At 40.8% G+C, this 72,089-nt stretch overlaps 1 protein-coding gene across 1 annotated transcript; it reads right to left on the bottom strand.

The window, feature by feature from the left end:
• Positions 1–22,403: 22,403 nt before the first annotated feature.
• Positions 22,404–55,961, bottom strand: PCSK1 (proprotein convertase subtilisin/kexin type 1). The gene is made up of 14 exons (XM_060235654.1): positions 55,743–55,961; positions 52,213–52,317; positions 49,953–50,063; positions 47,478–47,624; positions 46,881–46,957; positions 42,766–42,854; positions 39,825–39,997; positions 35,318–35,530; positions 33,112–33,212; positions 31,759–31,992; positions 30,141–30,298; positions 27,014–27,147; positions 23,814–23,975; positions 22,404–23,075 (listed from the first exon to the last, which is right to left on the bottom strand). Exons 1-14 carry the CDS (start codon positions 55,920–55,922, stop codon positions 22,713–22,715), a joined length of 2,247 nt encoding a protein of 748 aa, XP_060091637.1. The 5' UTR covers positions 55,923–55,961; the 3' UTR covers positions 22,404–22,712.
• Between the last annotated feature and the right edge of the window lie 16,128 nt (positions 55,962–72,089).

The raw sequence follows: 72,089 nt of genomic DNA, 5'->3' as shown, positions 1-72,089 counted from the left end.
CTCTGTGGTTCCCTCCAATTTCCCTCACAGCTTCTGGAGCACTAAAAAACAAGAGCAGGAAGCTGTGAGGGAAATTGGAGGGAGCTGCGGGTCAAAATGAACCCATGCAGCAACTAGTGGGAAACTGATTGCCTGAGCCGGGGAAAGCAGAAGCCCAGGGGTGGAGCAACTGCTAGTGAGGAATCAGTTTATGATTCTATGTCAGAATGCTAATGACATAGGGAGCTTATAGGCAAACCCAGGAAGACTCTACTCAGGGGCCATGACTGGAAAAAGCTCTGGTGTGGGCAAATGCTTGATGGTACTCTAAGTAGACCTTGATCTGATGACCAAAGCTATCACTCAGAAGCAGGGCTTTTTTTGTAGAAAAAGCCCAGCAGGAATTTATTTGCATATTAGGCCACATCCCTCTGACAACAAGCTAGCTGGAACTGTGTTCCTGTGTGCTCCTGCTCAAAAAAAGCCCTGCTCAGAAGTATTTTGGGAAAGGTGGCCCTGAAGATCTGTGGGTCTTTCTTTCTTTCTTTCTTTCTTTCTTTCTTTCTTTCTTTCTTTCTTTCTTTCTTTCTTTCTTTCTTTCTTTCTTTCTTTCTTTCTTTCTTTCTTTCTTTCTTTCTTTCTTTCTTTCTTTCTTTCTTTCTGTCAAGATGCAGCTGATTTAGGGTAGCCCTATAGAGTTTTCAAAGCAAGAAACATTCAGAGGTGGTTCACTACTGCCACCTTCTCCATAGCAACTCTGGTATTCCTTGGTGATGTCCCATCAAAATATTAACCAAGGCCAACACCAACCCTGCTTAGCAGCTGAGATCTGACAAGATTGGGCTAGCCTGGGTTATCCAGGTCAGGGATCAACGACCATGAAAAATATCATGGCTGGACCAGGAGTGGTAGGTGTCTCTGCTTTGGAGTATTGGTGAGCAACAACTTATTTTCTGTGCAAAAGAACTTTCAATTATCCATCTTTCAGAGTTTATTTGTTATAGATAGAGCTACTGTTGCTGGAGCAAACACAACACCCACCAATTTAAGCAACTAAAAATGCTGGGTAACCTTTTGTAACAGTTCTTTTTTTTTTTTTTTTGTGGTTTCCCTGACAAAAGCACTGGCTATTCAAAAAAGCAATTAAGAATAGTGGATTGACTCCCTGGGTGACCTAGAAAATAATAGGCAGCTCAGGTAGCAAAAGAAAATGGAACAGACAAGCTAACAGCCCTTTTTGTGTGCAATAAGCAATGCAGTAATTAACTACCTTTCTGAGACTGAACATCACACCCTCCCACACACTGCAGAGGAAGGTAAATCAGAAAGATCATTGTCTCTGCAGGCTACTTTTTGTTTTTGTTCCAGCAGAAATTGTGTGCACCCACATTTTACTCTTTGGTAAAAATAATTACAAGATTATTGCACCATATATTCCTGGCTATGGAACAGTAGATATTTTAGGCATAGAAGTAATAGTTCAGGCATAGGTTATTGAAACACTAAAGATATTGGTCACAAAACTGCCTATAATTCCTTTGTGAGAAAATGTTAGTGACACAGCATTTGAAAAGGCACACGGACAAAATGCATATATAAATATTTACAATGAACATCTTAGCGTACTTTGTCTAGAACAGGTGTCCATTACATGAAGTTTGCCAACACTTTTCCAGCTGCCTATGAAGCGTTTTTAGAAAATAGGCAGAGCCAGGAAGGACTTTTGCCTAGCAGAGCTTCTGATTGGCCATTGGAGGTTTTGTAGATTTTTATAATAATAATAATAATAACTTTTTATTTATATCCCGCCCTCCCCGCATAGCAGGCTCAGGGCAGCTTACAACACATAAATACAGTATACAATAAAACCATAATAATACATTTAGATAAAACAGCTTATATTAAATTAAATTAACATTAAGGTGCTATAACATAGATCTTATGAAATTCAGTGGCTAATAACATCTTCAGCGTATCTATCTTATCTCAGCATTAGCTGAAGGCCAATTTAAATAGAATGGTCTCGCAGGCCCTGCGGAACTGTTCCAAGTATCGCAGGGGCCGCACTTCCTCCGGGAGTTGGTACCACAGTAGTGGAGCTGCAACAGAGAAGGCCCGTTCCCGGGTAGTCTTCAATCTGGCCTCCTTTGGCCCAGGGATATTCAACTGGTTCTTTCCAGATGACCTCAGCACTCTCTGGGGTTCATATGGGGAGAGACGGTCCCTCAGGTAGGCAGGTCCTCGGCCATATAGGGCTTTAAAGGTAATGACCAGCACTTTGTAACGAACCCGGTATACCACTGGCAGCCAGTGCAGTTCGTGCAGCCCTGGCCGTATATGCTCCCATCTCGGGAGTCCCAACAACAGCCTAGCTGCCACGTTCTGCACCAGCTGCAGCCACTGGGTTCTGCACAAGGGCAGCCAAATGTAGAGGGCGTTACAGTAGTCCAGTCTCGAGGTTATCGTTGCATGGATCACCATTGCTAGGTTCTGGCGCTCAAGAAAGGGGGCCAGCTGCTTTGCCCGGTGAAGATGAAAAAACGTGGACTTGGCAGTGGCCACTATCTGTGCCTCCATTGACAGTGTAGGCTCCAGAAGAACCCCCAAGTTCTTGACCCTGTGGGCCGCTTTCAGTGGCACACCATCAAAAAACGGAAGAGGGATTTCCCTTCCCAGGGCACCGCGGTCCAAGCAAAGGACCTCTGTCTTCGTTGGATTCAACTTCAACCTGCTCAGCCTGAGCCATCCTGCCACAGCCTGCAATGCTAAGTCCAGATTTTTCGGGACACAGTCAGGCCGACCGTCCATTAGTAGATAGAGCTGGGTGTCATCTGCATATTGATGGCACCCAAGCCCAAACCTCCGGGCAATCTGGGCAAGGAGGCGCATGTAGATGTTAAATAACATCGGAGAGAGAACTGCTCCCTGCGGGACCCCGCAAACTAGTGAGTGCCTCTGGGACAGCTCTCTCCCAATTGCCACCCTTTGTCCCCATCCATTAAGGAAGGAGGAAAGCCACTGCAAGGCCAACCCCCTAATCCCTGCGTCGGTAAGCCGGCGGGTCAGTAACTGATGGTCGACCGTGTTGAACGCAGCCGACAGATCTAACAGCATCAGCACCGCCACGCCGCCGCGATCCAGATGCCGCTGGAGGTCATCTACTAAGGTGTACTGTTTGGCAACAGTTGCTACCATGGCACCACGTGACTTAAAGTAAGCTGCAACAAAATAGTTTTAAACAATATGTTAATTTATAAAAATGTTCTGTCAAGCTGACCTTCTGCCTGAAATGTTGAAAAGTTACTGTTAGAGTTATGCATAACTTCACTCTCTGACATTTTGTTATTGGCCCCACCGCCTATAGCAGGGTTTTGTTACACCTGTGTGAGAATTGAAAAGGTGTTTGCAGGCTTAAAAACTTGGGGACTCTGATCTAGGACCATAAACATACAAGACCTGGTGCAGAAGTAATATTCTTGATCTTCAACCATGATTAAGATTACATGTTACTGTTAGGGTTGCCAAGTCCAATTCAAGAAATATCTGGGGACTTTGGGGGTAGAGCCAGGAGACTTTGAGGGTGGGGCCAGGAGACATTGGGGGTGGAGTCATGAGCAAGGTTGGAATAAGTATAATTGAACTCCAAAGGGAGTTCTGGCCATCACATTGAAAGGGACTGCACACCTTTTCAATGCCTTTCCTCCATTAGAAATAATGAAGGATAAGGGCACCTTTTGGGGGGCTCATAGAATTGGCCCCCCTGGTCCAATCCTTTTGAAACTTGGAGGGTGTTTTGAGGAAAGGCATCAGATGCTATGCTGCATATTTGGTGCCTCTACCTCAAAGAACATCCCCCTCAGAGCCCCAGATACCCGTGGATCAATTCCCCATTATTCCCTATGTGAATCATTCTCCATAGGGAATAATAGAGTGCTCAGTAGACATTTCCCTCCCCCCCATTTTCTAAAGCTTTCTAAAGCGGGGGGAGGGCCTCCAAACCATGGAATCCCCTGCCCCCCTCCCCCCCGCTCTCTCACTCTCTCTCACACACACACTTACTGGGTCTGGTTCCTCCACAACTTTACTTGCTCTGAAAATGAAAGCAAAACAAGCAGAGGGTCTGTGCTCTGATGAAACTGCTGCTGACCCTTCCCCATGAAGTGCTTCCTGTTTCCTGCTTCCTGCTCAACTTTAAAGGCACACATTTTAAAAATGGACCTGTTTGCAGGTTTCTAAACCTGCCAAAGTTCTAGAGGTACATGATGACTGTGGGGGAAGGGCTTCCCCCCACCGGCCAGCTGGCTGGGGGCAGGGTGGAAAGCCTGTAAAACTGGGAGATCCCTCGCTGGGGCCTGGGGATTGGGAAACCTAGTTACTGCCTCTCCCTGCTTTTCCTTCTCACACCCAAATTCCCACTGCATTTCTCCAAGTAGCCTAAACCAAACTTAAAGGTTATGCTTGTGCTAATTTTTACCATGGGTATTGTGAGGTAAAGCACCCTAATTTCCCTCAAGGGTTAAGATGTGTATTAGAGGGCTTAGTTCACCTTGCAGATGTCCATGATGTGGGCTTTCCTGCAGATACCACCTTTATCTCTTCCAAGGCCGGATTCATGAATGCAGTAATTAGTTAAAAATGAGAACTGGTGCTCCGTTGTGTAACTAGATGGAAGGGGGAATTAGGAGAAGACATTAACATCTTCTGGGAGGTTCCATCAAGAGAGGTTCCTGATTGGGTCCAAAAGACCACCTGATGCCAAAGGGCAAAAGGCTATAATAAGGGTATAGGCCAGAAGGAGGCCATGCTAACTTTATGCTCAAGCCATGCTAGTACACTTTAATATGTTATGCTTCATATGATGGACTACAATGTACAGAAGGCTTTTACGCTACTGCTTGGATTTTATATTGTAAGAATAAAGGTAAAGGTAAAGGTAGTTCCCTGCACAAGCACCAATCGTTTTTGACTCCGGGGTGACATTGCTTTCACAACGTTTTCATGGCAGACTTTTTACGGAGTGATTTGCCATTATCTTCCCCAGTCATCTACAATTTCCCCCCAGCAAGCTGGGTACTCATTTGACCTTGGAAGGATGGAAGGTTGAGTCAACTTGGAGCTGGCTACCTGAACCAGCTTCCGCTGGGATCCAACTCAGGTCATGAGCAGAGGGCTCCGACTGCAGTACTGCAGCTTTATCAATCTGTGCCACAGGGCTCTGTTGCAAGAATACATGCCATCTAATACCAGATATTCAATGTATTATATAGAAGTTTATTTTCTCTGTTGCTAAGCTATAGACTATACTGATAGTAAAAAAATTTTTAATCCATATATGTATATATTAGATAGAAGGTAGCTTCTTTATTTTCTCTGTTACTATATATATATATATATATATATATATATAGAGAGAGAGAGAGAGAGAGAGAGAGAGAGAGAGAGAGAGAGAGAGAGAGAGAATAAAGATTCTAACTTCTATCTAATATATAAATGTTTATTAAAGGATTAAAAAAAGATTTCACTATCAGTATAAAGGTAAAAATAGTCCCCTGTGCAAGCATTACTGACCCATGGGATAATGTCACATCATGACGTTTTCTTGGCAGACTTTTAACAGAGTGGTTTACCATTGCCTTCCCCAGTCATCTACACTTTAACCCCAGCAAGCCGGGTGCTCATTTTACCAACCTTGAAAGGATGGAAGGCTGAGTCAACCCTGAGCGGCTACCTAAACCCAACTTCCACCAAGATCGAACTCAGGTCATGAGCAGAGCTTGGACTGCAGTACTGCAGCTTACCACTCTGCTGCTGTCATATATATGTGTGTGTGTGTGTGTGTGCGTAGGTCTGCTTTATTTGTGTACATTTACCTCAAAGTCCCACAGGCTGGGGTATTGCTGAAGGGGTAAGGAGCAGTGACCCAGGGGACCTAGGCTTGGGTTTTTGGTTTTTTTCTGCCACCTGGTTTACTTGTGTGGTATCGAGGCTTTTGCACACAAGTAAACCAGTTGGCAGTATACTCTCTAGGCTGAAGTTGTTATTTTGGTTTGCTAGAATGGAGAAGTCAGGAAAGATGGCAGTAGTAGAGCTAGCAGGGTCTTCACCCATTATTATTGAGCTGGAGGTTACCCTTGGCCAAGATTCAGAGATGCATACTGATGCCAGGAAGGGCAATGGTGAGTGTGGGAATCCATGAGAAAGTAAGAGAGTATAGTTCCTCCATCTGTTTTACATTTGTATCAGAAGTCATTTGCATAGTAAAACAGATAGTAAAGAGTAAACTGGAACCTGATTATGGGATGGAAGAAAACTCTACCCTCTAGACTGCTTTGTTCCTTACTTTCGTTTTCCTGTGTTAGTCTGAAGAAGTTGGCTGGAATACAGCAGACTGTTACATTCAATAACTCCCCTGAGTAAACTGCCTCAGTGAGATCACAAAAGTGTAGGCTTTTTACTGCTTTGTGAGTGTGTATGTGTGTGTGTCCCTTAATAAAGCCATGGCAAGGGACTTGTGAGGGTATGACAAGCATAGCTTCTTAGGAAGCCTTTGAAGGGAAAAAAGAGGATGAGGAAATGAAGACTATTCAGGGGAACTGCCCTGCTATATTTGTATTTGTTTATTTATTTATTTTAGGGAATGAGAAAGACTTCTGGCTCCACCCCCAAAGTCTTCAGGCCCCACCCCAAAGTATCCCGGTGTTTCCTGAGTTGGACCTGGCAACCCTATGTGCAGCACAAGCTGATTTATTGATAGCCTAAGTGGACCAGATGCTGATGAGCAAGACGAGTGCTCTGAGGATTTACTTGGTTTTGGAGGTGGCAGAGAATCTTCAGCCTTTTAACACTCCAGGGGCCAGCAAGAGATAGCAAGGAGTGGGGAACGGGAGTTGGTTTGGGTCAGCCTGAGGTTCCATCGCTGAGCAGTGTCCAGGTGAAAGAGGAGAAGCCAACATGGAAACTATAGGAGGTGATGATCCCTGTGCAGCAGATCAAAGTTGGAGACAATGGTGCCACAGGAAGAAATCAGTTTAGGGACTTGCAAGGCATTTTATGGCCTACATGAACCTACAGACATGGCAGATGGATTTATTGTTTCTTTTATTTTATATAAGAATTTTAATTTTATTGAAAAAAGAAAGGGTTGCAAACATTACATACACAATAGAAAAAGAAAAAGAAAAGTAAACACATACAAAATACATACATCACCCTCCCATTACCACACAATCCCCACCCGTACACAACCAAAACACACTGGGAGGCGGAGAGGTTTCCATAAAGTGAAAGACATTACGTTGTGAATTCACAATTATTTCAATCATGTAATAGTATAAAAACACAATGTCAATGTTAGTATCAAAGTCTTTACTTCTTAAACTAGAAGTAGTTATTCTCGTTAGTCAATAGTTATATCATGTTTCAATATAGTTACTCCAAATCAAATCCTTTACTCTTAACCCATTTATAAACAGGGTTCCATTCCTCCTGACACTTTTGCACATTTCCATTTCTTAGTCTTGTAGACATTAAATCGGCCTCTGCTGTTTCTAATAATCTGTTTATGAATTCATCTCTATTCGGGGTTTTATCGCTTTTCCAATACTTAGCGTATAGTATTCTGGCTATTGTGATAATATACATCAGCAGTTTCAGTTTTGTTATGGGGATTTTCTGCCTACAAATGTTTAAAAGGTATAATTCTGGCACATGAGAGACTTGTAATTCCAAAATTTTTTGAATCCAGATATTAATTTGTGTCCAATACTTTCTAGCGACCTTACATTGCCACCATATGTGATATAAGGATCCTTTAACTTCTCGGCATTTCCAACATTTATTGGAGTACATAGGGTAAATTTTAGCCAATCTGTCCGGTGTAAGGTACCACCTATAAACCATTTTGTATAGGTTTTCTTTAAGCTCTGCTGGTCTTATCAACTTTAAATTCTGTTTCCATAATTTATCCCATTCCTCCAAATCCATATTATGGCCAAAATCTTTAAGCCAACGAATCCATGCTTCCTTCACCGTTTCATCGGACATCTTAATTTGGAGCAGCCAGTCATACACTTTTGAAATTATCTTCTGCTTGGATTCTAAGATAAGGTCTAGCTCAATTTGTGTATTCACGAAGCCTTTTTCTTTATCAGCTCGAAATCTTGATCTCAATTGGCATTGAATCCACCAGTTTAGCTTAACAACCTCTTCTTCAATCAGTTCGTTTTTGTCGTTCAACAAATACGCATAATCCTGTGGTCTGTCCCAATTGTATAGATTGGGATGGCTCAAGGCTTCTATCGGAGATATCCACTTAGGAGTATAAGAGTACTGTAGCTTAATTTCACTCCAAATCTTGTATAAAGATCTTCTTATTTCATGTCTGAGAAAGTGGCCTGTTTTTATAGGAGCATGGTACCACATATAATTGTGCCAACCTTCTCCCAAACCTGCACCTTCAATGATCAAGAGTCTCTTGTTATCCAATTTACACCAATCTCTCAACCATGCCATACCACTAGCTTTGTAGTATAGGTTCCAGTCTGGGAGGGCTAGGCCACCTCTTAGTTTACTATCCTGTAAAACTTTCATTTTGATTCTGGCCTTCTTGCCCTGCCAGACAAAAGTCTTGGTCATGGTATTGAGTTGTTGAAAAAAAGTTTTGGGTATCGAAATTGGTATTGTCTGAAACAGAAACAAGATTCTCGGAAGGATGTTCATCTTAATTGTGGCAATCCTGCCCAAAAGTGAAATCTGGAGATCTTTCCAATTAATTAAGTCATGACGAATTTGTTTCAATATTTTTTCGTAATTATCTCTATACAAAGTCTTCAAGTCATTTGTGAGGGAAATTCCCAGGTACTTGATCTTCTTTTCATGTTTAAATCCCGACAGTTCTTCTAATAGTTGAATCTGCTCTTCCGACATGTTTTTTAATAAAATCTTAGTCTTAGCAACATTCAATTTAAAACCTGAGACTTCACCAAATTCTCTTATTTTTTGCCTCAGAAGAACTATCGAGGAGACAGGTTGTTCCAAGATAAATACCAAGTCATCCGCAAACGCCAAGGTTTTCAGCTCTATATCATTTATTCTTATGCCTTGAATTTGAGGATCTTCTCTAATCTTCTTAATCAACGGTTCCAACGTCAAAATAAAAAGTAAAGGAGAAAGGGGACATCCCTGTCTAGTACCTTGTTCAATTTCTATTAAATCTGTCATTATCCCATTGAAACTTACTTTGGCTGTTTGCCTTGAATACACCGCACCGACCATTCTGATATACTTTTCACCGCAGCCAATTGCAGCCAAGATAGCTTTAATAAAATTCCAATTAACATTGTCGAAAGCTTTTTCTGCATCTACCAGAATGGCGGCAAATTCTTTGTCCGGATGCTCCTTATAATATTCAATTGCATTCAATAAGAGTCTCACATTCTGATTCATTAATCTTCCTGGCACAAAACCAGTTTGGTCTTCATGAATCAAGCTGGGGATTACTTTCTTCAACCTGTTCGCGAGTATCGCTGCAAAGATCTTATAGTCACTGTTCAGGAGGGAAATTGGTCTGTAATTTTTAACTTCTGTTGGATCAGTACTTTCTTTATGAATAAGTGTAATTAAAGCTTCCTTCCAAGAGTCCGGAATCACACCTGTATTATAAGCTTCTTCAATCACCCTCTTAAAGGGTAACAAAAGTAAGTCCTCAAATGCTCTAAAAAATTCAATTGGTAATCCGTCCGGACCTGGTGTCTTATTACTCTTTTGGGTTTTAATTACGTCAACAATTTCTTGTATTGAGATGGGACTCTCCAAACTTATTTGTTGTTCCCGAGTTAGTTGCTTAACTTCCACCCCCTTTATATAATCTTCTTGATTTAATTGTTCGATTTTCTGTTTCTTATAGAGATTCCTGTAAAAATCTTGTATAACAATTTTCATTTGAGAATTTTGAAATAGCTCCTCCTTATTTTCGCTTTTCAGCATTTTGATAATCTTTTTTTCTTTTTCTTTCCTCAGTCTATATGCCAGCCATCTGCTCACTTTGTTTGCGTTTTCAAAATAATTTTGTCTTGTCCATTTTAGCTTTTTCTCAATTTCTTCCGCTAATAAAAGGTTGATCTTGTGTTGAATAAAACTAATTTTTGCCTTCACTTCCTTTGGGTTTGTCGCTTTCTGTTGTTGCTCCAAGTACTTCAGTTTGGATATGAGATCATTGTAGTTTTTTTTCCGTTCTCTCTTCTTCCTCGCTGTGTATCTCATGGCAACGCCTCTAAAAAAGGCTTTAAAGGCATCCCAAATGACTGGAATTTTAGTATCTTTTTCCACATTGATCTTAAAGAATTCTTGAATTTCTTTTTTTGCAGTTTCCAGAAATTGTGGTTCTCTTAAGATTTGCAGGTTTAAGGACCAACGAGGATTTCTTGACTGCTCCTCCAGTGTCACCACGATTGGACTGTGGTCTGCATAAGACTGTGGGAGGATATCTGTTTGGTTCACTGAGAGAATCATATCCAAAGATATCCAGCACATATCAATTCTTGACCAGGATTTGTGAGCATGAGAGTAGAAAGTAAAATCAGTGGTGGTCGGATTTTTGGTTCTCCAAGCATCCACCAAACTTAATTCTTCGGCCATTTGCAGAAAAGAGTTTGGTAATATGTTACGGTTTTTCTTCCTCTTTTGGGGGTCAACATATTTTTTGTCCATTTTGATATCAAATATTGCATTGAAGTCCCCAACAATGCAGTACCTATCTGAGTTGAATTCACTAAGTTTTAGATGGAGTGCTTGGTAAAATTTTTCTTGATTTTCGTTAGGAGCATAGATATTTGCTAATACTGTTTTGAATCCATTCAATACCACTTCCACAATAATAATTCTTCCCTTATCGTCCGAGTATAAACAACTCGATTTAATATGTTGGGCAACGTAGATTGCAACTCCCCTCTTCTTTTTCAATGAATCACATGACGTATATAAGATTCCTAATTTCTTATTTTCCAAATACTTCCGGTTATCTTGTCTAATGTGGGTTTCTTGCAAACAAGTAATTTGAGCCTCTGATTTTTTCAATTGTTGAAAAGTCTTCTTCCTTTTGCCAGGTTCATTTAAGCCGTTGATGTTCAAAGAAAGTATTTTAATACCTGTCTTGGAATTCATTTTGGTGGGTCTATATTATCAGGTATATTCGCAAGGTCTTTTCTACTCTGAAGTCTTGTCTTGATCTTTTCGTGTTTTTTCTTGGGAGTCGCGCCCTCCGGAGATTTCTTGGCACCTTCTAATTCCTGCTCTTCTGCTGAGTCCGATCCATTGCGCGTCACGTACTCATCCCAAAACTCTTCCATTTTGGCCTCAGTGGTAATGTTAAATCTTTTAGCTTGAAATGTAAAAAAGAGGCCCTGGGGAATCAGCCATCTGAATTGAATTTCGTGCTTGATTAGCCAAGTAGACAGTTTCTTAAATTTGAGTCTCCGCTGTCTCACGCTCCATGGTATTTCCTTCAAAATTTTAATCTTGGTACCCTTCCAGTTGATTTCACATTCTCTGGCCTTCCGAAGAATCCTCTCCGTAGTTTCTGGACGCACAAACTTTACTTGCACCTCCCTGGGAAGATTGTGTTTTCTTGTGTAATTTGAGGAGACTCTTTTAGCCCAGAGAATGTCTTTCGAGCCATCCTCCAATAATTCTTCATCATCAATAATTAAAGTGTCCATAATTTTATGAATTAAATCTTCCTCCTTCTCTTCAGGTAGATTTTGGAAACGTAAAATCGTTGTAGCCTTCTCCATTTCTAATCTCATCACCCGATCTTCCAGTTCTAAAATTTCTGTCTGATTTTCTCTAACTAATTTGCTTGTCTGCCTATCCCGATCCTCCATTCTGTCAACCTTGGCCGTTAATCCATGAACCTGTTGAGTATTGGCCAATAACTGCTTTTGAAATTCTGCCAGTTGATCATTAGTTTTCTTAACTTGGTACATCAGGTCTGTTCTCAAAGCATCCAACGCTTCTTGGTTCTGTTTGAAACCAGCTGTGACAATACTTTGTAATTTTTCTACAGAGTCTTGATTGGCTGGTGCTTGACCTGCTTTTGCCCCCCCTGCCGGGGGGGTGCCTTGTAGGTATTTTTTAATCTTTGTTTCTGTCATGGCAAAAGTGTGTCCTAATCCAAATATAGAATCTACCCCACAATACACAAGATTATCAATAGATCTCTACCAGGATTCTACTAATAATGGACAATAAAGACAGAATTGAATAGCAATCAACACTCAGATGATTCTTGAAAGCGACCAACAGTCAAAGTTTTAGGAATCCCCCACAAACAGCAAGAAAGAAATCCCAACATAAAAAGTAAAAAACTAAATCAGTCAAGCAATTTACCAAACCATTAAGTTCAATCAAGTTCCAGGTAATTATCTAATATTAGTCAATATCCGTGCTCAAAAAGCCCCAAAATTGCCTCCCCCAAAAACACAGTCTTATCTTATCTGCTTGTTACTTCCTTCTTCCTTCTTGCCTCTTCTCTCTTCTCCTTCTTCTTCTCTCTTCTCCTTTTTTCTGTTAAGTCTCTCATACAACCAGTTCAGTTCAGTTCAGTTCAGTTCTAATGGGTTAGTAGCCAAATGTCCTGCCAGCTGTTCAGCAATAATATGGTTATAGAGCCAATAAAGTCTGTAACAAAGTAGTTCAGTGAAGACAGGTACACTATCCAAAAGGGATCTTCCAAGTAACTTAAGATGAAACTATATTCCAACTGTCTCTTTAAAAATGAAAAATCAGACACCCATATTCTTCAGTAGAGCGCAGCCGCAGTGATAGCTGCTAAAAACTGCGTCTCTACCCTTTGATCTCACAATAGCAATCTCTAAAGCACATAGTCCCAAAACACCCGCCGTTTCTTCCTTCAAGTAAAAGGTGTAGCTTTAAAAAAGAGAGAGTTTCCTTCAACAGCATTCACAACGAGGGGGGGAAGGGAGAACAGAAAGTACCAGACGAAGTCTAGAGCGGGGGGGGGGGGGAATTACACCACTCCAACAAAGGGAAAAAACTTTCCAGACCCCGGCCGGCTCCAGCACTTCAGCAACTTCCGCTTCTCATCCTAGTTTAAGTCGCGGCGGCCATTACACCTCGTCTTCCCCGACCGAGATCTCTCCTCTCCCCCCCCTCACAGAATCGAGCTTCTGGAAATCCCTTCACTTCTGCAAGTCCCACTAGCCTTCAACTCTTCCCCTCCGCTTGCTTCTTCCCCCCTCGAGTATGAAGTTAGTTGCGTTCGCTCACCGTAGCACACAGCTGATCTCCGAATCTTCTTAAAGAGGCGCTTATCAGCTGTCTCCCTCACCGCTGTTCCCCGCCGCTCGCTTTCACAGCCACTCAAGCCGAGACCGGATCACTCGTCGGCGGATTTCCTTCTCTCTCGTCTTTTGAGGGTTTGCAGTAGATTGGGAGCACATAAAGAATGGGAAACCCCGATGCCAAACGATCTTCTGGGTAAGCTGAAGGGAGTTATTTCGATCCCCTCCGGTCTCCCTTTTCCGGCGGCACAGTTCGGCACAGCTGTGTTGGACGGGGAAACGGCCACAGAGGAAACTGGCGCTAGGAGAGGAACCTCCGTTCCTCCCTAGCCTCCAGCAGCCCCCCCAGGCTTCGGAGCGTCTCCGACAGCTCCGTAAGGGGTGTCCCCAAATAGGAGACCCCCTCAATCTCCCCCCAAACAGAACTCCCCCCCGAAGCACAGAGAAGGAGTCCGCTTCACTCCGCCATCTTGCCGGAAGTCCCGGATTTATTGTTTCATAACCATGAAGAAAAATGGGAGAACTGGAAATTCCCTGTGTTCTAAAGTGGACAGGATCTAATGTTGTATTTTAATTTCTTTGAAGCTTCTTGTGAGGACTTTGGAGTTCTAGAACAAAATATATGAGGATTCTCTGTGCCCATGGTTGTGGTGATTTGAGTGACCTTTTGGAAGAGTTACCAGCAGGGGCTAGGGATTACTGGTTTTTTTAGAGACTAGTCAGAGGTTTAGACTGTCAGAAGATCAATTGTGGTTGCAATTTAGAAAGGTGAGCCTTAAGGCTAAAAAGTCATATGTGACTTTTTTGAGCCATTCAATAAGCTTTTGGAATTATGGGTTGAAGCTGCACAGGCCTTCACTCTTTCTCAGCTGAGGAACATTCTGATTAAAGAAGTTTTTCAAAGCCTTGCCTACAGATGTTGCGGCCTCAGTGCAAACCCTCAATCCAATCTCTCTGACTGACCTCCCACTTTTTGTAGACCAGCTTACTGCCCAGCCATTCATGAGAACAAGGGCTCTAAATTCTTTAGACTGATAGCTGAGATAAGGGAGGGGCAATGGTCAAAAGGGCCAAAACAGAATGGCTGCTCAAATTTCCCAAATTGTTTCACCCAGCTGAGCCCTGTTCTTAAGGAGCAAGACAAGCTGATGGTGACCTCTACTCCCAGGATATTTTTAAAGGTCTGCTTTGTTTGTGTGCATTTAACCTTTAGGATGTACAGTGCTGGGAATTGCTCAAAAGACAAGGAGCAATAACCCAGAGGGACCCAGGCTTGGGTGTCTGACAGGTATGTGAACTAGTTTTCCTCTTTACCTGTGCTTGCAAGCTAGTTCCAATTTCTGGGTATAGCAGGAGATCTGGTTAGTGTTAACCTTAGTGTTGGCTACTGGTAAAACCACCATTCCCATCTGTCCAGTTTCAGTGGGCATTTTTCTGCCTTTGCTGTGTCTTTTCTGCTTTTTTCCTCCAAGTAGCCAGAGGGAAATGAGAGGGACAGTATCAGGTGAATTGTGATGCCACATCTTGTGAAAATCAGGAAATGAAGTGACTACACAGTGATGTTCTAGGAATGCCCCAGATCTCTATCCCAAACAGATTTGATGAATTTCTAGGGTATCAGCTTATGGCCATACTGTCACTTCTAGGTTTTCACAGAAAGTGACATCACAATGCATGCAACACTGTGTTTCAAGGGTTCTGCTCTCCAAATATTTCTGCTATTTGTGGGACCCAGACTGGCAATCCTAGGTCTAATCATTAACTCAGTTAAGTCTATTGGACGATATGCTGAGGTATGTGCATGTGAGAAGGAGATGAGAGGAAGGAAGGGCAATCTTAACCTAGGTTGGAGACTGGGACCTTTATGTCCACTCTGAGCCCAACACAAAAGTTTTACAGTAAAATGAAAAATGTGGTGAACTGCTGGAGTATTGGTTTCTGATCTGGGCAATCTTGGACACAATCCCCACACCTTGGGCCAACCACAGATTCTCAGCATAACCTACCTCAGAGTTGTGGAAAGGATAAAATAGTGGTCTCGGGTCCTTGTAGGAAGGATGAAATAAAAATGTACTATTTATTTTCTGTTTTTCTTCTCAACAGGGATTCAAAGTAGCTTACAGTGCAAAAATATTATAATATATACAAAGAGAAGAAAAGACAAGGAAAAAAAGTTTCTGAATATAGAAAAAGGCTCCCTCCCCCCTCCTTCCCTTCTGTAAGCAGATCTGCACCCCAAGTCCAAGCTATGATCTTCTGGCTAAGATCCAAAGGCCAAAACATTTTGGCTTGTACTTCTCAGCCTTTAAAAAAAAGGTTACGTGCAAGAAAGGGGTGAGGCACAGTCTCATCTAGTCTTATAGTAGCTGTCTACTGTTCAGAATCCCTTCCCAATAAGAGCTAGAAACCTCCAATATTCCCACCTGTTACCTTGCATCTCTTTTATGCACCTTTGACACTGGGCTGCACATTATTTGACTTGCCTTTTAAAATTAGCTATAGAACATTCTCTTCTTTCTTAGGGAGAATATTTGTCACAGGATACAGCCTACATGGCACAGAGTGGTAAAGCTGCAGTACTGCAGTCGGAGCCCTCTGCTCACGACCTGAGTTCGATCCCAGCGAAAGCTGGTTCAGGTAGCCAGCTCCAAATTGACTCAACCTTCCATCCTTCCAAGGTCAAATAAGTACCCAGCTTGCTGAGGGGAAATTGTAGATGACTGGGGAAGGCAATGGCAAACCACCCCGTAAAAAGTCTGCCGTGAAAACGTTGTGAAAGCAATGTCACCCCAGAGTCAAAAATGACTGGTGCTTGCGCAGGGGACTATCTTTACCTTTACCTTACAGCCTGCTTGGCTTTCTAGAGAAAGTAGTGTTCACTGGGTCAGTGGCTTTAATGGGACCAACATATGTCATTTGTGACTGACTTTATTTCATGCTGGAACTTTAAGCTGCAAATCTATAGTTCTAGGTGTACTTCCTTATCAGGCAATACAGCCTGCATTATTGCATGTTTAGCCTTCAGAGCATTTTGCTGATAAAAAACATTGTTGAGCAAAATATTTGAAGATAAAATAACAGCAAATCCATTTATTCTTGGCTACCAGTATCACAGCAGGAAAGGGATTCCTTCTCTGCTGTGCATTCACAGATTTCTCAAAAGCTAAAATAGGGTTATCATTAAGAGCTACTAGTTTGATAATGTTTGACGACAGGGTTTCTATTCCTGTTTAACAGGAGTTAAAATTGATGAATATATTATTTTGGAACCTGAAGGAAAGCCTAGGGGACTTCCTTTTTTTTCTTTAATACTCTGCACCATCAATCTTAATATGGTTGATGAACCAAACCCAAGAACCCACATGTGCATAATTTCTGAGCTTGACTAGACAAGACATTGGAGAGCCACTACTGGATTTCCCATCTCTTTTATTTTCATCAGCAGGAGCCATCGATATTTGTAGTTCAGATTGAAACTATGGTGCTGGGAAGTGGGTTTAAAAAAAAAATCACTCTTTCTCTGTGCCATTTTCCAGATGAGACAGTTTGTTCCACTAACCGAACCCAAATTTCCTCCCCCTAGACCTAATAGAAGGAATGCATGAAGATCTAAAGTCTCCAGATTAGGAGCCAACTCTGGAGGCAGACTGTCCTGTCAAGACTCCCATGCAGAAGAAACCACAAAGTATAGGCAACTTCATGTACTGTCTCTGAGGAAGTAACCCTGCATTGTGCAGGGGGTTGGACTAGATGACCCTGGAGGTCCCTTCCAACTCTATGATTCTATGATTCATTCTGACTCTACTGACCCCTCAGAAGTCAGAACCATCCACACTTTTCTACTTCCATACCAACAGGGCTGGTGCCAGGGTTTGGGGGGATTTCAGGGGAAAGTGATGTGTCCCCTGCAAGTCCTTGCAGATTCCCCACTGCACAACTGGGTCAGGTTCAGCCAGAACTGCACAACTTTGCCAATGTTTTTCTGGGGCAAGCCTTATAGAAAAAGGAAGGAGGGGAAGCATGTCCTGAAAAGTTGAAAAAGATGCCCCAAAGTCTTCTGTGTACGATAGATACTCCATCTAGCAGAATGACTTGTGGATGGTTTATCCCACATCTTAGACTGGCTAGGATTCCTCCCCCCATGTACACACATTAAACAGGTGGGGGATGGAAATTAAACCCAGTGGGAGGGCTGTTGGAGCCTGTATGTGCAAAGCAGGGAATCTGCATTAGGATGAAAGTGCCTTCATTCCAAGTAAGTGGTAACAGGGAATGTCATATGAATCTCAGGGTCCCTTACACAAGCCATGTAAAGAAGATTCATTGAAGCTGGTTTAAGACAATATTTTTGCATAACCCAGTACCCAGTAAGGATGTTGTTAGGGCGCTACACAGCTACTGTTTTACTAGTATGACATCGGTCTTCTTGCCTGATGTTAACATGCCAAGCTGACTCAGTGTCATAAGAGACGGTTGGCATTATTGCATTGGGATCAGCCCCCATTTTACATAATGTACAGTCAACACCAGTGTTCCCTCTAAGCTGAGTTAGTGTGAGCTAGCTCACAATTTTTTAGCTTCTGCTCACACATTTTTGTCTTAGATCATGAAAAATGGCCCCAGAGCAAACTAATTTATGCAGTAGCCTCACAACTTAATGCCAGTAGCTCACGAAGTAGAATTTTTGCTCACAAGGCTCCACAGCTTAGACAGAGTCTTGGTCAACACACATGAATGGCCTTTCCCTTTTCAGTGTTTAGATCACTATGCCCAATGTTTGCCACCTTATTTATTCCATTTTGTGTCTCAGTGCTGTGTTTCTTTACAAACATTGAGTCCACACATTCTGGGCTCTGCTAACACATTATGCTGTATTATGGATAATGCTATGATTAAACAAAGGCAAATTTTATCACATCACATACATTTGGCTGTTGTCATTACAACATGCCATCAAAAATATTTTATTGGATGAAAGTGCCTTGCTCAACCAATAACATAGTTTGTTATCATTTATTATTTTTAAAATTTGTTATATTTTTTCTAAAACTGTGTTTGTTAAAATCTTTAATATGTTATAAATACCTGTAAAGAAAATATAATGTTAATTTTCTTTGAGATAAAATGTTTTTATATTTCATTGTACATTTTCACAAAACACAGACTGGCACCAAAAAAGACTAACAAAAATAATTTAACAGCTGTACAATGCACTCTGGGTTGGAAACATTCAAGCAGCATTTTTTTGTATCTAATTAATTTCAACATAGCTGTCATGAAACTTTAGTTACAACATAGGTACTTGTCTTAAAAAGAAAAACAAAACCACATATTTAAGGGGTTACCCTGAATACAACAATCATGTATTGGCCATTGCTACTGCTGTAATTGAAGGTTTGGCATGATAACTTTCACATAAACAACAAAGAATTGCTCTTAGTGATATTTCCTGAAGAAGGCAGCCAATAAGTTTCATGATCTAAGCTAGATATTCATAAAGGCTAGAAGCGTTGTGTTATGTACAATGTGGCTCCCAGATTCTGAGAACTTAGTAGGTGGAGGAAGTTATCATTTGTTTTCCGCTTCGCATTGATAATCACTCAATCATTTATTCAACTGGCACTTTGTACTGACCATCACTGGTCATTCTGTTTCTCTTAACTCCATAGCAACTAGAAGTACAAGCCCCAGGTTCAGGCAAATGGATGAAGAAAGGAGGATGGAGAAGTGATGGAATTTTATGAGAAAAAGATCAGACTAATATTTTGATTACAGAGAGTAATCATAGTTTTCTTATTGTTACACTGGAGTAAATCAGGAATAACCCTTCCAAACATTGAAATGAAATCAGTAGAAAGCTGATGTGCAGCTGAAGAACTCTCAATTATGCTTCATAAAGCCATATTTCCAGTGACAAGCAGCATCAAGACAGGAAGTGCTTAACAGAAAAGAGCTGCTAGCATTGAAGTTGGGAATAACTTTTGCTGAATTTGTGTCAGTAGCAGTTGTTGTAGTTTTATGCCTACCATGCTGGTCTCTCTTAGATGAGCAATAGTTTGCATGGATAGTTCCATGGAGTTTATGACCCAGACACAGACAAACCTATCCACCAGGAATCATGCTAAAATGTAATGAGACTATAAGAATTTTCCATGGCTCTCACTTAGTTGGAAAGGTAATTTTAAAAAAGAGATCTAACATAAAAGGTGAAGAAAGAGTTATTTTAAGTATGCCTCCATGGAACTTCAAGTATCACAGAAGTTGATGGATTTAAGGATAATAATCCCTAGAACCAGAACTATGTCTTCAGCTGTAGTTTCCACCTGAGTAAGCTGAAGGCAGTTTAACTTCTCAATTTTCCTCTTACTCTGGGATCCTATGCCAGTAGAGGGGAAATAAATATTTCCCTCCTTCAAAAGGCAAATCCTTCATCCCTTAAGATAACAGGCAGTGTCGTTGTTTAGGACTCAAGGTGAACAATTCTTAATACTGGCTGCATTCCAGGCAAAATTTATGAATGCTTCAAAATCACATGTACCAACTATTGGTTGGCTTGCAGATTTGTTTAAAACTAAGCTTATAGTCAGGGCTGGTCCTAGGTAGGCCTGCCACCCCCCTGCTGCCCTCCTCCACAGTGCTGCCCCCCTCCGCGGTCCTGCCTTATGGTGCTGCACTCCACCACTCGCACAGCGAGGGAGGAGAGACTGAGGCGGGGAAGGCAGCACAAGAGCGAGAAAGCCAGTGTGAGAGCAGGGAAGGCGGCAGGAGAGTGAGAAAGCTGGCACAAGAGTGGGAAAGCTGGTGCAAGAGCAGGGAAGGTGGAACAAGAGCAAAAAAGCCGGCGCAACAGTGGGAAAGGTGGTGTGAGAGCAAGAAAGCTGGTGTGAGAGCGGAGAAGGCATTGTGAGAGCGAGAAAGCTGGCACAAGAGTGGGGAAGCTGGCATGAAAGTGAGGAAGCTGGCACAAGAGTGGGGAAGGCCTCTGCGAGTCACATGGGGGGCACCCAGTTTGGCACCACCCAGGGCTGGCGCCTAATTTGCCTAGTTGAAGGGCAGGTCCTGCTTATTTTGATTAGATAGCTTTATGTTTAGATTTACATTAGCTTAATCTTTATGCATTTCTCTGCTTAACATCGCCCCATATATGTAACTGTTGATTCAACAGTTCAGTCTTATTTGGTATCTGTAGTCAATAGACTAGATTTTCTAACAGTGCAATTCTAAGCAGAGTTGATTTCAGTGTACTTAGAAGACTGCCACTCTCCTTAGGGCTGTGCTGGTAATTGCTGCAGAAAATTTGCACATGGAAAAAATATGCAGCTTTAGTCAATGTACAGTGATTTCTACATTACCTGGTAATCTGCTTCCTGGTCACCATATTCTAGGGCTAATGTTTTTCTGCAACGTAAGCTGTTATGGAAAGGTCTCCTGTGCAAGCGCCAGTCATTTCCAACTCTGGTGCTGGTGGTGGGGGGTTAACTGTCTATATTTGTGTTCTTATAGTGCTTGCAGTTCTTTCACTATTTGCCTTCTTTATCTTTTAAAAAAAATCTCTTTCAGACTTTGGTGGGATACAAGGGCCATTCTCCACAGGCATTCCTATTCTGGCAAGCCACACAAGGGGCCTTTTTTGAAATGATCATTCCACATTTAATGTTGATTTTAAAAAAAAAAGTTCTCACATCATTCGTCTCTATCTTTCAACAATCGTCATCAACCTTTCAGCTCTTAGGGAGCAGGCTGGAGTTTGACAAATGTCATTCACTGAGACAGACATGAAACCAAATCTGGTTATATTTAGTGTTTTTCTGAGAGGTATTGAAATGTGTGAACTTAGATTTCATTCACAGCTCAGCAGGACTGGTTCTAACACCAGTGAAAGAGGATAACTGGTACCCTCCTGTAGAGTTCTGACCTCCCCCTCCCTGGCACTGACGCAGTATCACCCACACCAGCACTATTGTGCCAGCATTGGCTTCCTGCTTTGTCTATTGGAAGTGGGGCTAATGATTGTCCCATATGCAGCATCCTAAGGGCTGTCTGAGTTTCCGAGGATCTGTACTATCAACACAGATCTACTCTTATTTTTGGTGTAGTAGTTAGTTCTTCTGACAAGAGGAGCAGAGTTAACTGGTTCTACAAATATAGCAGATGCATTGAAACTGTTTAGCTGCAGATAAATGTTTTTAAATAGGCAATTTTCTAAGTGGATACAGAAGGAAGTAATAAAGCTTAGCTATTAGTAATCACCAGTATTTTGGGAGAAAGAATTTTGCTACTATCTTGTTTCTTCTTCCAGTTTGTTTCTGGAAACAATTAAAAATGCTGATATTCACCATTAAAGTCCATAACAGTTTGGGGCTGCCTTCCCCCAGTACTAAGCTGCTCGGTAGAAGAGATTGTCATTGGAGGCCCTTCTCCAAGCAGAAATGGTTGGGGTAGTATGAAGCAGTAATGCCCTCAGGTCCCTACACTAATACTTTCTTGCTCTTCAGTCTTCAGATGAGAGCTGAAGTACAATCATCTCATCTTTTCACTCTTTTTAATGCAGGCACAAGCCACATACCTCAAGTTAGTTTCCTCAAACTCTTGAGAGATTTCCTTATGTCAAAAGAGCACAGATACCAAACTGGTTGCCTCAACTTCCTCAGTGGATGGTCAGGCATTCAACTTGCATTTTGACAGAATAGAAAGAAGAGAGTGAGTGGTGGGAAAAGGACTTGAGGGAGCACTGTTTGCATTGACAAAATACCTTGAAGTGGCTCAGTCTTCAGGTTTTCTTGTCTTCTGATGTGAGGTGGGTATCTATGGGATACAGTGCCTTTTCTGCAGTCCCAACTCTTTGTGAAAGTACCTTTCAAGAGATGTTCACCAACTGACTGCTTTGTCATCTTTTAGGCACCTGGCAAAGTTTGAAGATTGTCAGAGCTTTGGTAGTTGAGTTTTTCTTCCTGCCCTGTTTTTCTTCTTCTCTGAATTCAACAGAAACATCTGAAATTGGAACTGGGCCATCAAATTTCCTTTGTGTTTTTTGTCTAAAGCATTGGTGTATGCTGTCATCTGGGGAAATGTTCAGAAAGGCTACATGAAAGCCCTTGAAAAGCATTAACTTGAAAGCATTTGGGGATGGGGCAGAAATCTGGGCTCATATATTTGTGTGCAGTTTGTAGAGAGAGGGTAAGGGGGGGAAATCCCTGGAGTGAATTGCTATTGTTTACAGTTACTGAAAGCTTTGAATGAAGAGGTGATTGCCTCATGCCTAACAAGTTTCATTTCAGTTCTCCCCACATTTTAGGTAGCTGGTAAATAGAAAGCAACAAAAATGTGATAATCCAAATTGTCAGAATAAGCAGGAATTATTTTGAAATGAGAAGTGTTATGGAGATGGGAAAGGAATATGAATATTTCCAACCTAGTGCTATATCACCTATGCCTTTAGTTTTCATCATTCAGAATATCAACTAAGGCTTGAACTAATCTGTCATCTCTATGCTTGTATGGTTTAGAATTGTAAAAAAGATCAACATAGTCACTATATAGAGACTCTTCTGAGTCCTTCAGCTGCGGGGGTTGATTTAGTTTCTCGAAAGCCTTATATAAATGTTCATATGGAATATTTAGCTTTTCATTCAGAGTCTTCTTTGGTACTTTATTCCCGCCCATCTGACCACTAAACGCACTTTGCAGTAGACGGAGCATTGCATCTGATGGGGCCAGCTCCTGCCCTTGCTCAATGCTGTGGCTGGTACTTTCTGTTGCCTTGGGTTTTTCACTCAGGTTCTCCATTGTGGTGTGGTCCTGAAATGTAAATGAGGACACAGAACATTATGAGTAGTAATTAATTATTAGCAAAAAAAAAGTTGACATGTTTTGTACAAATATTGAATAGCCTAGAGCTGCTGATGGCCAAATGGTGATAGAGTCACACAATTTGCTCGTTGTAGATTTCAGGCCAGCACACCCTGGCTTTCTCCATGACTAACACCCACCAAGGGGACAAGTAGATCCTTAGGTATAAATCATCTCAAAATATGATCTAACTAAAGTTATTTTATAGTTGCTATCTAGTTTGAGACAACCCTATAAATAATATGACTGGCACCCCACACCATGACCTCTATCAGCTGTCTGTAATTAAAAGTCAAGATGCCATAAAGCTCCCCAACAACTAGAGCTGCTCTTGATAAAGAACTGATCTGCTGGTTACAAGCCAGAAATCAGCACATGAAATATTTTCAGACACTTCCCCCCAAATACCTACTGGCTGTGTAAACTGGCCTAAATCCAGAAAGTTGCAGAAGAACTAACAGTAGGCCTCGAATTTAGTGGGAGCTCAGAGGAGCGCAGCTCCTGAACCTTTCTGAGAGTTCCACCTTCTCCTTCTGAGAGTTCCACTTCCTTGTCCATTAGATAGTATGTGCAGCTGCATAACAATCCCTGGATGAGCTCCACCATCTATTTTTCTACAAAATGACCCCTGGTTAACAGTATACTAAAAGGAAAATAATAGTTGAGCACAGATGATTATGGTGATACCTCCACAAAGTCTATCATCTTTTCGACCCCTCTTCTGTCGTTTTGAACTGTATTGTATGATGTATAGACACGAGGTTGCTTCATGTGGTCTGGCTGGGATGAAATGCCATGCAAGATCAATTTCCAGTTCACAATTCTTCCTTCATTTTGTGTTCTTCTCGACTGAAGGACATTAGTATAATAATTAGTCTTCTATATTGTACAGGCTTAAGGCAGAAGACAGAAATTGGATGGTTTTAATGAATCCAAAAGTAACACAAATACATAGCAATTTTAAATGTACCTTTAAAAGCTGATGGTCAATAAATCCATACATTGATCTGCTGCAGTTATTTATTTTAAAAAGTCACATGCATGAGATAGAAACGCACACATCTAAAGCAATGAAGCTAACAATTGCTTCCATTCCATAAGATTACATATTGGTCTTTTATTAAAAAGAGCCCCGTGGCACAGAGTGTTAAAGCTTCAGTACTGCAGTCCTAAGCTCTGAGTTCGATCCCTGGTGGAAGCTGGGTTTTCAGGTAGCCGGCTTGAGGTTGACTCAGCCTTCCATCCTTCTGAGGTCAGTAAAATGAGTACCCAGCTTTCTGAGGGGAAAGTGTAGATGACTGGGGAAGGCAATGGCAAACCACCCCGTAAAAAGTCTGCCATGAAAACATGAAAGCAACGTCACCCCAGAGTCGAAAACAACAGCTTGCACAGGGGACCTTTCTTTTCCTTTTATTAAAAGTATGCTTTTGTCCAATTGCAATTCTTCCAAGCAGAGTCCCAGCAGTTCCCAAACTGTGTGGTAGTCTTTTGTTTAATGAATCTACCTGCAAATGCCTATGTGCACTTTTAAGTACCGGTAGTTGTGGTTTGACATCTTGTATGGGGAGATAAATGTAGCATGTTCTTAAGCAAAATTTCAGTCATATTACTTAATTTTTGTACCTGCTCTTCAGAGGCACTAATTCAACACACAGCTGTTCTAAGTACCGAATGGCAAATAGTTCCCATTAGCAGTGAATCTCCGTGACAATCCCACCAGAGGCTGTCATTACAGTTAAGGCTTATTTGAAAAATAATAAAATGCCATGAATTGAGCAAAGACTGAATTCAAGAAATGCTAGTTTGTGTCAAAGGTTAGATCCCCTTAGGCATGAGTAGAAAATATTCAATCTGTTCTTGTGAGATTTTAGACACCAACACCAGTTAGGTGACTGTATTTGAGAATCTGACATTTTACAGGCAGTGTTATTAGTGCTACTAGCTGCTGCATTCAAAATAAAATGTATTTGTACTGCTGTGTCTGCATGCTAGGAATGGCTTTTCAAATATTCTGTTTCAAAAACTACAGCAGTCCATTTCCCTTTATGTCAGGTTTTTAATTAAAGATGATCACGCAGAAAGAAAGGGAAAGGGAAGGTTCCTTTTCTAGTACTCAAGATTCACACGTCTCTTAGCAACAGTTTTTTCACAATACCTCATCTAATGTCCTAAGGAGTAACAGATTTTGCTCTGTCAGACCCTCAGTGCTGTGATCTTTGTAATTTCAATGGGGGGGGGGCAGAGAGAGTACATAATGAGTTGAGATGAAGCAGACCTGTGAACACAGGTTGATGGTAGAATCTTGACAGATTCTGACAGCATTCCAAGGTGAAGCTTAACTATTTGCAACAGCTACTTATATATTTACTTCTATATGTGGTTGTAATCCTTATAGAGATTCATAGTTATATTATTAGAAGTAGTGAGTGATGCTAAGAGTATAAAGAAGCAAAATTGAACTAATACCTAAACTGTACACACCCAGTTCATTCCAAAAGAACCTTTGGGTACCATACGCTCTGCCTCTGTTCAGATGTCACAAAGTATCACAATTTGTTTGTGAAGTGAACAAGTCTAAACTCAGATTTTTACATTTTCTTCTTCTTCCCCTTCCATCTTTCCCATCTGTGTCACAATAAGAGTAGCTGAAGACAATATAATTAACCCCCCCCCCTTTTTTTTCTTTTTTCCTTCTTTTTTTTTTTCTTTTCCCTCCTTCTTTTGTTGGTATTGTTATGGTTTGTGTGTGTGTATGTGTGTGTGTGTTCTGGATTACTTTTCGATGTTTAAAATATTGCAACATTGTATTTCTTATATGGAAGTTTTGTTTTTGTTAATAAAAAATAAAAAAAATTGAGTTTAAAAAAATACATCATGCTTTGTCATTTGTTGTGATGTCTGAAATTAGATGCTTCAACAAATAAGAATGTATTCCTTGCTCACAAACTAGGATTTCAGATCAGGATTAAAATTATGTGAAATGATTAACCATTTTGCAAACATGCATGGGCATAGTATGATAATATTAAAACTGAAATCCTTGTTTACTGATTTAAAAAAATACCAGTACACTTCCCTACCCTGGTATAAGTTACAGCTCAAGAAATATTCCTAGATTTCATGCAGTGTTTTTCACCACAGATCTGTAGGTCAGGAACTACTCCATGATAGAGCTGAAGTTGGTCCCATCTTTACAGTGAAGTCAGTCCAGATGTTACTTCAGGCCTACTATTATTGGGATGCTGGCCATGATCCAGTTAGCAGCAGAGAAAGAACTACTACGTTTGCCACCCCCCCCCCCGCCCCCGAAGGGGAAAAAATTACTCTGTTCACATTGTACTTTTGTATGTGAACAGGGCTAACTCTTTGGGTTAAATGTTGAGCAGCAGAAATGATAGCTCCAGCCTTAAGCCAACATAAACATTTCACCCTGATGTGAATGATCACATTCTGCCACTAGTAAGTATCCATTCTCTTGACATACTTTGTAATTTCCTGTGTACTCCATTGTGTATTGTTTGGGATCAGTTTCAGGAGATCTTGTAACTGCTCTGCTGGTTTTGAAATACCAAGAATTGTGTAGCCATATGGTAACTATCCCGATATATATGGGGATCTCTGCTGCTTTCCCCTTTGGCTTTACCTTGTAGATTTTTGGCTGTCCAGACTCTTGAGACCACTTCTTAGAGCTTGGACTGGTGAGTAGAACTTGCTTAGATAGAAACCTAGAAGCCCCTGCTATGTCCCTTACAGAATGAGTGGTGACTGGGCTTCCAGAACATTGAGTCTCACCATATCTCTTTTCTAACTCTTGAGGAATATATTCCTTTATTCTTTCTACAGTTATATCCATGAATGTCTCTGCTTCATTAGCTTTCCTTACTTACCATATCAATAATTTTTAAAGTCCATGTGCCAGTTGGATTCTCCCCCCAAGTGTGAACTGACATGAAATCCCAGTCTTTAAATCCATTGGGTGATTTATCTCTTTGCCGCTCAGCCAGTAAAACAGTATTGGTCCCTATATTAGAGAGAAAGACAAAATATGCCATCACAAAATCACATAGAGAAAGTGGGTATGGTTGAGGCAAACAATAGTCTAATGTTAGCTATGGATTCATATGAACTGCACTTTTTGCACATTACAGCAAAAGTTTAAAATATGATTATATGTCATTGTGCAGATTTAAAAGTCTGCATGTAATGAATGAATTTGAATGAATGTTCACCATGAGCTGAGCTATTCACTTGAGAATATCATGTTGCATCGTTTGGGGGTCAGTATGAGGACAAAGCAATAAGGAAATAGCTTGTTGTCCTTCCAGAGCCATAATAATATTAGGATATGCCATCCAAGAAGATAAGGAGCACTTGCAGATCTTAAAACACTGCCAAAGTGATTCAGCACATTAAATATTACCACTCTATGCCTTACAACTGAGTAGCCTTGCATCCTAGCAATTTAGAAACCAAGAACTTTTTGATGGAAGACCCTTCAGCCAACCTGAACTCCCCAACAAACTTGTCACAAAGCTTTGTGGGTCAGGTGTGGTCTGTGTACAGTCATCTGTGGGGTTAGTAGATAAAAATGGGAAAACTCCAGTGGACACATGGCAAGCACCTATTGACCTTTATTGATCCAAATACAGTTTGAACATAACTGCACTCTTTTCTGACCTCCTTCTGATGTAAAAATGTAATTGTATAAAGTTGCATGTGGAACTGAATCTGTCCCTCATGAAGTGATAACCACAACAGGTAGAAGAAAAAAAGAGACAGGGTATATGGGTGCAGTAAATGTCCTGTAAACCAGGGCTTTGGAAGCAATTGTTTAGACTTTAAAAATGAGTGGATAATAATCATTAAGCTGCAGTGCTGAAAGCGGAAACACATTGTCTCCAGGAAAGAGCCTTTGTCTATATTTTTCCTCCCCCTGCCTGCATAACTGAAATACAAAGACCGTAATCTGTATATATTTACTTTAGAGTAGGAGTGTGCAAAAAACCCAAAAACCCACACACTATTTTTCTACTTTGGCATATTGGACTTGAAAAAATTTAAGTAGTTCTGAAAAATCCCAGATCCCAATATGGTATTGGGTATATGGGTGGTGGTATACAGGTCTGGGATTTTTTATTTATTTATTTATTTTGCAATTCTGAATTTTTCCAAGTACAGTAGACCTGAAAAGAAAAAAAAATTGAAAAAAAAATCCAGCTTGACCCTGGGGTTGCCTTGGCTTCTCCTGTAGCACAGTTTAAACCAGGAGTGTCAAACATGCCGCCCAGAGGATGAATCAGGTCCCCGGAGGGCTCCTATCGGGACCCCAAGCAACTGGCTGTCATCTGCTTCCTTCTCTCTCTCTCCTCCTTCCTTCTAAATAATAGCTTGCTTTGCAAAGCTTGCTCAATTGCACAGTAACTGCAGAACAAAACCCCAATTTTCCCCATTGGCTGAGGCTCCTTCCTTGGGGAGGAAGTGAGGGAAACAGAGCTTGCTTTTTCAGGCTCTCTCAACCATGCAGTAGATCTACTGAGCCAAGCCTCTCTTCCCTCTGTTGGCTGCAGCTCCTCCCCCTCCTGGTCCCATGGAGAAGGAAGGAAAGAGCCAGAGCTTCCTTTGCCCAGTTCCCTGGGTCCCATGGGAGAAATACGAAGAAAACACCTTTAAGACTGAGTGCTAATGTTTAAAGATTTTTTTAAAAAATATTTAATTGTGTTTGTCTGTGTCCTTTTAAAAGTTTATATCTCTACTACCTAATCTTAAAGAGGTACACATATGGCCTGGCTTGACATGGCCCAGTCTGACAAGGTCTCATTTATCCAGCCCTCATAACCAATGAGTTCGACACCTCTGGTTTAAACTGTGCTGCAGGAGAAGTTGGCCCCAGGATCTATGTGTGTTGGGGAGACAAGAGAGGATCAGCTGGTATGGCAGGAGCTGAGAGCTCTGCACCACTTTGACTGGAACTGGCTTCTCTTGCAGCCCCAGCTGATTCTAGACTGGCTCCTCTTGCAGCTTGGTTTAAACAGAGCTGCAAGAGGAGCCCACCAACTATTCAGTATAGTTGAATATACCTGAATAAAAGCTGAAAATTGACTTTATTTGAGCTCAGCTATGCTAGTAGCCAATCAGATTATCTGATCTGTATTTGGCATAAGGTTTTTTTTGGGGAGCGGGGCTTGGTTTATGCCAATGCACACCCCCACTTTAGAGTACTTCAAGTCAATATAATTGCTCTTCAGTAAACACATTTTCCAAACTGACAAAAACAGGGGCTATAAAATTTTTATTTTTTGGGTCCCAATCCAGCCAAAGATAAGCAAAAATCTGAAGGATTCACTGCTAATTTTGATGGACATTGGGAATAGCAGCTCTGGAATCTTTTTAAAAAAATATTATCATTTTTACCATGCTAGTATGAAAAATGCACAGGAAAAATGTTCAGCATAGGAGACACAAGGCAGGAGAGCTCTGTTATAGAAGCATTCTGTTGCCAAGACAACAGTGGCTGGGTGCATAGAGTTCAAGCTTTGCATGCCCTCCACAGGAAAGACCTGCATTTCAACATTAGCAGATCTATTCAATATATAGTATTGGTGTTAGCAAGGATTTTCATACAGAAGATGAACATCAAAGAGAAATCTTGCAGCATCTTCAAGAATGCCAGACTCCTTGCTGAAATAGACTAACAGAGCAATCACGCTAGAATTCATAAGCACTTAAGATAATAAACCTGCTCTGGTTTGTTAAGTTTATTACACAGTAATATGTAATGACATGCATGTCCCCATGCTGCAAGATTACTTAATATTGGCCTAACATATCATGAAACTTAAATTCCAGGATTTTCTTTCCATTACACTGAGTATGCAAGTACTCTACCTACCATAAATGCCCTTAATCCTCATATCTACCAAAATATTGAAACAGAGTAAAAACTGATAGCACCTCCAGTACTATTATAGATATAGATTCAAGATACAGCAGAAAAATCTAGTGAGTCTCCTGCACCTGATGGAGAGGTTAGGGTCACATGAAGATCACCTCTACGGGAATATTCAATTGTTGCTTCCAATTGTACATGTTCCAGTGATTTAATGGCATTTTCTTGACCTTCACAAGCTGTTGTGGGAATTTCAATGGTCACTTCACCGCCAGCTCTTAACAACCTGGAAGCGTTATGGAAAAATTGCCCTGTTATTTTTTCCCAGTTATTTCATGAAGTTTTGGTGCTTTTATTTGATGTTTGAAACATTAATTATTTGATTGAAAGATCTACATACATTGCCTCCATTATTGTTCAATCAAAACCTAATGGAGCTGGATAGTAGGTGAATGAACAAAGGGAGCAGGATTATACCTAGCCACCCAATGTATGGGAGAAACCAAGGCATAGTATTTCTTAGGTAATTTTGTTAATAAATAATTATATTAGTGAAAATCTTGTTCTCTCAGAAAATTCCCAAATACTATAAAGTGGTCTTCAAGCAGCATCTTCATCACATCAGGCTTGAAAGATGTATTTTGATGCAACACAGTATCCAGAAGGAAGAAAAATTCAACTGTGGCACACATAGGACAACATCTCCTAAGCAATGGCCATGTGCAGCCATAGTGAAAGATGCATTTTTTGCCTTTTTGCCATCAGGTCACAGTTGACTTATAGTGACCCGCCATACGGTTTTCAAGGCAAGAGATGTTCAGAGGTGGTTTGCCGTTGCTTGCCTTTTCATCTTGACCCTGGTATTCCTTTGATGATATCCCATCCAAATACTAGCCAGGACTAACTCTGCTTAGCTTCTGAGATCTGACAAGATCAGGCTAGTCTGGGCTATTCAGGACAGGATCATTGAGACCAAATAGTCTGGTGAACATGAAAAAGCAGTTCTATGATATATTTGCAACTGCTGACCTTTTGTCTTTTCTGCTGTAAATACATTGGGTGCAATGCTTAAGTCCTATTGAAATACATAGCTGTGTTGCAAAGTGCAAGATGCTAATTTTACTTTCTAATAGTCTTACACTGAGCAGCATGAAGTAAATGGATCATTGATTTGCTGCTTTCTACATCCCTGAGACACAATAAAATGAAATCCAAAGAAACTGAAAGCATATTGGCTGACATTTTCAGAATCAAATCTGCAGATTAATAATTATTTGAAATGAATTATTCTTACTTTGTATTTTGTATTCAGTTTTCAGAGACCCTAAAACGAATTGTAATTTAGCATTTCAAGTGGGGAGAATAAGTCATATCCTTCATCTGTCAAACCAAATCACACATGCACACAAAAAAAAGTGTACCTCTTTTTATGGGAAAAGACAGCTATGGCAAACAAGGGAGAAAACAGAACCATGAAAACAAAAGCTATTTCAGCAACAAGAAATGCAAAGCAGAAATATTGTCATTTAAATATTTTAAAAGATAAATACATGTGGTTTGAAATTATTCATTTCCGTTTTCTTAGCTTGATGTACTTGAAAAATCCACCTGATGGAAACAATCACCACAAGGAAAATTTTGACATGGCCTTTCTATTAATGCTGTTTCATATTTAACTGCACTCAAGGGGGAGGGGACCCACAATGCCAATGGACATTAACTATCAACTATCAAATGAACACTTACCTTGGCTCAAAGCTGTTGTCCTTAACAATGCACTCTTTCTTTTCCCCCACTCCTTTCCAGGTTCTAGGATCTGCCAGATCTACTAGTGCTTTTGCATTCAGTAACCCAAATCCAAATCTGCTGTTCACCATCAGCCCAGCTCCATTTTTCTTCCATCCTGGATTGTTGGCCAATGGATCGAATTCAGACGTCCAGACCACCAAATGTTGCATATCCCTCCAGGTTAGATTAGGACTGTTGCAAACACAATTCTGGTTAGTTTATGTATAAGTCACTAATGCTCTTGAACCATAAACTACTGAAAATTTCTGCGCATATATATTACATACTGGATGTACCAGCTGGCAGGACAAGTTTTGAGGGTTTTGGTGATAGACCTTCCATGTGTGTGTGAGTGTCATCAAATGACTTATGGTAACTCTATGAATTAGTGATCTTCCCTACCTCCCCTTACCCCATCAGTCCTCTGTGTGTCTTACCAGCAGTAGGAAGTTTCTGAAAACTTTCTACAGCGAGTGAAGACTTTTGCTCAATAACTCCTCCTTCCTGCTATGTTTTAACTATTGTATGTGTTTTAAATATGTATTAATATGTAAATAATATTCAGGACATCATAGAAGCAGCTTGCATACCTTCTTGGTGAAGGAGAAGAAAAGATTTTATTTCTGATGTAATTTTTATTGTAGATCTCAGAGAACTTTGTGCAGTGATAGGGTGTCCCAGTCTACCTATCTAGCATATTTTCCAAGGATCTCAGATGGCCATAATATACTTCTGCCTTCTTCATTTTATCCTCATTGGGCAACTTTGCAACAGTTCACAATATGACAATACTGAACATTCATATAGTGCTTTCAATGTTTGAAGTGCTTATCATAGTGGCCCTTACCCCAGATCCATAATGTAGGCCAATATTAATCTTTAATTTTATCCGGAAACAGACTTAGGCAAAATTTTGGACAGATCGATATTTTATGAACTAAATAAAGGATCTTCTGGAGAAGATGATACTATCAATCCTATAAACTGTACATGCAAGGCATTCATACATACAAATTTTTCCTGCTTTTGCAGCCCCTAGTGACCCTTTAAAGCCAAAGCTGTGCTGTTGGAAGAGGTAGGTATGGGCAATATCACCAAATTTTCCCTCTTGTAGTCCACTCAGCACCCCATGATGTTTCGTCTATGAGGCTCCTCTATCCTCCTGCACCAGCTTTGGGGGAGAAAGGTGGACAAGATCTGCTTTCACAAGTACCATTATGATTACGGTTTGTAGGATCCATCCCATTAATTATACAATGATGATGACAAGAGTAGGGGAGAAGGTTCCAAAGAAAGTTTAAGAAGACTTACTTGGCTTCGAGGGCTAGAGCAAAAATCCCTGCAGCTAAGGGAGCAGAAGCGGAGGTCCCAGTGTGAGTCTGGGTGCAGTCATTGTGAAGATCAGCACTTATCTGAAGAAACAAAATCTTCCAAAATTTAATATCTCTACAAACAAAACACACTTGTGCCTGTCTCAGTGCCACAAGTGCACCTCAGAACACTGCCACCTCCCCTCAGATAAAAATCATAAATATTTAAAGTCATTTCTACTTTAAGTATAATTTTTATATCAGAATGACTTATTTTGAAGGAAAATACTCCCACATCAAGCAAATTGTCTTATATTGAGATCCCAGTAGTACAAAAATAAGTGTTTCAGAGTCTCCAGTGAATCATAAAACATATCATTGTGTTGAGCCTAGAACATTTTAAAATGATTGCCTGCTTAAAGTTATTCAGTGGCTGAACATGGATGTTCTCCTCCCCCTTCAACAGAAGCACAGCACTATAATTTGGAAAATGAAGCAGATGGTTTATGAGAAAATTAAGTAACCCATTTAGATAAAGTACTTAATGTGTCTGTCCATATACACACATACACAATTTGGGGAAGCAATGAATGGGACTGTGTATGGATGGATTCATTTATGAAATTGTAATTACTGGAAACTTCATAATTCAGCTTTTAAAAAGTTCACTAGGGAGGGTGGTTTTCTGACCCATTGTATTTCAGTGATTTTTAATGCCATCTGTTACTCAACTGAGGACCAAGTTTTACCTCACAGGCATGGTGTGGTATCCATTTCCATATGGTCACCCCCAAGCTTTTGAACCCAGGGGAATAGGTGGGAAAGGGCATCAATATGGCTATTTTTCAAACAGTGTCTCTTCCTACCCAATCCTACCCAAGTAGGCAAACACAGGCAATGGCTTTTTTTTTTTTTGTTGGAGATTCACAAATGTAATACATGTAATACATGTTGTCTTGACTTAACACCTGGCTTGAAAACCCTGCAGGCATTCCCTTCCCCTATGAATTAACCAGAGTTCTCTCCCAGAATTGTCCCCCATTGTAGTTAACCCCAATCAAATTAACAAAGTTATTGTCTGTTAGTGCTAAAAGCCAACTTTTAAAAGGGGTATGACCCTCAAATGTTCTTTGAGGTGACACAATATTAGATTTGAGAAGTCCCGTAAGTAAGTTGGGCACTTTGTGAGAAAAAGCTTTAAGGCTGCTGGTACCAAACCTAGACCCTCATTTCTGAAGAATCTAAGAATAGCATTGGCACTTCTCTCTGCTGTGTTAATTATAGATGTTGTGTGTGCTGCTCGGCTACCATTGTATGTCAAGGTTACTCCCAAATATTTAAAAAGAAATTACTTGTTCAATATTCTGATCATTAATTTTCCAATTATATTTCTTATAAACTCTATTGAAGTGTATTATCTTTGTCTTTGAATAGTTAATCATTAACTATTCTTTGTCACATTGTTTTAGAAATGTCTTCAGAGCATGATGTAATTCAGTTCTGGTTTGTGAAATGAGAATGGCATCATCTGCATACATAAATGAAAGTACATTTCTATCTCCTGTAAATTTTGGGGCATGTACATCAAGCCCATGTAGACATTGTGTTAGTGAATTTACATAGATATTAAAAAGGAAAGAGGTCAAAAGGCAGCCTTGTCTAACTCCTTTTTGTGAGGAAATTATCTGAAATTTGCAGATGTTGTGCTTATTGGAAGATACTAAGAAGTCTGTAACTCAGGCAGTAGCAAAATATCGTTCTTAGCCATAAATAAGTGGAAGTTTTTAACGAAGTAGAGATGGTTAATAATGCCATTTTTAAGGTTTAACATTGGTGGAATTTGTATATGAGAATGCTTTTATGTAGTCAGAAATTATGGAATGTGACTATGAGATTTTGTATATTTTATTGCTGGTCAATTGACCGTAATAAATTGGACTTGAGAAGTCCTTCTCTTAAACATAAACAATGTCCTTTTTCAGAGAACAAGAGCAACCAGGTGAAATGGCAGCATGCTGATTACATGCAAATGATAAAGCTATTGTTTATGAACAACAGGAGTATTCTTTTAGCAGGATACTCTCTACCTAGGATTCTATTCATGAATTCTAAGTCATATTAGAACATAAAGCACTCTTCCCCCACCCCAAATTGTTTTATGCATGATCCTAAAAAAATGCTTGTTAAATCTGGTAAAAACAACCTACAATTTTCTGGTCCGTATAATCCCCACTGCTGTATGCTGTGGCCAGTGATGAAGAGCACTTCTCTGCATACCAAGGAGAAAGGCCTTGCTGAGAAGCACTGCTGATGGAGATAGTGTAAATACTATCTGTGTAGCCATCACAGTCACAGTTATCCCCTTGGCGGCCACCATTGCCAGAAGCCCAGACGAAAATGGAGCCTTTTCCTTTCCGGCCCTGTGCAAAATGAAAGAAGCAACATGATTATTGCATAGATGGAAGCACTACAGTTCCCTTAACTCAAAAACTGCTGATGCTGAAAATGAATAATTTCTGTGAATCTATAGGGGGCAAGATATCTGAATGCTCCCCCTTTCTAGGTGAAAAATCAGCTATATTTATATATACAATTGGTTCAAGAGTATAACAATTTATTCGATGAGTGAATTTGCAGCAAATTCATCAAAGTCTAGGATAGGATCCCCAAACAGGTTTGCGATTGCCTGCCTCCATGTTGGCCCTGCTTAGTTTCTGAGATCTGACAAGATCAGGCTAGGCTGGGGCTATCCAGGTCAGGGTCCCTTCTCTATATGACAAAATAATTTGAATTAGTAATCGTGAAATAAAACAAATAATAATAGACCAGAAAATAGATTTAAGTGAGTAACTATGTTGGTCTGAAGCAGCAGAACAAAGTTTGGTCTTAGAGGTGGCACTGGATCCAAACTTTGTATTCCATGGCCAGAAAAGAAATGCAGACAGTGAAAAAAAAATATTGTATTTAACTTCATATATATATATATATATATATATATATATATATATATATATATATATATATATATATATATATATATATATATATATATATATAGACCTGGATAGCTCCAGCATAGCCTGATCTCATCAGATCTCAGAAGATAAGTAGGGCTGACATGGCAGGCAGTGGCAACCACCTCTAAATGTCTTTTCCTTGAAAAACCTACAGGGTCACCATATTTCAGTTGTGACTTGATGGAAAAAAATCCATCACACCAACAATGTTCTGAGAAAGCACTTGGGAGGACTTCTGTTCTCCATTTTGAAGCCAAAGAGCTGACCATCCCAAACATCTACAAGGCCTTTTTGAGAGCTAGGAGTCTGCCTTCGTACTAACTTTGACTAACATAACACTAGCCAAAGCATCACAGAATAGTGATTGCAAGTGTTACCAGTCCAGATGTAAAGAAACTCACTGCCCACCTACCCATACCCTACCCTGTGAAGGTCCCCCCTCCTCCATTGTTTCCAAAGAACAAAAGTCAAACCAGAGAATCTCTACAGTAGAGATAAAAAGAAATGAAGGCAAGCCAGGGATGGGGGAGAAAAAGAAAGTGGAATGGAGCCACATACTAAGGAGGACCCAAATCCTCCTGATTCTCCAGTGGGTGTGGCTTGTTGCAATTGTCGAAAACCAAGCCCTGCTTTACAGTGGCACAACCAACTTTCTGAAAAGCTTGGCTGGTGGCAGGGGAAGTACTTGCGGGTGCCATGGTGCTCATGGTGTATTTATTGTGCTCATGACAATAGAACCATCTGCTCCTCCACCCTCAATATTTGCATGTGTGATTTATTCTCCTGGGGGTGGAGTCCCTATTAAGTTAGTTCTGTTGGTTAGTTAGAAATGTAAACTGCATGATCCTCCTTGTCCTATAGGTTGTTCCCATCCCATCTCTGTATCTGCTAGAAAATAAACAAATGTTGTTTTGAAGGCACTCATCTCTGCTGTGTGAACCAGAGTAAGTACCCTGTTCCTGACTTGCAAACAAAAGAGAACACACTGCCTATGAACACCATGTTGGGGAACCCTGGTCCTGGAACTACGGTTGCCAGTCGCCAGTTGGGGGCAAAAGATCCCATGGCTTGGAGGCTCTCCCCCCCACTTCAGGGGTATCAGAAAGTGTGAGGGGGGTTGAATGTCCACTGGGCACTCCATTATACCCTATGGGGACCAGTCCCCATAGTGAATAATGGAGAATTGATTTGTGGGTGTCTGGAACTTTGGGGAGCTGTTTTTTGAGGCAGAGGCACCAAATTTTCATCATAGCATCTGGTGCCTCTCCTAAAAAAATCCACAAGTTTCAAAAAGATTGGACCACAGGGTCTAATTCTATGAGCCCCAAAAGAAGATGTCCCTATCCTCCATTATTTCCAATGAAGGGAAGGCATTTAAATGGGGTCTGGTCCCTTTAAATGTGATGGCCAGAACTCTTCAGAGTTCAGTCATGCTTGTCACAACCTTGCTTCTGGTTCCACCCTCAAAGTCCTCAGATATTTCCTGAATCGGGTGTGGCAACCCTACTTGGAGCTGAGGAATAAAGGTCAGCCATGGAATACTGGGCAAAAAATAGCATTCTGGGTTGCTGTAATTGTGCAAGCTATTGCATGAACAGTATTTTCCCAGCAACAATCTGAGTTCTAAGGACTTTCTGAAACACAGGAATGCCTCTTTGGGGAAAAATATTTGGATCCCAAACAACAAATGAACAAGTGTACTTTTGCTGGATAATTAACTGATTGGGAAACCTATAGTGTATGTTTCCTCACATGATGGTTCATTTTAAAAGGATGAGTAAGCACCATGCAGTGCAGGGAACATTTCCTTCAAAAACAGATCCTGCAGCCTTATCCACTGCTGTACTTATAAGCAGCATATAGCCCAACTGTCTTAGCACTGTAGGGTTGCTGTTATTTTGCTGTTTAACCTCATTCATCCTATTTTACATCAATGTATTAGTCACTGCAGAAATATATGCAGATAAATAGCCTTTAATCAATAGAAAATATTTCTCCAAAGGAACACTAAGGTCTTCTAACATATAAAACACTACTTATTCTAGGAATTAATTTCATTTCCATGTACAGTCATAGCTTTGCTGATGAATTACCTGTACAACTAGTATATAATTCAAGGCAAGTGCACAGGGATTCTGTGTTTGCCATATTCTTTTCAAGGGAAAAACAGGAAAACTGGCAAATAGTCTTTTCCTGTTGTTTCAAGATCCATGACTCTCTTACAATTAAACAGCCACCTCCACTAGTATTGGTTAGGCCTTAGTAGGAGATAAATTGAAGGCAGATTTAAGGACTTAAGCAGCCATGGGATACTGAGAGAAAGAGAGAGGAGCATTAAAAACAGCGGTGGAACCTTTTAGCTTGCTGATAGCTTTGTAGCAGACAATGTCTTCTGAGCTATATGCTTTTTTAAAAAGCATTAATGAAATTCATATGTTATAAAGAACAGCATAGTTCCCTATTAATCTACCTGGCTAAATTTCCAAAGTGATGGTTCATAGAGATTAGGATAAATAAAGTAGTAAACTTTTCTTCTAATATTCATAAGAATAGTGATTGTTATGCCAGTGGGAAATGGGCCATTTGCTGTTGTTGGCAACTATCCAGGATTGATACAGGATTGATTTAATATGGGTTTTACTGGATTTAGATGGGTGAAAGCAATGATAAAAATTGCTCTACTGGCAATGGTATGACATCACTTCTGAGGAAAACTCAGAACTAATGGCAGGCCTCTCTAGGAATTGCTGGAAATGGTGTGGTAATATCATACTGTAACTGAAAATAAGCCTCCCACACTAACTTGTCGCTTCACTTAAAATTCTTATGTTACCAAGAAAAAGTCTGGTAACTTGCAAGAGGATGGGGGGGGGGGAGTCCAATGATTAAAAAATTGGATTGAACATTTGAAACTAGTATCATAATCTGATTAAGACAATTTTTCCATCTAAACCTATACTCTCCATGTTAGACTGGCAGCAGCTCTCCAGAAGTCTACCTGAGAGCCCTTAACTGGAGGTTCTGAGGATGAACTGGGGGCCTTCTGCTTGCAAAATATGTGCTATACTATTAAACTGTGGCCAACATAAGATTTGAGTTATGTCCATTTTTATAACTCTGTGCATAAACACCTACCATTACAGCTCTGTAATCCCTAGCCAGATATAATGGGATAACATGAAGGATTTATTCCTCAACATGCGTTCCCAGCTATCTTAATTATAACTGGATTATGTGTTATATGCAGGATTAGAATATAATGCACCAAACCTTGGCTTGTAAAGAAGACGAATGCCATATTCATGAGGCAGGAGATTTTGCATTAATATTTTATGGGAGTTCTTTGCCAAGACTCTCATTAGTATTCAAAGCCAAACAGACAAAACTACAGAGAAGAAAGCTGAAAAAGGGAGGAAGAGTGAGGGAGAGTAAAGAATGGACAGAAAGGAAACTTTTCAAAAAACAATGTAGGCAGTGGTTTCCTAAATGCCGTTGGGCCTTAGATCTGAAAATGAGTCAAGTCCTTCCTCCCATTTGTCTCTAGAGTGACTCAATCTATTTAAAACAGGGTCTCTGAAATGACAGAATAGACAAACAAGCAGACATATGTTGCCTTAGAACATCCAGAGAAACTTCAGTTTGCTGGCATGTGTGAGCTCTTTTCCAAGATGGCCAGCATCTCTATTTGAGGCCTCACCTTTCTGATCCCATATTCAAATGCCTTCTGTGCCAGGCGGCCAGGCCCCTCGACAGTTTTCCCATCATCATTTGGGCCCCAGCTGGCACTATAGATATCCACATGATCTGGACTGAACCCAATGGAACTGGCTTCAATGGCATCAGTGACTATTCCATCCAGCATTCTTATGCCTTAATATTGGGGTGGGGGTGGAGAGAGCAGCAGAAACCAGTCATTATTTTGGGGCAGCTCTTCATTTGCAAAACAAGACATTACTTGTGAGCATGTAAATAGAAACAGCACTGTGTCTTCTGTTCTACAGTAAAAATATAAGGCTTTCTCAGCTTCAGGGAGGGAATAGTCTAGTATTTCCACTGACATCTTCCTCCTTGTTTGAGAATCAGGCTGCTTGCTGTCTTTCTAGTTTGAGATGGGCAGCTACTTCACTTAACAGGGTATGAAGATGTGAAGCAGGCTGTCAAAGTCAGATTGGAAAGTAACATGACAGATAGCTTCCAAACCAACTGAGAAAGGGAGGCTGCTAACACAGAATTTCAATGTGACAGCAGTCAGCACAGTCATCTGCTCTGCTGTGCTTGCCCTGTTTTCATTATTTTTAAAGCAATATGCTTTAAAGCAATATGCCTCCTCCTTTGCTAAACATGTCAGTTTCAGAAATCTCTGTTAAACAAGATTTTTTTAAGTGGTAACTTTTTATATGTGAAAAGAATGTTGTGTACAACTTTAACAATAAGTGAAATACAAGCAATTGAAGGCACTGAGATCATTTGGAAACTTGGCTGATATTTAGTATTGCCAGACTGGATACTATTCTTCTATATTTCTTATAGGCACAGGAAAGTATTTCTTGTGTTTTTTTAAAAAATAATCTTTTCATTAATTTTTCCAATTGAAATCCAAAATCAGACTAATAGAAAACTAAATTTTTAGTTGGAACAAAGGAGAAACAAAAAGAGGTATGTTTGTCCTGTAACCAGGATAGGGGGAGGAAAGTCTGCATATATCCCATAGTGTAAACAGTTAGGCATAATTTATTTATTTAGAGAATTCAACCCACTCTGAAAGAGGCCTGTTGAATAGAGTTGCCAACTCAAGGTTGGGAAATGTCTAAAGATTTTTGGGTTGGAGCCTGGGGAAGATGGGGTTTGAGGAGGACAGGGACTTCAGCAAGGTACAATGCCATAAAGTCCACCCTCCAAAGCAGCCATTCTCTCCAGGGAAACTGATCTCTATTATTAAGTTGTAATAACAGGCCCCACACTGGATGTTGGCAACCCTGCTGTTGAAGCTTTTGAGGCATTGCTTCAGTGTCTGCCTGACGCCACGTTTGTCAACACAGGATGACATTTTCTTGTATCTCTGCAAAGGCTTCTGAGAATGGGCTGGAGATGCTGTGGCTAAGCATCAGCCTATAGTAAAAAACTGTGACAGGTTGAGCAGGTACAAGGAGTCAACAGTGCCTCCGCTCCCTTTGCTCTAAAATTAATCCTTGTACAAGAATCCTGTGGAATAAAGCATTTTCTCTTGACACTAAATTAGAGCTGGCAATGACTGTGGAGGTTTCTGTCAGGAGGCAATATTGATCGACAACGGCACAGGGGCTGTCTTGCACTGGTGCTGAAAATCCTGGATGTAATTAAATTTTCGGGGGTTTAATTCAATATTTATTTCATTTATTGACTAATGTATTTATTTATTTATTTTATTTAAATTTACCTAGCTAATTATAACAATTAATTAATTAAAACGTTTATTGGCCACCTTTCTGCCTTGCAAAACTCAAGGTGGCTTACAGTATAAATAAAACAATGGTCATAAAACACATAAAAGATGACAGTAGAGGACAGATCTTGATTAGTTACATAGTGTAGCAAGACTGTTTCATCATGCATGCAAAATAATTTCACATTGCTTCAACTAAACTGAATGTTTAAGAATCACAGGAATAAGCCTATCTTGTTAGCCACCTGATCCACCACAACTGGACCAGAAGAGGTACACTTAGTTGGTGGTATTATGAGTTGCCTACTGAAATACCCTAGTATGGAGCAAGAGGTGTGAGAAAGGGTATAAACCATTTCAGCATGCAGTTGTGGTAAGCCTTCCAGCCACAGAGACAAGATTTGTTGAAAAATCCTCCCCTCTCCAATTTAGGGTTACCAGTCTCTAGGTGGGGGGCTGGAAATCTTCTGGAATCACAACTGATCTCCTGACTATATAAATCACTTGTTTATTATGTTTTAATTTAAAGCAGTTATCCCACTTCTTCTGGAGAAATGGTTACTTTGGAAGGTAGACTGCATGTCAATATGCCTTACCAAAATCTCTCCCTACCCTTAAACTACACTCTGCCTGGTTCCATCCTCAAATCTCCAGGAATTTTCGAACCCAAAGTTGGCAAGTGGCAACCCTACTCCTATTCATATTGCTCCATTTTGAGGATATCTTGCTTCAGGCACAGGTTCCTTGTTAGCCACAGACTGTGCCTGGAAAAGCACCACTAGCATACTGCCTAAGAATGTTCAGATCGTGACAGAAGTAAGAAGCGAGGGAGACACTGAAGCAATGCCTCAAAAGCTTCAACAGCAGGGTTGCCAACATCCAGTGTGGGGCCTGTTATTACAACTTAATAATAGAGATCAGTTTCCCTGGAGAGAATGGCTGCTTTGGAGGGTGGACTTTATGGCATTGTACCTTGCTGAATTGTTCAGATCTCGCTTCTTACTTCTGTCATGAACTCACTAGCTGGGTTTAAAGAAGCCACTATTTCTCAGCCCTCCTCCCTCTGCAATATGGGGACAATCATACTGGCCTATTTTACAGGGCTGTTGTAGGGATTACAGAAAGATCATTTACATGAAACACTTCGAATGCTGAAAGTGCTATATATGTGCTAAGTATTGTTATTAAAAATCAAAATATTGCTTGGTTTTCTTACCCCCAACTCTGGAATTGTATGCCACTCCAACTCCACATTTTAAGTTGTTGGCTTGCATGGCAATCTCTCCTGCACACCGTGTTCCATGTCTGCAACAAAATCACCAGCCCCATACAGATCATCTACAAATGTTACCGTTTAATGATAAATATTCACTTGAACATATTCAGTGTTGATGGACCCTATAGGGATCAGCTTGTTATTCTTGCGTAGCACAAACTGGTGTTGTCATTAAACTCAAAATTTCTCAACAGAATGATAAAAACACATCTTTAGAGCAAAACATGCAATTTACTTAATGCACAGATTTTAAGTGACCATGTAAGCAGGTGACAGAGTTGAAATGAATAACATCCTGCTTGTTACTGTAAAATTTCTTTTGCAGAATAAAATATTTTCTGTGATATTTGCTATGATACTTGCCCTTCAGTTCACAAATGATGGATCCCTTATGAAAAAGCTGCCTTCATCTGCAATGGAACCACTGAATGCTGGTTGCTAGTCTGAATTCCATTTACATATTAATAAAGAATAGCTGTGTATGCAGAGATGGTAGATTTTAAAGATAATGCCATTTGAATCCGAGGATAATGGTCTCTTGTTGCCAATAACCACGGCAGCTAAGCAAAGTGATTTTTTTTTTCAAAAGCCTGGAAACATTTATCCTTTGGCAATATCCACTCTGATGATATTATTTCAGTTATAACAGCATCCACATAGTGCATTAAATATCATTTTGCCTGATAGGTGCTGGTGAACCATAGCATAAGCTCCTTATTGTGTCATTACCAACAGCGGCATTCTAATTGGCTCAGAACAGCTACTTGTTCTGGAATACACATTTGAAATGAGCTAATCCTCTTCACCTTCTCAAGCTAACACAAAAGGCGTCATCTACAAGATAACCATCATCATTTTCAATATGATTGGATAGACTGTAGACTGGACAGTTTGCAGAGAACATAGGGTGTCACTTTTCAAGAAGCAGGTTGAAGATATTGTTACCATTTTGGACCCATAGAATGAACCTCCTAAGGTATACATAACAGCCTTTAAGTATTTGAATGGTCACGCTCATCTTTTATGAGAACTATAACTTTCTTTATGGGCTAAGAATCTCTACAGAAAAATTCGCACAAGTATCATTTCAAAATTCCCTCAAATTACTTTGGGCATGATAACTGCAATGGTATAAAACTGATGTGAGTTTGTAACAGGACAGGCAAGGGGCCCTGATAGTGAACAGTGCACCGTGGGAATATTTCCTAGTAGTAAATTGCCCCCTTCTCCATCCCTAAAGTGATGAAAGAATGTTGGGAGTGGGATAAAAGGCCTGACAGATCCATGAGGGAAAGATGAACCTCAGCAAGAGAATGGAGCACTGCAGAGGACTCACAGGGAGTTTGATCAAGAAGACTGCCTTGGGCCAATTAACAGTGACCACATGTTCTAGACAGCAATATCTGCATTGGAGGTTATTGAGTCTGACATTGGTGTAATCCAGGGGTCCTCAAACTTTTTAAATAGGGGGCCAGTTCACTGTCCCTCAGACTGTTGGAGGGCCGGACTGCCGTTACTGTACAAGGCCGCGGGCCGTCAGTTCTCCGTCTTCTGCATCTCTCTCCCTTCCCCACACCACACACCCCGGCCTGGGAACTCACCTCACCTCGGTATCACCTCACACTCTGTCTCCGCCGCCTCAGCCCAGTGCCGGAAGTGTGCATTGCTAACGCGAGTTTAGGTCGAACGTCACTTCCGGTCTGATTTTGCCATAACCCGGCGGGCCGCATAAACGTCCTCAGCGGGCCGCATCTGGCCCGCGGGCCGTAGTTTGAGGACCCCTGGTGTAATCTGTGCTGAACATCATGTTGTATTGTTTCCCAGAAAAGGATATCCAAATGTGACAGAAAATAGGTTCAAGTTACTTGCCATAGCAGCAATAACCTAATGGAAAGGTGGTCCTGCACTTCTGGATGGGGGCTATGGATATTTCTCCTGTTACCCAGTAATAAGGTAAGCTTCTCCCTTCAGCTGGAGTGGGAAGGGTTGGTGCCTGCTGCTGGGGCTGTGTTGCCATACAGGGCAAAAGGGTCACAATGTTTATAGTTTTAGGTGGGTAGCTATGTTGGTCTGAAGCAGCAGGACAGTTTATGACCAACACAATTTTATTCAAGGTATAAGTTTTTGTGTGGAAGCACACTTCTTCAGATGCAGTGAAAATACTTATATAGTGTATATAGTTTCTAGTGTAGCTATGACCACGGAGTGATATTGTTCATTGGACAAACTAAAAATCATAGAGTTTGAAGGAACTGAAAGGTCATCAACCCATGATCTCTGACTAACTTAGGATAATATACCTATTGACCCATATAGATCAACACACCAAACTAGACCCAAATGTATCACAAGCAGAGAACAGGTGCTCTGCCTGGCCTGCTTGGAGCTTAATAGCTCCATATGACTCAGACAAGAATGGCAAGCCGTATGCTTGTGAGACTATGTGAAATCTAGGCAGCTCATCAGATCTGTTGTGCAGCTGGATATGTGTATGAGCTTCTTGGCAAGAACAAACTATTATGATAAGATACATGCACCATGCATAAATGACAGTGAATGCATGTACATTCTGCATGTGTGTGCATGTCTATTTATAAGAAAGAGCCATCATGTGTTCTCTGTATAAATGAAGCTACGGATCAGTACCTGGATAAATGTGCAGATTCAATCACACAGTGGGCTGTACATTTATGGAATGTAACATGATATTTACTCAACATACTTCTAAAGAAAAACAAAGTGCACACTGTACACTATAACTTGTGAACAGAACTACAGTTGGTTCCAGTTGCCCCTGGCTGTCAATACAACTTAACAGCAGCCATGCTGAGACCAAGAGAGTAGCCGTCTCAACATTCTGTGGCACTGAATTCTACAAGTTAATTATTTATTAAGAAGTTCTTGCTTTTTTCTATCCGACTCTACTTCTTATCACTTCCACTGGGTGCTCCCAATTTCTAGTACAGGGGTTCCCAACATGCCCTCCATGGATATAAGGCAGCTTCTTGTGTTCATATGTATAATCCCACACAGCCACTGGAGGACTGGCACCCAGTTTTTTTATTCACTATATATTCCACACACCCAGAGGTTTCACCTCCTTTGACAGCCATTTTTAAGCTTGCCCGCCCCCAGGTCCCAGTGGAGGCTCCCCCAGTTTAGCAGGCTCCTCCCCACTGATAGTCAGCTGACCAGTGGGGGAAGCCCCACATCAACAGCCACAATGTGCCTTTAAATCTCGGCAAGTTTAAAAGAACCTTGAAAACTGCTTGAGTTTTGGACTCTGTGTGTGCCTTTAGACCTCAGCAGGATGAAAGCTGCATAGATGAGGCAAGCAAGCAGAGCCATGTGGTACTTCTCAGTCAGTATGTGAACCATGTAAGAAAGCAAGAGAAGTGGGGTTGCCAAGTCCAGTTCAAGAAATATCTGGAGACTTTGGGGGTGGAACCAGGAGACATTGGGGGTGGAGCCAGGAACAAGGGTGTGACAAGCATAATTGAACTCCAAGGGAATTCTGGCTATCACATTTAAAGGGACAGCACACCTTTTAAACTGTCTTCCTTCCATAGGAAATAATGGATAGGGGCACCTTTTTTTGTTTCTTTGTCAGGACCTGAACACATTTATCCAGTCAAAATGAAAGTAGCTGAAGTTGCCATTACTACATAACTGCAAAACATCTAAATGTGGCTTTTGTGTGGCTTTGTGAATGATATTTGTATTTTAGTTCAGCACAGCATCACATGAACAGCTCAGCATAAAACCAGTTGCAATGAAAATCCTCTGAGACCATAGCCTGGCATGTTAGACAGGGGAAGTGAATGAATTACACAATAATACATGAGGAAAGGATGGTAAGGTCCACAAGAACCACATTTTGTAGCTGAAAAACTCATGAGTCATTTTTTTTTTTTTTTTGCTATTGCTGAGGCCCACTCAATTAAAGACCTAGTGAATATTCCCAAATATAATCTTAAGGAATGATCTTTAAATCAAAATTTCCAGAAATACTGAACAAAAATTATTGATGAGACTGATAGTAAGTAGTTACTCACTTGTTTTCATTTGTTGGATCATATCTGGGAAATGGATCATGATCATTGTCATTGAAATCATAACTTGCCTCAGGATCCTGAATTTAAAATAAAACAAAAGAGTGGATTGAATGACTACCCTGAAGTCTTTTTTTTTATATAGAAAAAGGCCAGCAGGAACTTGTTTGCATATTAGGTCACACTCCCTGATGTAGCCATTGTTTTGCAGAGGAATTTTTGTAGGAAAAAATCCAGCAAGAACTCAGTTGCATATTAAGCCACACCCCTTGACACCCCTTGCATTCCTGTGCATTCCTGCTAAAATAATTTTTTTAAAAACCCTGAATTGCCATAGGTGCCCCCAAAATATTTGTTAGAATTTTTAGACATATTTGTAGATCAGGGATATCATTTTCTTTATGATAATGGAATGGTGACATTTAAATTACTGCACAGACTTCAGGGTGGCATTCATGGAATTCATTTGTAGCCTCACAGCTACTGAACGAGGCAAATTACACTGACATATATTGACCTGAAGGAGCAGGTTCCCCCATCCTAGATCCAAGTATTGATCCAATCCTAACTACTTGTTTGTTCCTTAGATATTAAACTTACATAATTATTATAAATGTCTGTGTGATTCCACTCCAACCCATCATCGAGCACAGTTATGACAACCCCTTTGCCCGTGAGTCCCTTTTGCCACACAGGAAGGACATGAAGATCCAGTTTTGGCAAAGATGGAGACATTCTTGTGTCTTGCTAGGAAAAAATAAAATTTAATAAAAAATGTACATATTCATACCGCAGTTATCAAGAAAATCAAGTTATTTCACATATTTGATGAATTAAGTACTGCGAATTTCTTTATCATGTGCCTAGCTAGAAACTCAACACAAATTTTACTGCGCTACCCATGGAGTTCTCTTTTGACCATTCTCTGCTGCAGAAAATAGGAGTTTGCAATCTATGTGGCTGTGCCAAACTTTATAGGGATCCTGTCAGTTCATTGCTTTGGCTACATTAATTGGCATTTTCTTATGATGCTATTGTGCCATCAAATAAAATTTAGGGATGGGTCTACTACTGTTACTGCCCAGCAATGCAAACCATGATACTATACATATAGAAGGCAGATACAATTTCAGAATATTTGTATGCAAGATTTGGGGCATCTGTCTTCTCACAAGACCTAATTATTTCTGAAAATGTTAAGACGAGCATGGCATGAAACTTATTCTGAAATCAGGAACAGCTAAAGTGTTGAGGATGAACAAAGTAAGATGTGAAGACCTTGATTTAGCCAGTCAGCCTGCAGAGTTTTACCTTCCTTCAGTTTCCAAAGACAATCAGTATTCTATTTTTGAAATGGTGACTCTTTCAGTGATGTTCAGAGTGTCTAGTGGGACACAATTAATAGCTGTAGGAATAAACCAGTGAGCTGGTTGTGATAGACTAATATTGAATCATAGTTTGTTATTAGCTTTCATTATTGTTCTTTCAGAGCCAATCACTTGAAATATAGACTATCTTAACTTCCAAAGGAGTTGAGACATTATCTCTGTTAATACAAACCATGTATCTCAAACCATCCAGTAGTCCGTGTCCAAAGAACGACAGGTGAAATTGTATGGAATACAATGTGGGGAGTTACAATGAGTGTGAAGCAAATAAGTGAAACTTAAGACACGCCCCCCCCCCTTGCAGACTGAAAGTCTCTTTTTTTTTCAACAAGGGGCTCTTTGGATACAAGCCATGATCCTATACTTGTTTAAGTAAGTGCTAAGGCTCACTCTCAAGTGGATGTGCATATAATTGCAGCCTTAGTGTCTTGATTCTGATACTAGTGGGGTACAAATTGAAAAAATTAAATTAAATTAAACTGCCCTGAGCCCGCTTGCAAGATATGGCAGGATATAAATTGAAATTAAATTAAATTAAATCATGGTTATATGATTTTGAAATTAAATTAAATTAAATCATGGTTGTATGATTTTGGATACTTGGTAAACTTTTCTTATTTTGCAAGCGTTGCTAGTCAGTTTGACAGAAGAAAAAAATCCTAACATTTGTGGAACCCTTCCCATCTCAAAATGTAAAAACACTTTACAAAAACACTTGCATATTGCATCCTTCACTTTATAACCCAATAACAGATGTCTAAAGAGAAGAAGATGATCCGTCTGGAGATGTATACTGTGCATGAAGTGTTTGTGTTTCTGGGATTAATCTTATTGGGCCCATTTTAGTTCCTTCATTGGTATGAAGAGGGCAAGATGGAGGGGCCTTGGCCAGGATACACAGCTAATTTAAGTACCCATGCCTTGTCCTACATAAGTATTGGTGTTATTATTTATTTGCTTCATTTATATCCCATCTCACTCCTCAGGGGCCCCCCAGTGAGGTTTACATCATTCTCTACTCCTCCATTTTATCATCACAACAAGTTAGGCTGCAAGTGTGACACTGGCACAAGGTCACCCAGCAAGCTTTCATGACAGAACCAGGAATCAAACCTGGCTTTCCCAGAGCCTAGTCTGACACTCTCAACACTATATACTGGTCTGGGTCTAAAGTACTGTAAATGGGGTAAAGATTATGGAAGAGGCCTTCTCCATCTCCCCCACTGCAGCTAAGTCACCTTAAAGGGGGGGGGGGTTAAATGGGTCTCAAAAGTATGTGTGGGAGGGAATGGAAAAGAAATGGGTATCTGCAATGAGAGAAAAATTGTTAAATTATCCCCTTCACCATCAAATGAAGTGCTGTTCTATTGGTTTAAGTGCTGTTATGCTGATAGAACAGCACCTTGGATTCAACCTGGTGCTATTAGTTTGCATTTATTGTTTTTAACAAATGTTGTAAACCACTCTGGATATATTTTATTGAGGGTGCAGAATATAAATATTTTAATAAACAAACAAATTAAAAAACCTAGGTGGTTGCAGTGCCCTCATATTTCTACATATGTATACAACATTTGAACATCAACATCTACATCAACATCATTTGTTTATTTATACAACATCATCATAGCAGCTTTCCTCAAGATATTTAATTTGGTGCCTGAATTGTATAACTGAAAACTCTTACCAGATACCATTGTTTATTCCACATTGGATCATTAAAACGATTTTCAGCAGAATTGCCCAATATTGAACGTTTACTTCGTTTCTTTTCATACTGTTGTTCCACCCAAGATACCTGGAATACGTTCACCACATATAATGTTTTCACCACAGACATGTTTTCTGTTTAGTACACAGCACTACATTTCATTTGACACATCCTCCTAGAAGCCAAAAGTAGCATTTTTAGCTTCACAGTGTTTCTGTTAGATAGCCTTGGCTGGGCAATAGTGAATTGTCCTAGGCTGCTCTTGTGGACTCTGTCACAGGTTTTAATGGATACACACACAATACATTATGCTTGTATTCAGAAATTCTCCATTTTGTTCCCCATTCTAAGTGGAATTCACTCATATACATAAAACACTATTGGCTATGTGAACCAGAAAACAATTATAGCAATGACTATCACACACACTTATGTCATACCAGTAGTGGTTGTTATTCACAGTCCATATGTTCCTCCAAATGGCACCACAAGAAAACTGTTACTATTAGGTAATAACTAATAATAGAAAATTGCCCTAATGACAGTGAGATAACCCACAGATTAATTTAGCATGTCTGTTTATATATGCAACTGAAACATTCAATTTATTGGGGGACAGGATTATTTATATTACTAGTTTTCCCCTCTCAGTGTGACTTGACATTCAGGATTTATTTAAAAAAATTGGATGCTACTGCTAAAACTTCTCTGTATGATAAAACCTCTGAACCAGTAGTTATGAGCAACAACCAATACAGAAGGGGCAGGCAGTGTAAGAGGAAGGCATTCTACTCATGCATTCTACTCATGCACTTTCCCTTACAGCCTGTTGAAAGTGAAGGGGGGGAAATCCCAGAGAGATGTCCCACCACACATTTCTGGACTGACCCAGAATATTGAAAACAAATTCTGGGAACAAACTGAGTCCCAACCCACCACATTCTGATAAAGAGATTTACTTTGTTACATCAGCTTATCATATGGAAATACTAAATGATGGGGAAGATTCCCATGCCAGTGATCATGCCTCTAAGAACACTGGTTGCTGGAGTGAAAGTGGGAAACATTGCTATATTTTATATCCCCATCACAGAGAGACATTATGCTATGCCATGGATAATGCAACGCACACACAATTTTATTGTGACTTTATGCCTATTGAGATTCAAGGCTGCATGAGTATCCATTATCAGAACATGTCTTACGTTTTTTGTGTGGCAGAAATTTGCTTTGTTGTCTTGTCTACAAGCTCAGCAAGCCAAATTCCTGCAGTAAGTTGTTGAGGTCACTTATCAAGACCTTCTAGCAAATCATAGGTCTTCCTGTTCAGTAACACCTTAGTTATAGGCTACAGCTTTTAGCACTATGGTCATGCATTGCATTATTATTATAAAAAATATTCCATTATTATTACAAAAACACTTTATTTTTTTAAAAAACCAGTGAATCTCATTTGCATGCTATGGGTATCTAATACTACCATCTTAAGAAAAGAGTGCAACTCTACTTAGGACAGCACTGGTTAAGTCGAATTCCCATTCCATTTTGTACTCCAAAAAATAAGAGGCTTCCCTTTTCACACTTAAAATTGTAATTTAATCAATTTGAAGTAAATTGTCCTTCATCTAATGTAGACTTTCAGAGTAGAGTGCCTTGTACAATTGCATAGTACTGTAGAAGTGCTCTGTGTTTCTGTACCTCCTAATTTTGAAATTATAGTTCATTCTTTCAAGAACTAATTTGAATCACCAATGGCATAGAAATGTAAGTGGAAAACTATCTTTGAAATGTCACCTGCTACATTTGAAAGTGCTCATTTTTTCAAATAGATATGCAACCATGACTGAACTTTTGTGATTAGTTATATAACGGAAAAAAATGTTCTAAGGGAATTTCAATAGATGAAAGTCTTCTTATTCCAGAAGCATAAGGGTTAGAGTTAAACCATATCTGACTGATATAAAACTCTGGAATCAGATTTTGAAGGTCAGGGGGAGATAGGGATTGTTTTATATTTTGGGTTTTATATCCAGGAATCATCACAAGCCAAGACATTAACTAAAGGCCTAGAGAAGCATGCAAAAAACTGATATCACACCAGAATCCCATATGGCCACACCACTTCATATTCCATATAAAGGTGAATAATTTGCTTTAAAGTCAAACAAGAAATATTCTGACTTTGAAAATTAATATTAGAAAACTGACTTTGGGAAAGAGTAAATTCAGCACTTACACGATGATCATCTGCGAGTCTTTTAGTAATATGAGTAGCACTTCTTCGGGACCTTCTAGCATGGCTCTTATGTCTAAATAAGTAATGATTTTCAAGTGATCCTATCTGCAAGACACAAGAATACTTCTGGAAGATTTTCCAGTATGAACACAAAACAACAACTAGCAATCAGAAATGCTGTACATAGAAGGAAAATTGATTTTGCCAAAAAACACAGCTGCAAGACTTAAGGAAATCAAAATTCTGATAATTTTTTTCAGATATTTGATGTTAGTGATTAAAACAGAAATTCCAAACACACATTTTCAAATGCAGTAACTAGCTGGAAATATGGATGACACAGAGGATGTAATCTAGTTTTAATTCATTATTTGCTGTATATATCATACTGGCTTTTAAACATTGTTTTTCCAATCCTGCAATCTGCCTTAAGTATCAGTGAGAAAGGCGGAGTATAAATGAAGTAAATAATATGTATTGGTAGCAACTATACCACGTTTGCACTAATGGAATTGAGCCTTAGGGAATCACAACCTACTTTATTCTCCATGCAATATTACCACACTATACTGTCATCTATATACTATATATGGCCAGTGCCACTAATGCCTATTTACTGCATTATTAGATTAATAGCTAATTATATAGTTCTATGTATTGTTCAGGACAGTTTCAAAATTGTAACTGGGGTTCATTTCCAATTTCACATCTTTCATCTGGTGCATGATTCCAGGATTAAACCCCTCTTCTATATTTGCAGTGAGGGCTTTCTGGGTTATCTTACTTCCACAAGACAGAAAAAGTTTTAAAAATTCAGTTTTTAATATGTAGGTAAGTGCCATCAAGTTGTAAGTGACTTACGGTGACCTCAGCAAGGAGCTTTTAAAGCAAGTGAAAAGCAAAAGTGGTTTGTCATTGCTTTCTACTGCAGAGCCTGCCTTGGTGCTATATCCTTCCAAGTACTGACACTACTTAGCTACCAAGGTCTGATGAAATCAAGCTATACCATGCTACCTTCACACTTCTCTGCTCTTAATAGTACTCTACAGACCAATGGATTGTTTCCCATATTTCTGTCACTGTTTCCTTTAGCTGAAGTTTGTCAGACTTGGGCTGTTGAGATTTGAATGGAGATGTATGCTATTCACACACACAGTACACTGACAATTTGGAGAAGCAGATGACACAGTGAACAGGAATACAAAGAGAAGGAAAGCGATTTTGCTCTTTAACCCCCCCCCCCAAAAAAAAGACTCATTCTTTGTATGAACCCTAAGATTTATTGTATAATGTGCAGCTAATTTCTACTGTGTGTATTCAATTCATTAAAATGTTACCTTTAAGTGTCCAAACTTTCATTGGCTTCCAGTTTATATGTTAATTTATGCAGATCAACAGCTGGATGTCCATTTGGACACATTAATTACTACTTTTAAAATGCCCTGGTATTGTTAGTGCTTAGGTACTAGAATGCCTCTCTGTCTTGCAGCTGCAACCTCTGACCTGGAAGACCTCCCTTCTAATTCCAGAAATGTGTGTGTGTGTGGGGGGGGAAGTATTCTGCCTTTCTTCAAAGGCATTTTGTTCTTATTACTACATCACAATGCCCAGGGTGTTGGGGAAGTGCTCTGGCTTTGAAAACAAGGTCCTCATGTTGAGCTGTAATGATCACTGATCCAATGAAGTCCTCTGTGCTGGGTGGCAGTATTGCAGAACATGTGAATTCATTGATTTGACACTTTTAAAAAATAACAAACTCACTTGAGAGATGTGTATATCTACTATGGTGTGCAAGTGGCTTTTCCACACATAGAGCATCTTGGGCAAGACAGAAGGTCTAAACTGTCAGTTGCCAAAGCTCACTACACTGCATAGACAATAGGGCCATAGGTGGAAAACAAAGTCTGAGGGATGGCAGTTGATTATTTGTCACCTGAACATGTCTTGCTTCTCTTTATTAATTTCTACCCTACATAATCTGATAAATCTGCATCTGATCACCTTAGCTGTTGCCAGCACAATATTGCCATTATCCATTGCTATGTTGTTATAACATTCCAAGGTCAGGTCTGTTGCTACCCTAGTGACACAGGGCACAGGAGTGAGTAAGATCCTACGTACTTATTTGCTAGCACACCAGTTCATTGTATCTGTCCATTAGTAATTATCAGGAAAAATGTTACATTTGTTTTCAGCACAGACAACACAGCTTGCCCAACAGCAGCTAATGAGGGTAATAAAAGAAGGGTTAGACTTTGATCTCCACCTTTTCCATTCTCAGCATTAGCACCTGTCTTTGAACTGTGAACATATTTAGATGCTTCTTTAGAAAACAAACCAGAGGAGTTTGGTTTCAACAAGGTGAAAGTCAACAGCTGACATATAGCATACATTTAGCAGGAATTACAAGATAACAGAAGCAGCAGTGATGCTATTATATAAATGAAGTTACTCATCCCTGACAACATAGACGTCACGGCATGCCAAACCCGCCCTCCCACCACCAAAAAAAGAGGGTGTAAAAGAGCATATGGAGAGAATCTCCCTGCTAAGGAACAGTATGGAGTTTTTGGAGAGGTGTGATTTCTGTCTTCAAATTTGAGTTGGTATGGATGAGTCATGTTGTCTTTCACATAGCACCTTCCCAAATCTAGGGAGGCAGAAATATTAGAGGACTTGGGCAGGAAAATGAATGCATTTCTCTTAACCAGAAGGATTTGATTAAAGGACAAATTAATAATTGGCTCTAAATAGATTCTGAAGTTCATGACTTCCTGGAAGCTAGCTGTGAATTCTTCCTCCTAATCCCAGATGTCTCTGGTTAGTATGCATAAGAGAGAAGGCACCAAACCATGTCCAGTCAAAGAGATATTCAGCATAAGATCTGGATGGAGGCATTAAATGTTCAGCAGTACTACTCCAAGAGCTGCAGGGGTTAAGGCAAACCAAAGTTGAATTGCCTGCAGGGTTTCTTAGTAAGCATCTCTCTGTTCCCCACACTGTAATTCCCAGCATCTGCTAATTCCACTCCACTGCACTTGGTATTGCCGCTGAGAAAGCAAATGATACCAGTACCCACTGGAGTGTGTAGCCCTCTAGCTATCGCCACCAAGCCATTCCTAGCTTCTTGTACTGCAATGTTCCAGGAGTGGAAAACAAACAAATAATTCTTTGAAAGGAAGACCTAGAAAGAGAGGATATTCATACTCACAGAAATTTCCTCAGAGACTGTGTTGGCTAAGGGATAACTTGCCACTCTGAGCTAGGAACTCCCGCTATTTTTTTTAAAAGCATGATGATGAATCAAGGCCACTTAAAATGGAATATAGAAAAAGGAAATTTGTCTGTGTAGATCTGTCTGACTTACAGGGCTGTCTACACAACAGCCACCAACTGTAGCCAATTGTCAATTCCATCTAGTCATTAATTGCACAGGGAATTATCAAACCAGGGATTCCCACCCTGTTCGACTTTGAAAAGTGGATGAAATAAACTTAGCTGGTTGGGGCAAGGGGAGGGGTGAGCCTTACCTGCCCCAGAAGCTCATACTCCAGTTCATCCGCAATGGCCTTGGCCGCCTCTGGACCTCCTGGGATCTCTGCTGCCCATTCATTGACAAATTGCCTCTCTGCCTTGGCCAGAATAGCTACACTCCAGGCACAGAGCAGAGCCACAGCAACGCATCGCTCTGCCCACCTTCTCTCTTCCATGACACCCGAAGAACGGAAAGAGAGAAGCAGGAAGAAATTTTAAAATCAATCTCTTTAGAAATCAATGCCGGTGAAATCAGGGGTTAAAAAGAAATGACTCCTCTTGTTGCTACATGAGCCGGCGAAGGAAAAGGAAAAAAACAGAACAAAACAAGCAGTTCCCAAGAAAGTGGCTTTGCTGCGCTCGCAGATCGTCTCTCTAGCTGTGGCTCATGCTTGAACACAGCCCAGACCCGCCACAGCCAAAATGGAAATGAGTGTTTACACGTCAAAACGACGAAAGCGATTCCTGACGTCAGAGCTCCGGGACTGTGAGCTAGATGGTCGTTCCCAAGGGAGAGGAGGAGCAGGAGGCGTTTGCTAATACTGGCGGTGAGCTGGAAGACTCACATTTGAAAAAGAAGAGCGGAGGGGGGAAATTCCCCCACGCCTGCAAGGAGCTGTCCATGGTGGAAATCCTGCTTGCCGGCCGACCGCCACAGGCCGCCCAGCTCTGCCTCCGCTACAGATAAACCAAACAGTTTCTTTAAAATGACGGTCGCTCTCAAACCCATCGAGATTTAGATCAACAACATTTGGCCAAAAGCAAAAATTTTACTCTGGCTTTCCTTATTCGGTGCCTTCGGTCCGTCTCCTTCTGAAGCTTTTTGACTCTATCAAAGTCATCGATAAAGATTGATCAATCATTGCTACAGACTGGCAGAAAAAATAACAACAGAATTAGCTGATGGGCTTGTAAACAGGTTCATCCGAGAGGGAAGGAAGCAGCTTTCTTAAGTAACCTTCTCCCCTTTGGGTTGCAGTCCTCCTGATCAAATTGATGGGATCGTGCCCGTGCTTGAAATGGAAGGGGCAGTTTGTCCAGTCAGTGTGAATCTCAATGTGAACGACCAGCAGGGTGTAATGGCACAGTGCCTCGAGCTTGTACTGCGGAGATGCAGGCATTTATTGCAAAGATTGTTCCCAGGGCCAGGAGACAGAGAGAAAGCGGGGGCAGGGTGGGGTGGGAGATGAAGAGAAATAAGGGAGTGTAGCCAAGCTTGACTAGTGTTCTTAGGGAGGGTGGAAGAACAACACATATACATACACAGCTGTAGTTCACTATCCTCCAACATCTGACTTGAGAAATATTTTTAATCACATTTTTTTTCTGGGCTGGAAATTTCTTCTAAAGTCTTTGGCTGTACTGAGAGAGGCGAAAGGGAAGAAGGGACTTTGTATACCAGGAGCCTTTAATTTAAAGTCAACAGTTCTTGCCTTAGTCCAGTCTTAACTTCATTCAAGCCTCAGATCAAGTTTTATTTTGGTAAGACAACCATATTCTCAGCTGCCCTTTAACTGTTTCTCAAGCCAAACTCCACATCAACTAACACTGTTGTGGCATCTTAAGCATTCAAGGCTTGCAAGTTAATAGTACAATTTCAATAGCTACGTGTCCTCTTGACATCTAGGTCTTTCCTATGTGCCAAATGGACTTCACAAAGATTTCTCCCATCAGTGTTGTGCCACTTGATGGTAGGAGATCCAAAGATGTCCACATGTGTATAGATGGGAAAATCTACACCCATTTGGGCAGAGGAAAAGGTCAGGAGCAGTTCTTGTAGTGTTTAGGTTGAGGATCAATGTTTCCCCAGTAGTCCCCTTAAAGTGTCATTCTAGCCAGAGTTATACTCTTCTATGCGCATTAACTTCAGCCTCACATCTTCTAACATTTCCTTCTTTGTTCCCCAACTACTAACTATCCTGAGTAAACTTCCATGTGTTTTCCTTTTCTCTCATATACTTTGGCTTTACTTTCGATCAGCATTTGTTCTCCTCTGAATCCCTCCTTCCCTTCCAATCACCTTCTTCTCTCCTGAAAACTCCATTTCCTTGCCTTCATTATTTTTATTTGCACAGTTTATTCCATTCCATTTCCAAGGAAGGTTCTTCCAGCTCTGCCTAGATTTTTTTTTTCCATTTTTTAGGAGTCAGTCTACCTTAGACACTAGAGTCATATTTCTCAAACCAAGTTCTTATGAAATCCCATTGTATTTTTGCATAGTATTTATTTGTTCTATTCTTGCTATAAATTATACTGGACAATTTTAGATATAAATACAGCAAATACAGATCTTTTTGAGCGTTCTCTAATTATGTTTTGTGGTTAAATTGGAAGGGGTATCAGACCTTTTTCATGTTTCTGGCCTAGGAATACAATACCTTAATGGCAAATAGAACCTGTTCATATTGATAATTTACATATTTGCTGTTAAGGTAGCTAAAAGGTTAAAAGGTAGGTTTTCTTCCTTTGAGTGCACACCTTTGGGCATATAGGAATGCTAATCTGCATTTATGGTTGTTAGAATGTAATAATAATAATAATACTTTTTTATTTATATCCCGCCCTCCCCGCACAAGCAGGCTCAGGGCGGCTCACAACATATAAATGCAATACAATAAAATCATACATAGCAATAAAATCATCATAAATCAGTTTACAGATTATATTAAAATTAACATTATGGTGCTATAACAGGTCTTTCATAAGTTCAGTGGCAAAAAACATATCCAGCGGCACTATCTTAACTCGGTACAGGTGAAGGCTATTTTGAAGAGGTAGGTCTTACAGGCCCTGCAGAATTGGTCTAAACATCGCAGGGCCCGTACCTCCTCCGGGAGTTGATTCCACAGCAGTGGAGCCGCAATGGAGAAGGCCCGATCCTGGGTGGTCTTCAATCTGGCCTCCCTTGGCCCAGGGATATTCAGCTGGTTCTTTCCAGCTGACCTCAGCGCTCTCTGGGGCTCATATGGGGAGAGACGGTCCCTCAGGTAGGCAAGCCCTCGTCCATATAGGGCTTTAAAGGTAATGACCAGCACCTTGTAACGGACTCGGTACACCACTGGCAGCCAGTGCAGTCTGTGCAGCCCTGGCTGCATGTGCTCCCATCTTGGGAGCCCCAACAGCAGCCTAGCTGCCGCGTTCTGCACCAGCTGCAACCGCCGAGTTCAGCACAAGGGCAGCCCCATGTAGAGGACATTGCAGTAATCCAGTTTCGAGGTGACCATAGCATGGATCACCATTGCCAGGTCCCAGCGCTCCAGGAAGGGGGTCAGCTGCTTTGCCCGCTGGAGATGAAAAAACACGGACTTGGCAGTGGCCACTATCTGTGCCTCCATTGATAATGAAGGCTCCAGAAGAACCCCCAAGCTCTTGACCCTGTGGGCCGTTTTCAGCGGCACACCATCAAGAGCTGGCAAGGGGATTTCCCTTCCTGGGGCACCACGACCCAAGCAAAGGACCTCCGTCTTCGTTGGATTCAACTTCAGCCCACTCAGCCTGAGCCAGCCTGCCATGGTCTGCAATGCTGGGTCCAGGTTTTCTGGAACGCAGTCAGGTCGGCCGTCCATTAATAGATAGAACTGGGTGTCATCTGCATATTGATGGCACCCAAGCCCAAACCTCCGAGCAATCTGGGCAAGGGGACTCATGTAGATGTTAAACAACATCGGAGAGAGAACTGCCCCTTGTGGCACGCCACACACTAGTGGGTGCCTCCAGGACAGCTCTCCCCCAATTGCCACCCTTTGTCCCCGACCATCAAGGAAGGAGGAGAGCCACTGTAAGGCCGACCCCCTAATTCCTGCGTTGGCGAGCCGGCAGGCCAGTAACCGATGGTCGACCGTGTCAAACACAGCCGACGGATCTAACAGCATCAGCACCGCCACGCCGCCTCGATCCAGATGCCGCTGGAGGTCATCCACCAAGGCAACCAGCACTGTCTCCGTCCCATGGCCGGGATGAAAGCCGGACTGGTGGGGGGTCTAAGGCGGAAGTGTCATCCAAAAAACTCTGTAACTGTAGTGCCACTGCCCTCTCAATAACTTTACCTAAAAATGGTAAGTTCGAAACCGGTCGGTAATTCGCCAATTTGGCCGGGTCTGCTGTACTTTTTTTCAGGAGGGGGTGGACCACAGCCTCTTTCAATGATGTTGGAAATTGCCCTTCCAAGAGGGATCTATTTATGATATCCCGTACAGGATATCTAAGTTCCTTCTGGCAAGATTTAGTTAGCCAGGAGGGGCATGGGTCAAGATCGCAAGTTGTAGGGCACACAGTAGAGAGAATTCCATCGACTTCCCCTAGGCTAAGTGTGTCGAAGTGGTCCAAGGTAAGATCAGAGGACAGGCACGGAGCCTCGGGTTCTTGTACTGCATCTAATGTGGCAGGAAGGTCCTGGCGGAGTGACGAGATTTTATCTGCAAAAAATTTCTCAAAAGCCTCACAGCCTATTTCCAATTCTCTCGTGTTTGGTCTGCCTTGAGGCAGAGTGGGCAAATTCTCAACTATCTTAAATTATTGTGCGAATTTGCAGATGCAATACTAGCCACAAAGTAGTCTTTCTTTGCAGCTTTGACTGCCATCTCATAAGACTTCATAAACATTCTGTAGGATGTTCTCGTCACTTCATCACGAGTATGCCGCCACCACCTCTCTAGTCGTCTGAGTCCCTGTTTCAGCTGGCGTAACTCCGAGGTGTACCACGGAGCCAGCCTATTACGGGAGCGCAGAGGATGCCGGGGAGCAATTTCGTTGATGGCCTTGGATAGCCTGTCATGCCAGGCCTCTACCAGGTCATCAAGGGAATCGCTAGGGGGCCAGGGGTCCCGCAGAGCCATTTGGAACCGCTCAGGGTCCATCAGACTCCGCGGGCGAGTCAAAATAGGCTCACCGCCCATACAGGGTCAGGGCGGTGCACCCACACGAGCCTTGAGGGCTAGGTGATCCGACCATGGTACCGCTTCTACAGCGATATCGTCCACCAGAATCCTGGACGCAAAGATCAGGTCTAACGTGTGGCTGGCCTGATGCGTGGGAGTGGTAACAAATTGGGAGAGTCCCAGTGTTGCCATGGAAGACACTAGGTCCAGCGCCTGATTTGAGGCCATGTCATAAGCCTTGGGAACTCCAATGCCCACCCCGCCACGGCCCCCATCAGGGCTGGTAAGGTGCTGGCCGGTGCGTTAGGCAGACAGTACACCAGCCAAATTGCCAATCCCTCCCCCACATCCCATGCCAGACCGGCACATTCCAGACCATCGATCGTTGGGGCCAGGAGAGCCCTGAAGGAGTAATCCTCCCGTATGAATAGCGCCACCCCTCCCCCCCGCCCGTTTGTCCATGATTAGTGAAAGACCGAGTAGCCCGGGGGCGCCATTTGGGAGAGAGCCACCGTCTCTCCATCACGCACCCAGGTCTCGGTCACGCAAGCCAGATCCATATCCTGTTCAAGCAGGAATTCCCTGAGGATTGAGGTCTTATTATTTATAGACCTGGCATTACATAACACCAATGACGGAGACGGGCTTTCCCTCTTTGCCCCACTACCTGCCACCATCGGGATGGGACGCAGGCCGGAAGAGGGCTGAGCACTGTTTTGTCTCCGCCTCCTTCCCATATAACTCCGTCTGCTCCCACCGTCATACCTTCCCCTCCCCATGAGCACTGGGATCCCCAGGCCAGACATCCACACTTGTACCCGGTCCTTCACTAATACCATGTATGTGGAGGTGGTAGTTATTTAGTGCCAATTAATCTTGTTAAAGGATCAGCAGAAGTGAGGCAGTAACATTTCACTGTGTGGTTATGAATTAAATATTGCAGAATGAACAAGTATGGAAAAGACAAGTTCTATGGACCTGCTGAGGGAAAGGCCACTTACAGGAAATGGTGTATTCAAATGAAGTTAGGAGGACACATTGCATACCTGAAGTATTAATCTAACTTCAAACTCAATTTTAATGTAAAAATGAATCTAAATGAGTAAATGGGAAATGATCTTTTACACAGCAATGAAATTTTATACATAGCATATACAGGATATAAGAACATTCTCACAATAGGCTGGTAATATAGGATGAAGGTAGGTATACGTGCAGCCATAGTGAGGAATGTGCAGGAAAGGTGTGAATAAGATGGCAAAAGCTCTTTCACGAGTCATTGCAGGGTTTTATCTTCTAATATTAATGAGACTGTGTCCTTTCCATCTGTCAGCATTTCTAGGATGGATAGCAAACAGGCATTCTGCCAGGAATTGTCTTATTAGATAATATATTTTGATTTATTTCACACAAATTCATTTTTATATATACATGCAAAGACTCCACTTCCTCTTTCCTTTTCTTCTGTAATGAATCACAGCTAAATACCCACTGTGTTAGTAGATTCCTGGTGTCACTACTCAGGAGGAACATATGGCCACAGTTATTCTTTAAAACAATTTAATTATAGCCTATACTAAAACAAAACATGGATATGTATTTTTTATGACTAATGGCAAGCTTTGCAGCATGATATATTTGTATGTCATTGTTTGGTCTGAATAGGAGTGCTCTTAGAGACAGTGAAGAGCTCAGAGAACAAAACATTTTCCCCAGAGCTAACAATGCAATGCTGAAATCGTATAAATGCACAACCATCATATGACACATGTTATATAATGCCACTTGGAAGGAGCTGGTTAAAGTCTTATGAGGAAAGGCTGAAGGAACTGGGTATGTTTAGCCTGGAGAGGAGATTAATGAGAAGTGATATCACCATCTTCAAGTACTTGAATGGCTGTCATATAGAGGATGCTGTGGAGTCATGTTGCCCTAGAAGGTTGGACCAGAACCAATAGGTTGAAATTAAATCAAAAGAGTTTTTAAGGCAGATCATGAGAAGGAGAGCAGGAAGGGTTGCATCAGTGCTTAGTTCTTGTTGCCCTTTCTTACATGCCCAGGGAAATGCCAATTGCTACTTTGGGATCAGTCAGCAATTTTTTTCCAGACCAGTTTTTCAAGGGATCCTGGAGGTTTTTGCCATCTTTTGGGCATGGAGCAAGGGTCATTAGGAATGTATGTTTGTGTGGGAGGTATTTGTGAAGTTCCTGCATTTTGTGAAGGGTTAGACTAGATGACCATGGAAGTCCCATCCAACTCTATGATTAGGAAGAACTTCCTGATAGAGTGGGCTTCCTTGGGAGGTGGTGGGCTCTCCTTCTTCGGAGGTTTTTAAACAGAGGTTAGATGGCCATCTGACAGCAATGATGATTCTGTGAACTTCAGCAGATAATGAGAAGAAAGGCAGGAAGGGTTGCATCAGTGCTTAGTTCTTGTGCCCCCTTCTTACATGCCCAGGGAATTACTGTTTACCACTTTGGGGTCAGGCAGCAAATTTTCTCCAGACCAGGAATCCTGGAAGTTTTTTGCCGACTTCTGGGCATGGAGCAGGTGTCACTGGATGTGTGTGTGGGGAGGTATTTGTGAATTTCCTGCATTGGACAGGGGGCTGGATTAAAGAACCCTGGAGGTCCCTTTCAATGCTATGATTCTATGAAAGAAACACTAAACAGATATGCAGAAAGTTTAAAGTGCTAGACTTGATCCTTAAATCTTTCCAGTGTCTTGAGTATCTTAAAACACCTCCTCTTGAATTACATATGTAAGGAATTTGGCAGGATATAGTTTCCTCTGCCTCTATTAATTTTAGCCCTCAGCAGGGGAGCAGACGTTGGTCAGTCATGCAGCCTACACTAAGAAATAAGGCTCAGTGAAGGCATGACCAATCCTGTCCCCATCATGATCTGTTCCTTCTAGTTTTCTGTCCAGGCATAATGTCATATTTGTTGATGGTTTCTGTAGCCAGTGATGCTTGGGCCATCTGGTTTATTCTGCCTGTTCAATAGTATAGAGAGTGTGACTTAAGCATACTACTGCTTAAATTCTTGCTTTCATTGTTGATGTGAGTAGTCTGAAAATCCTATAGAATTTTTTTTAAAGCTTGTATTTATATTTTAGTATCTACAATAGAAATAGCCTATTCATCATAGTTTAATGAAACATTACAATGAAGATAGTCATTAAAAAGAAACAATTAATCTTGAGCTAGTATTACGTAATTAAATAAATGCCTTATATATTTGATGTATAAAATATTCTTCTTTTTCTTTTTCTGCTGTCAGCTATGACTTAATGTAAAAACAATAACCCACAGAGGTGCATCAGGTCAAGATGAGCATAGTGCTTAAAATTCAGTAAATATTGTTCCTGCTGTGTTGATTCTGAGTGATAGAATTGTTTATGCTGTGAAATAACCAGTAGTATTATGCCTATACATGTTCTACCACAGAGGTATTAATGTTTATGAGACAGGAAACCTGACCACAAAAAGCAGACCATAAATAACATAAATTAAATGTAAAAATATGGGGCAGGACATTACATTATTTTAAAAGAGTATGAAGCATGTGCTTAAACCTTCATTTAAATAGAATGGGACTTAAACAAACTTAAGCAGGATTATGCCTGTTGTGTCTTTCATTGGGAGTTCTACTGACATCTTGTGTGGTCAGGGAGTGTGCTGGTTTGCCACAAGCTGGCTTAGGGAATGCCTCCAGTATGGGAAGTGACACACAGAAATAGCATAAAAGATCTGCTGAAAAAGCATGGATAACTTCTTCACAAACATGAAATGAATACTGAGAATCTGGACACTGAAATTGGGGGGAAATTGACTGGAATAATACAAGTGACCATCCTGGACCATGCAGCAATCATCCCTTCGCTTTCTCTGACCCACTGCGTGGGGTGGGATTATCCCTTGGGAACATTTCCAAATAAGGAATGGAAGGGAGGTATTCAGGCAATGTGCTAGAAAGCAGTCTTAGTTACCACATCAAGATGGGGTTTGTGGAAGGAAACTGAAACCAAAATGTCAGTCCAAAGATAGAACTTTTCATTGGGAAATGTTAATGTAGACATAGTTTCTAAATGGCTGGAATGCTAATGGATCATGAGTCTTACATGCACCATTAATAGCTTAAGGGATCCTGGTTAATAATTTGATTGTTCAATACCGGGAAAAACTTGTCTTCTTTGTGGAAATATTAGACAGGACCTTACTTCTGCTAGTCCAGGGTTCTTTGAGATGCAAATAGCCAGAACTATTGTTTCTTGGCCTCATGTGACTAGTGGGCAGAAGCTGGTCCCATGTCCTCAAGATGAAATGGTAAAAAGGAAAAGACCAACAAAAATGGAGGTTTGATGGCAACATGGCAGCAAGCTGGACTTCAGTTTTCTCTGAGAGGCAGGGATGTAAGCAAAGGGACAGTCCCAGTTAATCCTTTCTTGTTGCTTTGGATATATACAAGACATGTATACAAGATCTTAAAGTTGACACCTAACAAGGCTACTAGAGGGACAGTTTGGTTTAGAAAGGAATGACAAAGTAAGAATCAGTTAGTATATTTCACAAGTTTCCTGGTTTATTTTATTGCATACCCAGATTCAGACAATCTCCTATCATGTATTGTATCAGTTATGAATAATTTTGCTGATGGGAGATGGAATAAACCCTCAACAGTCTTTCCAGAACACAGAAAGGGATAACAAACTCACAGCTCCACATTGGTTGAGAATGAATGAAATATATGTGACACCTTTCATAGTCACCCATATTGACCTTGAATGGCTTCTATTATCCTTTTCCTTACACATCAATCAGAGCTAATCTTTAGGTTTCTGTCAAGGCAGAACAACATATCCATGAGTGCAAAAATTTCCATTCATTAAGGCATACTTTCCCATCTCTCCTCCTGTGGCAGACCAAAATGCTCCCTTCAGGTGCATGTTGGGCTGCTGTGGGAAAGGTGAGGTGAAAAAGTCACACTTTGAGGATGAAAATGCTTGCACATACAGAAACATTGTTTTGGACCCAAACCAAAATGATTATATCCTTCATTTGACTGTGAATATTCCCATTTTAAAAAATAATTATTACTTCACTTTCTATCTATTCACTGCCTGAAGAGAAGCCCTCATGCACTCACTGGCCATAGTATGGATTATCTCCTGAGCCATCTTCTCACTCACATCCTCTTCCAATTTATGATCTGCCACTTGTTCACTCTTGTTCATGGCTCTCCTCACCATTCTCTGGAACTGGAAAGGATGGTGCTAATATTATCATTCTTTGCTTTATGCCATGGCTTGCAAAGTAGAGATCTGCCTTAAGAAATGTGGATGACGTTATAATGAGTGGTTAAATCTTAATTTGTAGTGGTGTCAGAATTGTATCAACTAGGCTGTTTTCCATATGGAATACCAATTACTAGCAGGAGGTAGGGCTTTTTTTTTAGACATGGTTCAGCATTTGACTTTAATTTGCTAAATCCAACCAAGGAATACAGTAGATGAAAAACAGTTGCCTGTGGCTTACTTACTTTAATTATTTAAATACCTAATAGCACCATCCTGACTAGATTTAATTTGGTTGTAGACTCAGTAACTCATTGAAAAGTCTGATCCTTTCACTCAGTGCTGTCTCCTTTTTGCTGCTGGTACTCACAAATAATTGCAAGCTAATATAAAACAGCTCATACATGTAAGCAATCACAAAGAATATAGGAAACACCTGTTTTTACCTCAATTACTGCCTACAAACTAATAGTGTGTGTTTATTTTGAGACATTACATTTGTTTGTGTAACAGCGCATGACAGATTTTCAGTTTTACTGCAGGCAAACAATGGAAATGGCTAACAGTATCCGAACAGATGAAACACAAACATGTCCCCTCAGCCATCCTGGCAATGAATAGGGTTATAATGACACCACACATTACCTCCTCTGTCCACTGTGAACCAGCAGGAAGCAGCTGGTGTACAATCTTAATCTTTCCATTCTTAGCAACCTATCTACCTTTGTTTACTTACACTCTTAGGTTACTTCAAGCAAAAGACAGAGAATGTGCACAAACAGGGATATGTGAACAACATGAGAAATAAGGAAGTATGACCATCATTATTGTAAAGAAAAAACTCAAAGGCACATATACAGAAGTTATTTTTCTTGCCATTTTGCATTTAAATACCTGTCAATTGGGTGTGCATACAAGATGGTTCCTTAGAATGGGCAGACCTGTGTATGAACTTGAGTTTATTGTCATTCATAGTGGGGTTGCCTGGGACTATTCAAATAAGTCAGCAGCTCCTGCAAGTAACAGACCTGTTGGCCTCCAGAAACCCCCCCCCCCTATGTTTACATAGATATTCCAAAGAAATAGCTCTGTTCTTTCAATCTTATGGCCATTGAAACATGACAGTTGACAGAGCATAAGCCTTCAGGCCAGGCACCTATCCCTTTTAGGATATTCATTCTTCAGCAGAGATGGAGCCTGGGATAGTTCCTAAGCTAGAGAGGAACATAAAGACTCAGAACAAAAATCTTCTAGGCCAAATAATACATTTTTAAAAAATGTGATCTGTCCAGGGTACTGAAGGGCTTCTTTCTCACGCTTCTTTTGAGGTCATTCCTTTTTTCTGACCTAGTTCAGCCCACTCTTCTCACTGATGAACTTGGATGCTCAGATTCAGCCAGAACTTGAAACTGAGGAGCCAGGCCTGGGGCTTTATAGGTGAACTACTTTGACTCCTGATTAGCAAGTGGAGCATTTGCTCAGTCGAGTCAACAAGTACTGAGTGTGCTGCCTCTAGGATTTTGATATTTCCATGGAAGTTGAATAAGTTGGATCCCATAAAAGAAAATGGCTTTTGGGATCTGGTGCAACCAGACCTGCTTAAGAACATGAACACTTAACCCAAAATAAGATAGAAACACACATCAAACATGTTTTAAAATTCAAAACTTTGTGGTGAGTCAGTTTTTACAGTGCCCAAACAGCTGTAGCCATCATTCCATATAAATTAAAATTTAGAAGCCCTTTAATGTAATGTAAAATTTAGAAGCCCTTATTGCTCCAGTTCCTGAAACAAAACAAATTAATAATCCTTTTCAGCCTAAAAACACCTACAAGCCAGTTCATTGCCCCTCTCATCTTTGAAAAGAGCTATTATGGTCAGTGTATTTTGTAGGCTGTTTTCTATCCACTAATTCTTCTGTCTTTTGTTCAGAATGTTTGCTGTCTGTGGCATGTTTGAACAGGACTGTTTACAGTTCTATTTAGCTAAATTAAAGAATGAGTCTTGATTTAAGTTCCAATAAACAATTGTGCTTAAATGTTCATTGTTTAAATAGACTAATGCATACATTTAAGACAGGCTGAATTATAAAAATAGAACATCTCCCAAACAGATTTTTCTTTCTGTAAATATCAGAAAATTAGCTCATCTCTGTCTTATGAACTTCATAATATCATACCTAAATCTTGCATTATTTCCCACACACTGAAAGCCAATTCAGACTTTCAGGAAATAGCACAGTCTTGATAAGTTTGTATCTCTTTGGAATGCAACTGCATTTTAATGTTCCATTCAGGTAAAAACTCCATATACATGTAAAACCTATGCATCAAAAAGAAATAATCTATTCTACCCTTTCCTCTGATATGTTAATTTTCTGCATGAATGGGCTCAAGAAACATGCAATTTTCTATCTGTATTCTGCTGCAGCCCCACAGGGACCAAAGTGCATGAATGTTTTCGAAATGAATGAGGCAATAATTATTGTTATTTCATATAGCTGGAAAGAGGTAAAAGCAGACGAACCTATGACTTGAATGGTAACCTCATCCCTCCTCTAATTAATATTTTCTATACTTCAGAGTAAGCCAGGACAGCAGAAACATCCAAAACGTTTCCTGATCATTCAGGCAACTGAGCCAAATCACGCAGTACAGGAGAAGACAACAATTCCAACTTACTTGTTGGTCTGGCCTGAAGGAAATTCTTTCTGAAGCAAAACAGTGAAAGCACCATGTAAATTTGACTGCCAAATCCCAAAATGTACAAAATAGTGGTGTATTAGTGAGATAATACAGATACAAAATGCATTCTCAAAATGTCACAGATTTTCAACAAAGAAGTAATAGTCAGAACTAGTCTCTAATTTATTTGTGACTATGAATTATTTGTGACTATTATTTAGTTGTTGTGACTATAATTTATTGGTTGAAAATCTGTGACAATATATTTTGTATTACTGTTATCTCATTAATACACCATTATTTTGTACATTTGGGATTTAACAGTCACATTTGAACGGTGCTTTCATTGTTTTGCTTTTGGCTTGTATTTTTAGCAGTGTCCCTTTAATTGTATTCTCACAAGGAAATTCTTCCTGAGTCATTAGACAATACTGTGGTTGGATGGCCCAGGCTAGCCTTGCCCAGTTTCGCAGGGCCTGCAAGACTACCCTCTTTCAGCTGGCTTTTTCTTAATGTGAAATCTATTGTACCATCATCATGAAAAATTGTAAGATGAGTAACATCGAGACTGTAGCACCAAACTAATTTCCTGGAACTGAATTTGCTGGTTTTAATTAGATGGTTTTAATGTAATAGTATATATAATGTGAATTTGTAATATGTTGTGTAAACAGTTTGCTTTTATCATTGTAAGGTTTTTTATTTTATGTTATGCTTTGTGAGCTGCACTGAGCCTGCTTCAGCGGGGAGGGCGGGATACAAATTAAATATTATTGTTGTTGTTGTTGTTAGCCCAATCTTGTAATATCTCAGAAGCTAAACTGGGTTGGCCTTGCTTAGTATTGGATGGGAGACCACCAAAGAAGTCCAGGGTTATTATGCAAAGGCAAGCAAAGGTAAACCACCTCTGAACATCTCTTGCCTCAATAAGGTTGCCATAAGTAAAGCTGTGACTTGATGGCACTCTCCACAACTTCCAACACTTGAGAAGACTGCAAATTTGTGACAACCAAGGGCAATATGATGTGATCCAGAATTTAATTACACAGCTTCTCCTAATAGAGATGCTCTAGAGCAGGATTTCCCAAACTCCCTCCCCCCCATGGCCCGGTTATTTTTACACTTCTTCTTCATGGCCCACTAAAATTCGGGGGTCGAGCCAGGAGTCTTTGGGGGTTGAGCCAGTAGACATGTCATTTCCTGTAGTGTCACTTCCAGGCCAAGGACCAAGTGATGCCACTTCCAGGGCACACTGAACCAAAACTCCACCTCTGCCTGTGATGTCACTTCCAGGACACTCCCCCAAATCTGCCTCTTCTTCTGAAGTAACTTCGTTTTCAGAAAAATCTCTCTGAACATCATGCTGAGCCAAAATGGGGGTGGAAAGTGGGTGGTCTGCAACTTTTTTATACATTCCCAGGGTCCTCTCTTTCCACCCCCACACCTTCATGCATCTATCTGTGTGTTCTTCTCCAGCTTGCAAGCACTCCTAATGCCCATGTTCAATTGCCTGCACCACCTACACACCCCTTCCTCACTGGCCAGTGTATGCAGTTGGGAGTGCTGTTGCCATTGCCATCAGGAATGTCAGCACTGTGTACCATCCACACTGGGGCCTGGCAGCTCCTCTACCTCAAAATATGCTGACACATTTAGTAGGCCCTTCCTTACGCTTCTACTACTGGAACCCTGCCTAAAGCTACAACCAAGCTTGCTTGGTTTCAAGAAAATCTTTTGACAGCTTTTTTCATACTTTTCCTTGACTGAAACACTTGGAAATTGCTGTGAAAGATAGCAGAAAATTTTACTGCAATTAATGAATTAATTTCGTTATATGAAGTTCATACAATCTTTTCTGCTGTTATCTCAAAAAGGATATTTATGAGGGGCTTGCAGCTTTTTACTGGCTGTGTTTCCCATGCCTTTAAAAGCAACTTGTTGTGCAGATATTTAGCCAATGAACTTCTTTCATCCTTTTTAATATCTACAGGAGGAATTTAATTTTGGTGTCAGAAACTGTTAAAAGCAGAACCAGTAAAATGGTGCCAAGTTCATAGTACCATCACTTCCAGTGCTTTTGAGATATACAGCGGTAATCTCCAATAATCTCTTTCTGCCCCACACCTCTCACTCTCACTCACTCACTCACATAGAAATCTCATAGAAAGACCAGCTGGCTACAATGGTGGGTGCCAACTTTTCATTGGCAGAGCTCCTATGTCTGCAACAACAGTATGATGAACAGAAAAGTTTCATCCAGTAAAAATCGAAGAAAGGAAGGAAAGAGAAAGGGAAAGAATGAAATGGAAGGAAAGGAAAGGAAAAGAAAAGAAAAGAAAAGAAAAGAAAAGAAAAGAAAAGAAAAGAAAAGAAAAGAAAAGAAAAAAAAGACATGGAAAGAAAGTACATAAGAGAGGCCATATTGGATCAGGCCAGTGGACCATCCAGTCCAAAATTCTCTCACACAATGTCCAAAAAGCACCAGAATGTCCACCAGTGGGTCCAGGGCACTAGAAACCCTCCCACTGTCGCTTCCCCTGCAGTACCAAGAATACAGACAGAGCATCATTTGCAGGGAAAGAAAGAAAGAAAGAAAGAAAGAAAGAAAGAAGAAGGGACAAAGTGGAGGGAAGCCTTACTCACCATCAGATTACCCCAGCCAGCAACAATTCTGCCCAGGGGTCGTTTGGTAAAAAAATGTATATAGCTACTGGAATGCCCATTCCCCACCCCTCTCAGCTGAAAAAAACATCCCCCCCCCTCTTTGCTGCCCAGGCCTCTCTGGGAAATCTCCCCAAAAGAACATACTGCAAGGCACTTGAAAGCTCATACCTTAAAGAACACTTCATAGGTCTAAAATGCTAGTGGAGTCCAGCTTTTCTCTCAAACACTAGGAGGAGAGGAGAAGGAAAGAGAGGTAGCCCAGCTTTTCTCTGCACAACACAGAGACGTTGGAGGATGGAAGGAAGGGAAAGGGGGCTCAGGCTTTGCAGCCTGTGTCAGTCTTCAAGCCTAGCTTTTCTCTGCACAACACAGAGTCATTGGGGACAGAGGGAAGCAAAACAGAGCTCAGGCTTTGCAACCTGTGTCAGTCCTTAAGTCTAGTTTTTCTCTGCACAACAGAGAGATAGGGGAAGGAAGGAAGGAAAATGGAGCTCAGGCTTTGCAGCCTGTGTCAGTCTTCAAGGCTAGCTTTTCTCTGCACAACAGAAGCTGGGGGTGGCTAGCTTTGGCTTTTCCTGTGACCTGGTATTGAGGGTCGGTACCAGGTCATGACCCTGCAAATGAGAAACACCGCTCTAGAGAGACTGGTATTCCCACTTGGAACTGTTGGAGCCAGTGCACCAAGCAGACTTTCACTAATTGCAGGGATATTATAGAGAACATCCTTCCTGGTCCCTCACTGTTTCTTTTCAATCAGACATTATGCATTGAAGTGAAAATTAGCTTCTACATAAGGAATTATGTCACTCCTGAGTCATAGTG

Source organism: Heteronotia binoei, chromosome 4 (assembly GCF_032191835.1).
Source record: "Heteronotia binoei isolate CCM8104 ecotype False Entrance Well chromosome 4, APGP_CSIRO_Hbin_v1, whole genome shotgun sequence".
Lineage (NCBI taxonomy): Eukaryota > Metazoa > Chordata > Lepidosauria > Squamata > Gekkonidae > Heteronotia > Heteronotia binoei.
Note: the sequence above shows the minus strand (reverse complement) of the source record. Positions and strands in the feature narration are given on the sequence as shown.

Coding starts and splice junctions, on each gene's coding strand:
- PCSK1 (XM_060235654.1), bottom strand. CDS start 55,922: ATGGAAGAGAGAAGGTGGGCAGAGCGATGCGTTGCTGTGGCTCTGCTC. Junction 52,318..55,742: donor AGTATGAGCTTCTGGGGCAG/GTAAGGCTCACC, acceptor TGTGTCTTGCAG/ATAGGATCACTTGAAAATCA. Junction 42,855..46,880: donor GATCCAACAAATGAAAACAA/GTGAGTAACTAC, acceptor ATTTTGTTGCAG/ACATGGAACACGGTGTGCAG.